At 40.4% G+C, this 72,089-nt stretch overlaps 2 protein-coding genes across 2 annotated transcripts; both read left to right on the forward strand.

The window, feature by feature from the left end:
- The first annotated feature begins 5,788 nt into the window (after window positions 1-5,788).
- Window positions 5,789-14,135, forward strand: LOC128099764 (C-type lectin domain family 2 member H-like). Its single transcript, XM_052721583.1, has 5 exons — window positions 5,789-5,804; window positions 7,071-7,202; window positions 9,730-9,914; window positions 10,461-10,567; window positions 11,520-14,135. Exons 1-5 carry the CDS (start codon window positions 5,789-5,791, stop codon window positions 11,680-11,682), a joined length of 603 nt encoding a protein of 200 aa, XP_052577543.1. The 3' UTR covers window positions 11,683-14,135.
- Window positions 14,136-52,398: 38,263 nt separating this feature from the next.
- On the forward strand, window positions 52,399-67,323 carry LOC128099765 (killer cell lectin-like receptor subfamily B member 1F). Its single transcript, XM_052721584.1, has 6 exons — window positions 52,399-52,483; window positions 59,069-59,167; window positions 63,523-63,597; window positions 64,160-64,314; window positions 64,655-64,770; window positions 67,200-67,323. Exons 1-6 carry the CDS (start codon window positions 52,399-52,401, stop codon window positions 67,321-67,323), a joined length of 654 nt encoding a protein of 217 aa, XP_052577544.1.
- The last annotated feature ends 4,766 nt before the right edge of the window (window positions 67,324-72,089 follow it).

Here is a 72,089-nt window from a genome sequence, read left to right on the forward strand (position 1 = left end):
TGCAGAAAAGCCTCCATGAGAACGTTAACTGCAGACTCCTCCTTGCCAGCTGGCGTGGGAGAAAACCGTATGTATTTAATGAACTAAGTTTAAGGGAGAGAGGAAGCTTTGCTAGGGGAGAGGAATCTCCCTGTGTTAGCCTGCCACAGGGGTCCCTAGAGAGCCTTAGAGGCTGGAGAGTGCAGGTTGGGTCATGTGGAGCTCCAGGGTGGGCAGGAAGCACCCTTGCAATTCTGTATTATTCTATCATGGCGTATGTTACTTAAATACGTTTGGGGAAGAGCAACCAACAACGAACTTGTTAGAAGACTCTTCTGCATCTGGAATTTTTGCTCCACTAGTTCCCACCAGAGTGAGGCTGGGATTTATTCTTGTCTCACCCACAGTAATTAAAAGAACTGTAGGGATGTGTTGTAGGTGTTAGGATTGAAATAGCCGCCCATCAGAAAACATTTCCTGTAATCTGACTCCCACTGCCCGTGTCCCCCCCTTCCCCTTAAGCCTCTTCCCCAGACCTCTGTGTCAGAAATTCTCCTCCTTCCTTAGGTCACCTGCATACTCCCGGGCCATTGGGGAACAATCTCAGTCCTTCTGTTCCTATTGTTATATCCCAGGTTTTTCAGTAGGGAGGGGATGGAAGATCGATCCCACCAAAAAATCCATCTGTAGTTTTACTTTATGGTAAATGATGGGAAAAGGACATTGGAGACTTCTATTTTAAAACTGTATCTCTCATTTTGAAAAACGTTTATATTTCATTCTTTAGATCCATTTCCTGTTAATTTTTTAAAGTTTTATTTTATTTTATGTGTGTGGGAGTTTTGCCTGCCTGTTAGAGCACCACATGCATGCCTGGTGCTCACAGAGGTCAGAAGAAGGTGTTGAATCCCCTGGAACTGGATTTAGACAATTGTGAGCCACCCTGTGGGTGCTGGAAATGAACTGAGTCCTCTCTCTCCAAGGGCAGCAAGTGTTCCTCACCTCTGAGCCATGGCTCCACCTCACTTTCATATTTTTTGTTTAGGAATAGAATAGTTCTTGAAAGACAGAGTTCACAATTATTGTTAGCTCAGGGGTCTAGTGGCAACCTCAGGAGATCAGGCCAAGTTCCTCTAGGTGGACAGGCCCCCTGCTGTGGTGATGGGAAACACAGTCTGGGAGGTGGGGGACAACTTGAAGAGGAAGGCAATCTAACCAGGCCTCCCTTGAATCCCTGGGCCCTATCCTGGGCCATCCAGTGCACACCTGTAGTGGCCCACCTCCATGTCTACCCAGGACCCTTAAACAGACTGAAGAACCCACCCTGCTTATGGGAGAGCCACAGGTGTTGGTCTCTATGTGCTGCCCCCGACTTTGAGTTGTGGCTAGGCCCTCCAGGTGCCAGCAAGTCACATACTCCTCTGGGTAAGTCAGAGCACTTACTGTGCTTGGAAAAGTTACCAAAGTAAAGATTTCCTTCCTTCTTCAGACTTTTCTGTGGGTTGAAAACGGCAGCCAAGTCCTCACAGCAGTGGGCAACGTCTTTAAACAAACTGACTTAGGTGAAAGGTGCCATCTGCTGCCTGTGGACCCTGCTCTTTGGAACCCATTGAACCCACTGTAGCCTCTCTAACACTTTCATCTTTTCCTCTGCCTCTGGTGGACCCAGCTCTCTCGAACCCACCTCAGCCTCTGTAACAGTTTCACCTCCTCTGACTAATACCAAAAGAGAAAGCCCATGAATAATCCTACTGTTTCTCTAGTAAGCCAAGTATTTCTGTGGGTTTAAGGGTTAGATAAATGCCGTGAAGGCCTTAAGAGAGCCCGTGACTAAGCAATACAGATGGTGAACTTCCAAGGTGGCGGCCTTCTTCATCACCTTCCAGGCCTGAGACAAAGCCCAGGGCTGCTAAAACCAAACCTGGCAAGCTCTTTCTCCTGCCAGTGGGGCCCCTGCAGATGAACCAGTCCCAACAGCTCAAGGCCAAAGAGTTGGTTTTAAGGAGGTGCTTTTACTCTGCAAGGAAAAGTCACGACTCACGACAAAATCCTTTATCAGAGCTGAGTTTTATTAGAGGGGAGAGGGGAGGGACAGAAGATAGCGTGACCAGGCCTGTGGAGACTAATGCAGAGACAGAGAGAGAGAGAGAGAGAGAGAGAGAGAGAGAGAGAGAGAAGAAAGAGAAGGAAGAAGAGGAGGAGGGGTCTGTGTCCTGCTTCTTATGGATTCCCCTGCACATGAACATATGGGCTTAGGGAGCTACACCACGCATGTGCATATTGCATGATAAGGCAGCACACAGAATAACATAGGACCTAAGGCACCTTGTTTTGCTACTGAACTGCGCATGTGAAGTCATATAGATGAGGTTTGGCTGGGAATTCCAACACAGAGTAGGATGTGTTTTTTGATTGGCACATTAAAATTTACACAAGTTCCTTGTTTCATTATGGTGAATATATTGAAACCCTCAGCTATTTTTAGAAACATTGTATGTTATGGTGAACTGTACTCATTCTAGTGTGCATTTAAACACCAGATCTGATACCACTTTATAGTAAATATTGTCTACTTCCTCTCTACCTCCCCCAAGAGATATTTGTATGCGATTGTGTATTATAACACTGTTCACATTAGCTAGAACATGGAACATATCTATCAGTGAATAAATGAGGAAAATTGTGATCCATACTCCTGTTGGGGAATCTCCACCTGAGGGCGGTGGTGGTGGTGGAGCATTCCATGCTGTGGTCCTACTCTTCCCTTTCCAGACCCCACCCCCTCAGAAAGCCAGCCAGGTAGCAGCCCCTCCCCTCAGAAAGCCCCCCTAGAGTCAATCCTCCTGGGGCTGTTCAAGATCATACCTACAGGCTACCTGATAGCCGCTAGGGAGATGCTTTGCTCTGCTCAGATTAAACCTGGATTTACTAATTCGGCTTGATTGGCTTATTAATTGGTGGCAAAGATATCCAATAACTGAGGATCCAAAATTCATCAACTCCCATATATAGTGGAATACTACACACCAATAAGAGAGGGTGTCCTCTTTAGTGACAACATGGGTGGACCTGGGTGACATGTTGAGAGAAATTAGTCAGGCACTGAAGTCTAACACTGCTTGTTAGTTTGAAAGAACTAGCTAAAATCAGACAGGAGTTTATATTATTTTCTTGGGTTTGGAAAGATTGGTTTTTAAAGTAGGATGCAAAACTAGTAACCATAAGGAAGTCTATGTATTCAAAACATGGAGGAGTTTAGAAATCTCCCAAGATCTACTTTCTATAGGGAGTGTGAGGAGCTATGAGGAGTAGAACCCAGGGAAACCAGATTGCTCACATGCTGAGAAGTGCTGGGGCTGGAAATGAGCACGTGAGAATTATCATGCTACTTTCTATATCTTTGTATAACTGGAAAGAATGCAGGTTGAGAGTTTTGTGTGGACCCAAAATTCAAAGGCCACAGTTTAGTGCTTAAAGCCTTCCAATCCTACATATCCTCTCCTCCGTTGTTGATGGGCGAAGCTTCCTGGTATTTTAGATGTATGAAACCGAGCAAAAGGCAATGGCTAAAGTCAGTGGAAACTTTGTAAAAAGTATAATTTGCATTCAGTAAAATTAATTCACTTGATGTACATTTTCATCACTTTTGAAAACATATGATCATGCATTCTTCGTCAAGATTTATAGGGGCTGGAGAGTTGGCTCAACCATTAAGAGCATTTATTGCTTTTACAGAGGACTGGATTTAATTTCCCAGCATCTAAATGGTGGCTCACACACTCACCCCTAACTCCAATTCCAGGGATCTAACACACTTTTCAGAACCCCCAACACTAGGCATGCATGTAGTACACATATACACATACACACAGACAAAACACTCATACCCACAAAATAAATCTAAAACAATATTTACAAAGGATATATAGACCCCTGCCCCCTACCCCACTTCAGCTTCCCCATTCCCTGTTGAAGACACTCTGTACCTCTGTCCCCAGCCCTTACACACTTACTTTTCCAGAATGTCACAAAATGGATCCCTGAAGCAGAGACTTCACATTTGACTTCTTTCATGTCATCGCAGTATTACATTCTGCTCTTCAGACAGTGCAGTGTCTATCAATAGTGAGTCAGACACACTGTTGGCTAGAATCTAAGAGACTGTCCATAGCACCACCTGCACAGGAGGAGTGCTCTGAATTCTGAAGTGTGTAAGCACCACATAATCAAATGTTACACAAAGAAGTTAAGAAAAGCTGGCTGGAAGCTTATAGAGAAGTGAGAGGAGGAAGCGAGTCATGGCAGTTTGGGTTTCTTTTCAGATAAGCAGAAAGGAAACAGTTTCCTGTGGCTCACTGCCTTTAAGCTTGCTTAAACTTGATAAGTTTAGTTTATGGACTTTTGAGGCAGAAGCCTTGGGACAATGCCTGGTGAAGTTATATGAGACAAAGGGAAGTGCAGGCTTGGGGTCTAACTTGTTTCTTCTGTTGAGAGGGTTTGTTTAACTTGTCATCATCTTCGGGACATTTGGATGATTGCAAATGTTGCATTTTTTTTTTTTTTTACAGTGATCCTTAAAGATGCTACAAATATACATATAGAGGTTTCTTTTTTTTTGTTGTTAAAGCTTAAATGCAGTCTTTCCTTTTAGTATGGGTATATGTGGGCAGGATGGGGGCACATCATCATATTGTACAGTTCCTGCACTAACAGCTTCATAGTGGCTGTACAATTTTACCTTTCTAAAAGAAAGGCGTTAGAGTCACATCAACATCTAATTCATCAACCTCCTGTTATATAAACAGTCAAATTTCTCTTGAATCTAAGATGATTTTTGGTCAAGACAAGTTCACAGACATTCCCCCCACTTTTTAGGGAATCAAATGACTTTACAATATTAAGCTTTGTGCTTGGGTCTATAGTCCATCTTGTGTATTGTTTTTAGCAGACAGGCCCCAGGATGTTTAGGTAGCACATACTGGAGTGGTGGCACCTTTTCCCTGTCTAACAACCGTACATCTCTGTTAAATATCTGTTGACCATATGTGTTTGATACAATTTCTAGAGTCTTTTTTTTCTGCTGTATTGTTCTAGTATATACTTGTGTTGCTAGCACCAACTGTGGTGCTATTTATTTATTCCTGTTTTCGTAAGTCATGCGGTTAGGCAAAATGATCTCTGAATTCGACCTTTCTTTTTCAGAATTATTTAGGACTCTTCTAGTTTCTTTTTATTTCTCATAGTAGCTTTCATATAATTTGGTGCTATGATTTTTTTTCTGAAGGCAGTCACCCTCCAGGAAGTGAAACTGTTGCACATATAAACTCGCTCAGGAATTGTAGACATATGAGCAATACTGAGTGTTCCAGTTTATTATGTAACCATTTCCTTATATTGATCTTTTATCCAGTAAAACATGGGAGTTAGGTAATAGGGTAAAAACCTGATTGATCAGAGAAGCAGTGGAGAAGAGACCAATGACCTCCTGTCTCTTGCCTTCCCCAACACAAAATGGCCTGGGAATCTTTCTTAGCCCCTTCCTACTACTTCCTGTGTCTCTCTCTCTATATATGTATCTTGGGTCCAATAAAACATCCATGGCTAATTCTGGTCAGCTAGTCACTAGCTCTGCCTATGGTTCAATGATACACTTTATTGATAGTCTTGGAGTGTCAGTGGGAACAAATACCCCACAACAATTATGTGTTTAGAACTTCCTTGATTTCTTTTTTTTATTTTAAAAAATTTATGCATATGAGTGTTTTGCCTGCATAAATATCTAGCATCACATGCATTCCTAGTTCCAACCATGGTCACGAAACGGTGTTAGATTTCTGAAACTGGAATTATAGATGGTTGTAAGCTATCATGTGGGTGCTGGAATCAAACCCAGGTCCTCTGCAAGAGCAACAAGTGTTCTTAACCACTGAGCTAACTCTCCAGCTCTGTCCTGATTTCTTCATAATTTTACATGTAGTTTTTGTTATGCTGATTATGAACCTTTTTTAGATGTATAATTTTATGGTTTTTGGCATTACTGTAAATGGTGCTGTATTAGACGTTAACTTCCTTTTGACAGTAAGATGCAGCTAACTTTGCCATGGTGACATTGTGTCCTGAAGCTTTGTAAACTCATTTTTTTACATCCAGTAGTCTTTTGTAGAGTTGTTAGAATTTTTATGCAAATAGGACCATGTCATCTGTGAAGAGAAACACTTTCATCTGTTTTCAAGAAGTACAAATTTTCTATCTTTCTTTAAGAAGCTTATTTTATGTGTATGGCTGTTTTCCCCACACATTTGTTCATCACATATGTGCCTGGTGCCTACAGAAGCCAGAATAGGGTGATGTGTCTCCTGGAACTCAAGTTCTGCACAGTTGAAAGCTACCTTGTAGGTGCTAGGAATGAACCTGTGTCCTCTGGAAGAGAAGCAAGTGATCTTAACTGCTGAGCATTCTCCAGCCACATGACCCCATTTCTTTGCCCTGGTGAGGCCCTCCTGTGAAAAGTCATCCTGAAGTAGTGAGCAGACATCCTACTCCTGCTCCTGATTGCTGGGAAAGAATTCTCAACTGCAGCCTTGGGAATCAAGCAGCTGCAGTTGGATTTATTGTTTTGTTTTTAATGGATAACTTTTGTAGGGTTGAGGAAGTTCCTCTGATTCCTAATTTTCACACACTTTTGGTGTGTTTATTGAGACATTTCTATTTTTCCTCTTCTCTCAGTTTGTTCATAGGTCTAATTACACTGATTTCCCCCTAATGTGTCTGTTCCTCCTTCTAACCAGAAAACACTTTATGGAGAGAAATCCAGCTGACTGTTGTTGTTGCTTCCCACTGCTCCTCACTCCTTTTGTTTCTTGATTTGATGATTCACCCTTAGTTCAGGAACTGGAAGACCCTGGTCAAGGTTCTGTTTCCATCCTCTCTAGTCTTCTTTCCACCATGGCATCCTTCATGGACCAGGACCTTCTCTGAAAGGGGTTTGCAGTTTCCTTTCAGGTACTTGTGGGCGATTGTACAGTGGGGTTTGTGGTCAGTTTCTTTCATTTTTCTCAAGAAGTTGGCATTCTTATATTCATATTTTACAGGTAAAAAGCTCCAAGGAAAATACCTCACTATCATCTCCCATGTGTCTCGTGTTAAGCTTCACTGCCGCTATGTAGTGAACATAATCATCACTGTGGCTGTAATTGCACTGTCCGTTGCTTTGTTATTGTCAAGTAAGTGACTCATCTCCAGATTCTGCAGCACTCTGTCCACATCCACATTGTCACTTAGACTTACTGACCACTGTGAGCCAGGCACTGTGGGAGGGGCTGGAGAGAAAACTCACTGGAAATTCCTGTTCTCTGGGAACTTGGGGTCTAGCAGGAAGATGCAGTGAAGGAACAGCACAGGCTGTGGTGTGCACAGGAAGCCAGGCTCAGCATCCCTGGGAAGATGGCGTTCAGCAAGCTCTGGAGAGATCCTGGAGACATATGTCCTCCTGGGAGACCAATTGAAGGCAGAGAGCAAGGAAAGGAAGACTCAAGGGAGTAGCCTCAAGGAGGCTGCTGCAGCTAAGGGAAGTGAGAGGAGTGAAGAGCAATGTGGTTGGGGAAGGTACAGAACCACCACATCAACCATGACTCATAGTTTTGCTTAACTTATTCAACCATGGTCTGAAAATATTAAATAAAATGTTCCAGAAATATTTGATTCCCAAGTTTTCATTGTTAGACTATTCTGAATAATGTGATAAAACTTGTATCGCTTTCCTGCCATAGCTACAGTAAATCATTCATGATATTGTTTTATAAAATCAACTTTAACCATGTCAATGAATAATATACAAGTCTAAACTAGGATAAATGTTTCCTAAGAACACTTATTCAGTGTAACCTAACCTGTTATGTAGCTGTGAAAAGGGTCAGATAAAAAGAAGATACAGTCACCTTCATTTTCTGTTGTGTTTGTCCCTTTCATTAAATCCTCATGGTCCTGCCTATGAGAACAGAGAACAGCTGCAACAAATTGTCCTACACTAAAATAAGTGTGTGTGTGTGTGTGTGTGTGTGTGTGTGTGTGTGTGTGGTTATTTCTAGTATTTAATATTTCTTATCAAATCACTCGTTTCTAGGCTCAATAGCCCTTCAAAGAGCCATGCATTCATTCTTATCTGTTAAAGGAAGAAAAAAAACAAAATTATGAAAGAAAAATGTCTTTATTTTTCTAAGCAGCCCTCTAAAAACTTGCTGCATTCAGGGTTTCTTACACACACAGGCACACACACATTCAGGGCTTATTACACACACACAACACACACACACACACACACAAAATCACTTTAATATAATAGACCCACAAATGAACATATCACATAGCTCCATCAATATAGATACTCCAACACTTGCCAATTCCCAAATCCTGTCTATCTCATTGAACTTCCACACAGTCAGAGTAGACATTCTGAAGTCTAGGAACTTTAGTCATGGTTTTAGACTTTCATTGTATTTACATTTTTATATACTTATCAGCCACAAACTAGAAAAGACACCAGCAAAGTTGAAAGTAGAAAAATAATGCTCTTTATAACCCTATTCATGGCTTATGTGCCCTTTGCTACATCCTGTCCTTCCTCTTCACCTTACACTACTCTTCCTTGTTCTCCGTGTTACACTATGCCCATACTCACAGCTGTTTACACTGTACATTATGGGCTAGGATGAGCATATGGGGGAGTGCATGGGGTCTATTTCTGAGTTTGTGTGACCTTATTTAATATTATGTTTTCTAGGTCCTCCACTTTGCTGCAACTTTCATTTTTCGTTGTGTCTGAATAACATTGTGTTTGTACATGTAATTCATTTTCATGATCTGTTAATCAGTTGATGGGCATCTAGGTCAGGTTCATTTTGTTAGGGGAGCTATTAATAAGCATGGATGTGCAAGTTTCTCTTTGTTATGATGTAGTGTTCTCTCGATATTTGCCCAGGAGTATGGCAAAGTCACAAAAGGTCTATTTGTAATTTTTAAAGGAGACTACACACTGGATGTATAAGTTTACACTTTCTCCAGCAGTGAATAAGTGTCCCAATTTTTGACCAGAGTTCTGACATTTGTTGTGAGATTTCTTGATGATTGCTGTTCTGACAGCCTCTAATGATAGCCAGTATATTTTCATATGGATTTAATGTGTGTGCACATGATAAGAGGAAATTTTTGATCAAAGTTTTGGTATCAAAACCCTATTTTGACCATGTCATGGTTTGCATGCTGGTATTTATCCATAGTTAAATTCAGAGAAGTGAGGAGTTTTCTTTATTTTCTCATTACAAAATAAGCATGTGAAGGAGGAATATAGGAAAGGAGCCTGCATGATTCCAGCAATCAGGGACAGTCCTAATGTCTTAAGGACCTATGTTTTTATGCAGAGTATTGGTGTCTTTAGTCCCTGTACTTAAGAGGCACAGCCAGGAGGAATACTACAAATTCCAGACAAGTACAGTCCACAGAGTGAGATCTGGACCAGGCAGGAGGACATAGATTCTGTCCCCAAACTGTAAATAGAAAGAAGAAAAGAAAAACATTTCCTTCGAGTCCCACATGAGGGCTCTTGATTGGAGACGACCATGCTAGGAGGCGTCTCTTAGTGATCAGCAATGAAAGCTACAAACACACACCTCCACTGAGATCGGGTGGTTAGCCGAAGAGACAGTTCATGGAAATGTTTGTTTATGATATGTCACTGCATTTTGTATATTTTAGTGAGAAAGGAAAAAACAGGTACTACAAACCCTGAAGCTGGTCGTGCCAATTGCCCAAGAGACTGGATTGGATTTGGAAGTAAATGTTTTTATTTTTCTGAAGTCACAAGTAACTGGACATCCAGCCAGACCTCCTGCATGACACGAAAGGCCCATCTAGCTCGATTTGACAGCCTGGAGGAGCTGGTAAGAAAGGATCAGGAATTGGTTTGTTGTTTGTTCTGTTGAATGTGTATTGCCTTGAAATAGAGAGCTTAAAGCTGAGGCATGAGGAAGGTTCCTACGCTAGGCATTGAGGGACATGGGGCACATGTTAGTGTGGTCCATTTGTGATGGTAACACATCTCGCTGTAGCCCTGAGACATTCCAAAGGTATTCTGTCCTGTAATGCTAATAGTCAACCTGCATGACCAGACATATATTTGACTGAGAGACATGGTGGTCATGTAAGTCTTTGTGCAAGCTGGCAGGTGTTGCATACTTAAGGTGACAACTATTAATAATTGCGAACACAGGCTTAACAAGGGACTTGCTCAGCCGCAGAAGGGTGGGTGGTTGTCAGTGTACTATGGATTATGGTAGTAAAATGCATCCACTAAGAATCGAGGGTTATTTAGTCAATTATCCTGAGTTCGAATCTGCTGCTATCCTGAGAGGAGGCTGTAGGACAGAGACTCCATGGTCATCTGAAGCTGAGAGACACATGTATTTGCTTTCTGTGTTTTATGACAGGATTTCCTAAAGAGACACAAGAATGATTCTGCCCGCTGGATTGGCCTGCACAGGAAGTCATCAAAGCATTCTTGGAGGTGGACAGACAACACTAAATATAACAACTTGTATGTTTTCAGACCTCTTTTCTTGTGTTGTGATGTGTGTGAGTTGTGGCTATGAGAAATGAAAGGCGGTGTCATGTGGAGCCAGTTGTACTGGGAACATAAACCTTTAGGCCTGAGGTGTGCCCTGAGGGTAGGTTGGTGGTACATGCCACAGTCAATCTCCAGTAAAGTCCACATCCCGACAAATTTAAACCCGTTGGATTTACTTAGTGTTGTTTTACTCCAAATCTTTAGGATGATGATGGCACCTGGGGTAGATGTTTTGTGCTATGGCCCTTGAAAATCTTTCCTTGTTGATGACTGCCCTGGTGGGATGTAGACAGAACTGCTGATGTCTACTAAGGGCTCTGAAACCCCAGGAAGCCACTGCAGAACAGCTGGGGTAGGACTTGTCAGACAGCTGTTTGCACAGCTGCACCTGTCACAGAAGCAGAGACTCCAGGGGCTTTGGGAACCTCCTCTCAATTCTCATCATCAAAGAGCACCCCAGACAGCTCCTGGATGTTAGCATAGCTGTTTTGAACAGACCCATTTAACTAGAATGGTGAAACACAGCCCCAGTCATGTCCATGATTAAAGACCTTTCAGCAATTTATTAATTGGTGCATTTTCTCCCACTTTTATACATGTGAAAATACTTCAAGATAGAATTGAAAACCACCCTTGTGGTGTTACCCATGGCTGAAGTTCACTTGAACATGGCAGCAAGCACCAGTCAATGCTTTGTACACACAGTGCAGGGTTCAACATGGATGAATGAAAAAGGTCTGGTCATCAAATTGAACCTGAGAATGCAAAAGTCACTAGGTGTAAATCTCGTGCTGGTGATTCCTCCTGGACTCTGCGTTTATGTGATCCATGTTATAAATAAGCAGTGGAGACGAGTGAGCTATCATCGCAGAAGTGAATGCAATGGCAGACTTTGCAGAAATTTGTTTGTTTTTTGTTTTAGGGTTCCCATCCGAGGAGAAGGAGAACGTGCCTACCTGAGTGACAGAGGGATCAGCAGTGGCAGAGACCACATGGAAGTGGATTTGTTGCAAGCCCAAGAGCTAAACTTTATAGTGCCCAGAAGTTTCATAGCTTATGTCAAAGCAATCATGAGAGACCTGTAACATGTTATCTACTGTCACTGACTCATTTCTTTATCTTCTAAAATTATCAAAATCAATTCATAATCTGTGGTGATATCCAAGACGAAAACCATCATAGACAACTATACTTATGGGTGTTTTGGAGTCTATGAGAGATTCTAAATTAATTTCAGTGCTTTGGTATGAGTTGGTACTCATATCTTAAACGTGAATAGCAATCCTGTCAGCATTAGTGACCTCCACTTTTATGACCAGATATGATTTTTTCCATTAGTTCTTCCTTTGAATGACTGAGACCTTAAAAAAATGAAGGGAGGACAGGGTTGAGCCAAGATGGCTGCAGCACACATGGCTGCTGTAGAGGGCTGGAGGGGGAGGCTTCCTTCTGCACCCTTCCCCCACAGCTCTGGGTATCCTGCCCCAGGCCACATCACTGCTCTGCAGCCACCAAGGAGGAGCCTCACACACTAATGCCTCAGCCTCTGCACCCCAAGCCAAAGCCCGAGTGGTGTCCTGCTGTTCGAAAATCAGGGAAGAGTGTCAGAGAGAATGGTTGTATCTCTGGTAAATGTGCCCTGGCATGTCTGGAGTATCTGTTGTCAGATCCTTTTAAAAAATGTTTGAAGATCAATTGAAGATGGTGGTTCTTAGGGTGGGTTCTTGGTTCCAACTTGAGACACCACTGCTGTGGAACTGCCCTTGGGACACAGGTACAATGGTCAGCAAGAAGGCTTTCACTGAGGACAGAGAGATGTGCAGAGGCCTTGAGATCTAGTGGGTCCTGCCTCAGATACCCTGCCCAGCCAAAAGATCACCCTGTCTCTGAGCAACCACAGGATAACCCAGACCAGTCTCAGTGATAGTCTACAATCACCCTGGCTCTGAGCAACATCAGGATGTCTGTGATGGAGAACAGTTCATTTTCTAGATTGGGCTTCCTCAGGAAACCTGGCACTGGCAGAGTTGTAAGCAGCAGCCTGGGTCTCTCACAGGCTCTGCCCCCTAATGCACTACCCAGCTCCACGACCACCCTGAATCTGAGCAATGGTGGGATGTCCAAGATGGAGAATGGTTCATTTTCTGGATTGGGCCTTCTCAAAAAATCTCTGTGATGTGTGCTGCCACCAGACTCCATGGTGCTTTACGTGGTCCGTGCTACAGCTGGGGCTCTTCTGGTGTCATGGTTCTGTGAGCAGTTGCAGGCTGTGTTGATATCCATGTACCATGTTGTTACTGGAGATCATATCGATGTCCCTGGTCTGTGTTCCTGCCTGGGGCCGTGTTGATGTTCATGGTCTGTGCTGCTCCCTGAGGCCATGCTCCTGTCCACAGTCTGAGATGCTGCTGGGGGCCATGTAGTTTAGCATGGTTCCTGTTACCAGTAGGGGCCCTGTCGGCCTCTGTGGTCTGTGCTACCACTGGTGGCCATGTTGATATTCATGGTTTGGCCCATGTTCTGTGCTGCCACAGTTGACATCAAGCCATGTTGGCATCCCTTTTTCATGATGCTACTGGGAGACATGCTGATGTTAGTGATTTTTGCTACTTCCAGAGGCCTTTGTTGATGCCCACAGTCTATGTTGCCATTGGAGCCCAAGTTGGTGCCCCTGGTCTGAGCTACCCCTCTAGGCGTTGTCTGATGTCTGTGGTCTGTGTTGCCAATAGAGGCCATGTTGGTATCCCTGATCTGTGATTCAGTCTTAGACCATGTTGATATTCTTGGTCCATACTTCCTCCAGAAGACAAGTGGATATCCTTGACCTTAACTGCTGTCTGAGGCCATGTAGATGTTCATTGTTCATGCTTCTGCTGAAGGCAGTGTTATGTCGGTGATCTATGCTGCATACTGAGGTTATGTTGATATCTGTGGTCCATCCTGCCACTGGGGCCCATGTAGGTGTCTGCGGTTCTTGTTACTGCCTGAGGCCATGTTGATTTTAGCTGCCTTTGAATCCATCTCCCAAGTCACTACCCAGAGTAACTCAGAGAAGATTCTCAAGAGTGAGGATAGAAAGATTTCTATAATAACTTCACACACAGTCTGGTCAGGTCATGTTCTTTATTCTTCTTCAGCTCTAATTTTCTTTACAGCTTTAATTCTTCCTAGTTCTAATTCCTTCTAAGTTCTAATTCTTTCTAGTTCTCCTCTGTTCTGCACAGCTATATACATATTTTTTCAGGAGGCTTTTTTTCAATAACAAAAGGAGTTACATAGCTACCTCTGAAGGTCATAGCACATTCCTTGAGTAAACATTGCAACCAAGGCAACTCAATGTTCCAAGGTTCCTTGTGTATCAACTATGACCTGAGGCCAGGGCACAGTGCCTGGTGAGACAGGCTGCTGAGAGATCTGCACAGGGAGTCAGGTCTTTATTGACTGGACTTGGCAAGTGAAGAATTGACATAGTATTTGAGTCTTTGTGTTGATAAGCAGCACTTGGGAGGCAGAGGCAGGCAGATATCTGTGAGTTCGAGGCCAGCTTGGTGTGAATTCTGTGACAGGCTCCAAATGTTAGTTGTTTTCTTATGTTAGAATAATGTGGATAAATTATAAGCTTTGAGTGAATTCTGTGACAGGCTCCAAAGCTACACAGAGAAACCCTGTCTTAATAAAGGAAGAAAAAAAAAAGAAAAACGAAAACCTTGGTTAGATATCTGCGACTCTGAACTTGTGCATCTCTGTAAAGTTTTTAATTTGTGATCCATTTACAGAAATATTCAGTTTAGTTTGAAACTGCTCTGAAGTTTCAAATCAGTGAAATGTATTTAGCTTATCATAGAATGGGTGGAAATTGTTGTTTTCTTATGTTAGTCTGAGTTTAAGGAACAAAGCAGGCTTTTAAGTGTCTTACAGTCCTTGTGGGATAGTAGATCTAGTTATAAAGCATATCCTAATATATTCTATTCATCAAAATTATCATCTTAAGTAGAAATCATCTTCTTGACCATTCACAGCTATATGTGTGTCCAGTAGATAGAATATATTCACAAGATAAATACACAAACATTGGGGAGAACACCCATAGTTGTTTTTAGGGAAGAGATATAGTGGCACATGAGAAAAATTACAAGACAGAAGCAACCAGTCATTTACAGTCAGGGAATCATTTGTCTGGTGGCTAGGCCTGCTGAACACTAGCTGTCACCTGCTATATACCTGCATGGCCTCCAACACCTCCCCCTTTTTCATTTAATAAAAAAGGAAGCATGTAAATCTCTCTTAGGGCAGTGAATAATGTGGATAAATTATAAGTCTAAAGATGATTGGAAGAATATGTAATATTGTAATGATATTGAAAGTAATAAGAATCAATAATTTATAGACATGTAATTAAAATTATATCAATAACCAATATTTATAATGAATCAATAGTTTATATTTATAATTAATAATCAATAATCTATATTGATGGTAAGCTGAGAACTAGTGTAAACACCTTGTAGGTGTAGTTGCATATGGTCTCAGAATACTTTTGATCTATAGCAAGGCAGAGGAGTAATATAAAAATCTGTCATTAGTTAGCATGATATGATGTGGTTAAGTGTGTCTAAATATTATGATTATGAGTTATCAAAACAGAATAGTTTAGAACATTAATTTTAATCTACTAATCTTTGAATAATTGTATTAATTTGATTAGTCTGTATTTTAATGAAGGATTGTTAGATAAAGAGTATACCTGAATTAGTGGTGTACATCTGTAGGACCAAAGCTGTAGTTGAAGTTGTCTTATATCTTAAACTTGTAACCAAAGCAATTATAAACCATTTTGGTTCTGAGAGGGCAGTATCAATTGGTCTCATGGTATACATAGCAAGATTTACATATCAGAACAATTGTCAGAAGTACATATAGAGATTGTTTGATAGTATATACATTTCAGGATCATGGGCACAATTTATACAATTAGTAATAGAACATTTTTTAAAGACAGTCAGGCTCCTGGACTGGAGAGTTCTGCTGTGGGATGTTGTTGTGTATGCTTTGAATGTGTTGCTCTGATTGGTTGATAAATACAATGCTGATTGGCCAGTTGCTAGGCAGGAAGTATAGGTGGGGCTAGCAGCCTAGGAGAATGCTGGTAAGAGGAGAGGAGTCAGGAGTTGCCAGCCTGACACAGAGGAAGCAAGATGACAAGGCAGAACTGAGAAAAGGTACAAAGCCACATGGCTAAACATAGATAAGAATTATGGGTTAATTTAGGCATAAGAGCTAGTCAGTAATAAGCCTGAGCTAATGGCTGAGCAGTTACAATTAATATAAGCTTCTGAGTGATTATTTTATAAGTGACTGCGGGACCACCAGACCAGAGGAACATGGGACCAGGCAGGATGGAGAAACTTTCAGCTACATTTGGTGTACCAATTTGGGGCTCTTGAATTTCCATAAGGCCTAAAAGAGTTTAAAAATTGCTTCTAAAAACAGAATAATGGAGCCAAAAACAGGGTTTTACTTCATGTCTCATGTGGGTCGAGATATAGAGACACCTAGGTACAGAGATACTGTGGCATGTGGACTTGAGCTACTAAGGTGGATTCACAGTGCATGGGTTGGAGTACAGCATTGCAGATTCCTGCCACTGTACAAAGTGGTGTCTGCAAACCATGCAGCATGGTGCATGGTGGATATAGCTTTTGCTAGTACAGATAAAAAAAAAATAAGGAAAGAAAGAAAAGGTTTTTGGGATACATGCTGCTGGATGGAAGCACAGATCCACTGCATGGTTCCCCTTGAGCTGGAGGTAAATGTAGTTCCGCCATGTTTGAAAGCTGAGGTGGGTGGAGCCAGCATCCAAAGCTGCCATTTCAGTCCTAGTCATGCTATGGGATTGTGAACTGGACTGCTAAACTGAACCAACCTAGATATTTTAGAAATGTCTTAACTTTAAAAAAGTTATTAACTTCAAAAAATATATTTGCCAAATGGAAATCAAAAATGCTTTGGAGTTTTGTTCCCACATGAGATGAGAGACTGTGGATTTTTTCAGGGTTAATATGGATCAGATTTGATCAGGGGAGACCTCCTGACACTTGACAGGTGACATCTATCAGCAAAGGTTACTGCTAGTCTTCCCAGTACTTGGCCATTATCTCAAATTTTCTCTTTGGGACTCTAAAGATACTTCACAGACAGCATGAAGAAGTATGGAGAATACTATGCCCATATTCTTAAGAGATGGGGTGGGTGGTCTTTGATTATTTGGTGGGTTATGGATGTTTGTTATCATTTAGGTGAGTATAGAATATTGACTCAAATTTAAAGTTATTTTTGTTACACTGTATATATGCTCCTACTCTTGCTTAAAAAATTTTTGTATACTGATAAAATTTTAATGTTATTTTTGTTGTATCATATTGTATATATGTTTCTATTTTTCTTTAAAGTATTGTACCTATGCAGTTTATTAAAAAATGTAGGGTGAATTTCTAATTTTTGAAAGCTGTTATTATAAACTATATAGGATAATCAGGAAACAGGTTAGTGGTTAGTCATTTATAACAATTAAATTTGTAAATATGTTAGGTATGCTTTCCAGATCATATAGAGATATATTTTAGATAGATAGATGGTCTTCAAACCTTTCAAAGACCTACAGAGTGTGGCATTTAAAATGTTTTGTTAACTTAGGGTTTTTCAGGACAATGAGACACATCTGTTGGTGGTAGTACCAATTTACTTCAGAGATGATGGGCATTGAAGAAACTCCTTATGGAGTTTGCTTTCATTGTGGTAAGGTTAGCCACAATAGTTAGGCAAAGAAACTGTTCTTTCCATTGATTGCTATCAATGTGCTGTGCAGACTGGACATGCAGGACACACAGGAAAAGTGACTGTTGAACTTTGCCAAAACAAGGAGGACAGTCCTTGGAAATTCCTGCTTCACAGAAGAGTCTGCCAGACATTCTGCAGGACACAGAGGAAAGTGTCTGATGAACGTTGCTAAATAAGGCAGGACAGTCCAAAATTCCTGCTTCAAAGAAAAGTCTGCTGGATACTCTAGGCCTGTAGGCTCAAGATGGATGCCCCAACATTGCAGAGGAACTTTGGGTGACTGTTCAGGCAGCCAAATGTCTCTGTTGTTAGATAATATATCCTTCTGGGCCTTTGATGTAATTGAAGACTAGGTAGTTATAGTTGCAATTTTTCTTAGTTATGATAAAAAATAAGTTAGATATAAAACTTTGGATTAACTAAAATAGGATAGATAATGCATTATTTTCTTTGAATATGCTAACTACAAATGGACTGACTATTGTAAATTAATTCTTACTTCGTAACTGTTTTTATTGTATGTAGTTATACTATGTGAAAATTAAAACCTTTATTTTTATTTAGACAAAAGAGAAAATGTAGTAGAATATTATTTTAAGTGTGTGTTACTTTTACTTATGTTGCATTTGTTTAACTCTGTAAACGTGTTACTGTGCCTCTCTAAAACACTTGATGGTCTAATAAAGAACTGAATGACCAATAGCGAGGCAGGAGAAATGATAGGTGGGGCTGGCAGGCAGAGAGTGTATATGGAAGGAGAAAACTGGGAGGAGAGAGCTGAGATCTAAGAGCCAGAGAAGTACTCTGGTGGCCAGCCACCCAACTACACAGCAAGCCACGGAGTAAGAGTAAGGTATACAGAAGTTAGAGAATGTGAAAAGCCCAGAGGCAAAAGATAGATGGGTTAATTTAAGGAAAGCTGGCTAGAAACTAAGCCAAGCTAAGGCCAGGCATTCATAACTAAGAATAAGCCTCGATGTATGATTTTTTTGGGAGCTGGGTGGCAGGCCCTCCAAAAGAGTAAAATACCTCCATCCACACATTGCTAATATTTAATATATATATATATATATATATATATATATATATATATATATATATATATATATATATAGGACTTGAAAAACAGGACAGCAAATAAATAACCCAATTAAAAATGTTGTATACATCTAACCAGAGAGTTTCAAAAGATGAACACAAATGGCTGAGAAACACTTAAAGGAACATTCAATATCCTTAGTTATCAGGGTAATGCAAATGAAAACTACATTGAGATTACTTTACAACAGTCAGAATGGCCAAGATCCATAAAAGAAATAACAGCTCATGCTGGTGAGGATGTGGCATAAGTGAGCACTCATCCGTTGTTAGTGGGAGATCAATGTGGCAGATCCTTGACAATCTGGGAATAGATTTACTCCAAAATTCAGATATACCATTCTTGGGCACATACTCAAAAGACTACATCCTATAAGAGACACACTTCTCAACCATGTTCATTGCTGCTCTATGAATCACAGTCAGAAATTGGAAATATCCTAGATGTCCATCAACAGACAATTGGGTCAGGAAAATGTGGTATATTTACACAACAGAATATTACTCAGCTATTAAAAAAAAAAAGAAAAACCATGAAATTCACTGGTAAATGGATGGAGCTAGAAAAAGAAAATTTTCCTGAATGAGGTGACCCAGACCCAAAAAAGACAAATATGGTATGTAGTCACTTACATTGGATATTAGCTGTAAAGTTCTCAATAAGCAGGTTATTTCCACATAACTACAAAGGCCCGGTGTAGAGTAAGGGACCATAGGAAAGGGAAGCTTTTTTCCTAGGAAAGGGAATTAGAATAAATGCTTTATAGATGGACTGTGGAGTGTGGACTGTATTGGGAAGATCAAACTGGGAGAGGGAATGGAAGAGAGGAGTAAGGAAAAGATTATGGGGTGGAACAGATAAAACCAAGGGCTATTTGAAGAGCTGTATGGAAGCCTGTTACAGTAGAAGCTTCTTAAAATATATTTATTTATGAAAGAAATCTAAATGGAATAAACAAATCACCGGAGATGCTAAGCCCCAACTAGACATCTGTCACCAAATGAACCTCCAGTGAGTTACATCTTGTAGTGGGTAGCCATTCCAGCTTTGATCTGGAAGTTCCAACCCCCATTGATTCTTTGGTAACTGTCACGCCTACAAGGCGGGGCCAAGAGAGGGGGGCCTGAAGACCCGAGATCCGGATGCGTGGGTTCTCTTGGTTCCTGGACCTTGGACACTGGAGGTAGACCGAACAGAGTTCTCCAGAGAATACTGCCGGACTGAGCCACGTCTTTCCCAGACCCTGTAAACTATCCATTCACTTGTAAGTTACCCCACAAAATAAACCTCCCTTTTAACTATGTGGTGTGGCCTTAATAATTTCACCAATAACATCTAATCAAGTTGTTGGCCAAAGGGGCCCCTGGAAAACACCCAAATAACTCAGGCTATAGCTAAGGTTATTGGTTGCTCTCTACAAACTGATGGTAAGGCCCAATTGTTGAAGACAACACCTACATAACTCACTGAACATGGAGAAGTGCAGTTGGTGCCTACCTACAGCCTTTACCTAAATGGACTAACATTCGTGGTACTGGATAGTACTATCTGTGGAGACCCACAAAAGTTTCCTAGTGAGATCTGAGCTTGCTTTACTCAGCAGGGCTGCATAGGGGAATGATTTGACCATGGGTGAGGTTACCAGGTGTTAAGAAGGGGCTGCACTTGACTGTGCAGTGTGTTTTGATTTAGCAAGGGGGAAGTCTTTTGCCCCATCCCTTGGCATTGTTATAAAAAGTCCTTTTGAAGAGGCAGAAGGGGCCATTGGTTATTGACCCAGGTCCTCCCTAAGCTATCCTGTGTTTGTGTCTGTCTTCTCATCGTCAATGTTCATCTTTCTATCTGATATTTTCTTATCCCTCTCTCCTCCTCATAGAAACCCTTTAAAAGGGAGCTGGCCTCTTACAACTATCCATGCTACCAGAGATGAACACCAACTCAGAAACAAACCCTTGGATCAATAATGGTGACCAGCCTGCAAAATAAACTGGTGTAATAATGCCACAAAAGATGTACGAGTAGCCAACCAATATCTGATTGAATTTAAGGCCAACTCCATGAGATGGAATCCAAGTTCAGGTGGCCAAGACTTTGAGATTAGTTAGGCCATGGACCTAGAGGAAAAACAGATACCATTGTTTTGCTAAAGGAACACAGCAATAAAATGTCCCCTAATGACACCCTGCTGTACTCATAGATCAGTGTCTTGTTCAAGCATTATCATAGAAGACTAACCCTGTGTGGTAAATAGAACAAATGCAGAGATTCAAAACTGAATAGTGCTTAGAGACAGAGGGACTGTGGAACACTCAACCCTAAGTGGAATGTCTCCATCAAATCCCTCCCCTTGGGGCTCAGTCAACACTGCAGAAGAGGGGGCAGAAAGAGTGTAAGAGCCAGTGGGAATGGAAGACACCAAGGAAACAAGACCTTCTGGAATCCACAGTACTGATGCCCACATGAGCTTAGAGACTGTAGCATCATGTAAAGGGCGTGTGTAAGTCTAAGCCAGGATGGGGAGCCAGTGCAGAGAGGGGAAGCGGACACAAGGTCCCATCCCCAATCTAGAAGCTATTTCTAATTTTATATCCACTCACAAAAGTAATATTGTTTTTCCCCATTGGAGTCTTACAGTGCACACAGACCACACTTAAGGCTAGCACCCATGCCCAGCAGTAGATGGCCCACACAAAAGAACCTCCAAGTATTTTAGGAGGTGTTTTTGTCTGATAGAAGTTGGCCTTTATAAAGTTTTTTTTAAACTCACAGGTCTTTTGGTTATTTGTTATGGTTTCTGATTTTGTGTTTTTATGAAATTTCTATGTATGCAAATGTGTGTTTCTGCATCTGTACTTGTTTCTTGTGTTTTTAGTTTTTTCTCTTTGTTTTATCCTATTCTGTCTTGTTTTTTTCTGTTTTACCTTATTAAATTCATTTTTTCATATTCCTTTTTGTTTTCTAATGAGAGAGAGATAGAAAGCTATGGATTTGGGTGGGTAGGAGATGGAAGGATCTGGAAAGAGTTGGGGCAGGAAGGAAACTGAAATTAGAATATACTGAATAAAAAATTCACTTTCAATAAAGACAAGTCAAATAAATAAATAAAAATGAAAATAAAATGGTTAAACCAATTACAATTCAAATAAACTTAAGTTTTTGAGATTATACTTACATTTCTCCCTTCCTAATACTCCCTTTAAACCCTCCTATATGAGCACTCCCTCCTTGCTATCTTTCTAATTAACGCTTATTTTGCATTAATTGTTATAGCATGCAAGCATACACATATTTCTAAAGAGAATGTCCTCAGTCTGTATAATGTTACTTGCATGTGTGTTTTCAGGGCGACCTTTGGCACTGGATAAACAACTGGTGTGCTCTTTCCCCTAGGCATTACTTAATTGCCTATAGTTCTTTGTGTGGGTGGAGCCTCAAATCATCATTCTGTTCTGTGCATTTAAAGTAGTTAGTCCTTACAAATTTAAGGTTAATGCTTATGTACTTAATGGTTTCTATTATATTTCTATTTCTTCCTATTCATAAAGCTGAAACATACTTACAACCTCCCAAAAGAAAACACATTTCTCATCAATTTCACCTTAAACAGTGAGGCAACATCTTCCCCAGAAGTCTATTTCTATTCTTCCCAGATAGAGTGGGTAGCTGTGAACTAAAGAAACAAGCACACCCCAGTTCAGGTTAGTGGACCAGAGAGTTCACCATCGTTGTTCCAGGGACAAGGTTGATTCTTGGGTCCATGCATTATAGAAAAGTCCTGGACACATATTTGAGTGATGATTCACAAAAACTGTGTTGAAAAGATACAAAAAATAACAAAACATCGTGAAAATTATTAACCACAATTTACTCTGCCTCACTGGCCTTGGTCACTTTGCTTTTGACAACCTGACATGGTAGAGAGACTGGACGAATGAGGAGCATAAAGGACAGCGTTTTATGAGGCAAAGGCCGCAGCTTTTGGAGCAAAAACTGGCTATATTCAATATGACCCTTGAAGCCTCATGGTTGGTTAAATTCATACATGTGTAGTTACAAGAGCAATGGTCCCAAAGATATACTTGTCCTAATCCCCATCCTGTGTACCGAGTACCTTACACAGTGAAACGTCCTTTTCAGATGTGAGTGAAGTAAAGACCTTGAGACAGAGAAATGCTTTTAAATCTCTCTGTTCTAACCTAATCATGGGGTTCCTCAATAGAGATGACAGGGCATCAGAGAAAAAGTTAAAGATTCTACACTATTGGTTCCGAAGATGGAGGACAGGGACCTTGCCATGGAAAGCAGGCAGTCTTTAGGAAGAGTCTGCCCTTAACCCTCCAAAAGGAACAAGGCCCTACTGTAAATGTTAGTCCAATAAGATCTCTTCTGAACTTCTGGCCTTCAGACCTGTAATAGAGATTCATGTTGTCATTGTTCTAAGCTTATTTAACATTTTAAGATTTATTTATTTCATTTTATTGTGTATGAGTGTTTGCCTTCATGTATGCATGTGTACCATGTGCACACATGGTGCCTGCAGAGGTCAAAAGAGGGTACCAGATGCCCTGGAGCTTGAGTTAGGGATAGTTGTGGGCCTCCATGAAGTGTTGGAAACCAAATCTGCGTCCTCTGCAAGTGCAGCCAGCGCTCTTAACTGCTGAGCCATCTCTTCTGTCTGCCCCTCATTGGGATTTTACTTTTAAGTTAGAGCACTAATATAAAACTGGGTTTGTTTTTTTGCTGTGTTTTTTCTTCTGGAGACAGGATCTCACTATGTAGCCTTGGCTGGCCTAGAACTCGATATGTAGACCAGGTTAGCTTCAAACTCATAGAGATCTTTCTGCTTCTGCCTCTCAGGTGCTGAGAGGAAAGGCGTGCACCACTGCACCCAGCCTATTAAACTATTATTATCGCACCTAGCCTATAAAACATAATGTTATATTCCATTTACTATAATATAAAACATTTATACATCTCTCTCTGTGTCTGCACACACACACAGATACACACAGATACACACAGACACACACCCCCTGAAATGTACCTAATAACTGCATCTAAACAATGGTGACCACAGGGAACACTCTGACCATGAGGCTGTCTGGGTGCAGCAGTTCACTCTGTTACCTTGCACAGAGAAGCATACATATTGTCTACCTATAGCCAGGAAACAGCAAAACTCAAATTTCATTTCTTTCAACTAGTGGTGAATTCCGGTGACTATGAAAAAGTGGTTTGAACAGCTGTCACCTCTGGGTGGCAGCAGTTTCACTTCGAGGTTACTGTTCAGTGAAGACTATTCCTTTCATTTGCATCTGCAAAATACAATAGTGGAATCGCAGGACATTCACCATCTACTGAGACTTGCCAGTGATATTGTCATCTGTTGACCTATTTTACATATGAAGAAGCCCTTTGATAGGGGCTTCAAATTTTTTCTAGGTACTGGATTATAAATAGGGTAATCTATACCTTGTTGGTGTGTGACTTACAAGCTAGTTTGTACATTAATAATATACCAACCAGGGTCACAATGTCAATCAAATTTCTCTATTGAGTTAGTATGGTAGTGATGCAATTTCTTCTGAAGGGAAACTAGGAAGAAAGGATGTTAAACAACTCAAAACAGCTCCAGGAAGTCTCTGACATTAGCAGATTCACTAGTCCCCTTCCTCCCCAAGAGTGTATATGCAGTAAGTGACTGCTGAGAGTCACTCTCCACAAGCCCAGCTGCCTGGGTGACGTAGAGACCAGCAGTATCACCTAGAAGAGGCACAGACCGACTGAGCCCCTGGAAAGGACACTGTGGTAATTTGAATGGGAGTGGTTCCTGTAGGCTTCTATATTTGAATGCATGGTCAGCAATTGGTTAAACTGTTTGGAGAAGGTTAAGAGATATGGCATTGTTGGAGGAAATGTGGCCTTATTTGAGGTGTCACTGGGGTTGGGGTTCATGACCACCCACCATGATGATCATTGACTCACCATCTGAAATTTTAAGCTAGCCTGCAATACACTTTCTTTTATAAGTTGCTTTGAATCACTGTGTTTCTTCACAGCTATAGAAAAGTGATTAAGACATACAATCTCTGCTGTGGGATGTTCTGTATGTTAAATGTGTTGCTCTGATTGGTTAATAAATAAAACACTGATTGGCCAGTAGCCAGTCAGGATGGGATAAGGAGAGAGGAGAATTCTGGGAACAGGAAGGCTGAGGCGGACAGATGCTACCAGCCGCCACCATGACAAGCGAGATGCAAGGTACCAGTAAGCCACGAGCCACGCGGCAACTTATAGATGAATAGAAATAGGTTAATTTAAGATATAAGAACAGTTAGCAAGAAGCCTGAGCCATTAGGCCAAACAGTTTAAATAATGTAAGCGTCTGTGTGTTTATTTTATAAGTGGGCTGTCGGATTGCTGGGGCTTGGCGGGACCCAGAGAGAAAAAACTCTAGCTACAAATCTCCAACCTGATATGCTGTCTGCAGGCTGTACAGTGTGTCTCAGTGTTCCAGGTTTTGTGAGCCCCCCATCTTGATCTGGGCTTTGGTGATGTAGCTGTCTTTGAGTCAATTCTGATTTGTTTTTTATTCTTATTAATTTTTTTCATTTATTTTACATACCGACCAGTTTCCCTTCCCTCCTCCCTTCTACAGGCCCCATCCACTCCTCCTTCCTTCAGAAAGGGACAGGACTCCCATGGGAGTCAACAAAGCATAGCACATCAAGTTGAGGCAGGAGCAAGCTCCTCCCCCTGCATCAAGGTTCCATGAGGCAATCCAACGTGGGCATTGGGTTCCCAAAAGCTAGCTCAAGTGCTAGGCACAGGGCCTGATCCCTCTGCTAGGGGTCCCACAAACAGACCAAGCTACACAACTGTCAGACACATGCTGAGGGCCTACATTGGTCCCATGCAGGCTCCCTAGCTGTTGGTCCAGAGTTGGTGAACTCCCATAAGCTCAGGTCAGCCATCTCTGTGGGTTCCCCTGTCATGGACTTGACTCTCCTGGCTCATACAATCCTTTCTCTCTATTTTTAACAGGACTCTCTGCCCAGTGCTTAGCTGTGGATCTCTGCATCTGCTTCCATCAGTTACTAGATGGAGGCTCTCTGATGACAATTAGGGTAGTCACCAATCTGATTACAGAAGAAGACCAGTTCAGGCACCCTCTCTCCTATTGTTAGGAGTCTTAGCTGGGGTCATTCTTGTGGATTCCTGGGAGTTTCCTTGGTACCAGGTTTCTCCTAACCCTAAAAGCTCCCCCCGCATCAACATATCTCTTTCATTATTCTCCCCATCAGTTCCACACCCAGCCCACCCAACCCAATCCCTTATGTTCCCATACTTCCATCCCCACTTCCCCTCCCCACCCCCACAGTTTACCCTGAAGATCTCTTCTATTTCCCCTTCCCAGGGAAATCCATGTGTCTCTCTTTGGGCCCTTCTTGTTACCCAGCTTCTTTGGGCTGTGGATTGTAGCTTGGTTATTCTTTACTTTACAGCTAATAAATATCCACTTATGAGTGAGTACATACTATGTCTTTCTGAGTCTGGGTTACCTCACTCAGGATGATTTTTTTCTAGTTCTATCCATTTGCCTACAAATTTCATGATGTCATTTTTTTAAGTGCTGAGTAATACTCCATTGTGTAAATGTACCACATTTTCTTTATTCATTCTTCAATTGAGGGGTATCTAGCTTGTTTTCACATTCTGGATATTATGAATAACACTGCTATGAACATATGAGCAAGGGTTCTTGTGAGTATGACTGTGCATCCTTGTGTTTATGCCCAAGATTGGTATAGCTGGGTCTTGAGGTAGGTTGATTCCCAATTTTCTGAGAAACTGCCATACTGATTTCCAAAGTGGCTGTCCAAGTTTGCACTCCCACAAGCAATGGAAGCATGTTCCCATTACTCCATATCCTCTCCAACATAGTATTATTATTATCATTAGTATTTTTGATTTTAGTCATTCTGACAGGTGTAAGATGGTATCTCAGAGTCATTTTGATTTGCATTTCTCTGATGGCTAAGGATGTTGAACAATTCTTTATGTGTTTCTTGGCCATTTGAGATTCTTCTGTTGAGAATACTTCATTTAAATCTATACCCCATTTTTAATTGGATTATTTGGTTTGTTGTCTAGTTTCTTGAGTTCTTTATATATTTTGGAGATCATCCCTATGTCAGATGAGGGGTTGGTGAAGATATTTTCCCATTCTGTAGGCTGCCATTTTGTCTTATTGGCAGTGTCCTTTGCCTTACAGAAGCTTTTCAGTTTCAGGAGGTCCTGTTTTTTTTATTAATTGTTGATTTCAGTGTCTGTGCTACTGGCTATGTTCAGGAAGTGATCTCCTGTGCCAATGTATTCAAGGCTACTTTCCCCTTTCTCGACTATCAGCTTCAGTGTAACTGGATTTTGTTGAGGTCTTTGAACCACTTGGACTTGAGTTGTGTACAGTGCGACAGATATGGATTTATTTTAATTTTCCTACATACCAACATCCAGTTATGCCAGCACCATTTGTTGAAGGTATTTCTTTTTTCCACTGTATAATTTTGGCTTCTTTGTTAAAAATCAGGTGTTCATAGATGTGTGGATTTACATCAGGGTCTTTGATTCAGTTTGATTCCGTTGACCTACCGGTCTGATTTCATGCCAATATCAAGCTGTTTTTATTACTAGAGCTCTATAGTAGAGCTTGAAGTCAGGGATGGTGATACCTCTGGAAGTTCCTTTACTATACATAATTGTTTTATCTATCCTGAGGTTTTTTTTTTTTTTTTTTTTTTTTTTTTTTTTTTTTTTTTTTTTTGGTTTTTTCGAGACAGGGTTTCTCTGTGTAGCTTTGTGCCTTTCCTGGAACTCGCTTTGGAGACCAGGCTGGCCTCGAACTCACAGAGATCCGCCTGGCTCTGCCTCCCGAGTGCTGGGATTAAAGGCGTGCGCCACCACCGCCCGGCTGGGTTTTTTTTTCATAAGAGGTTGAGTGTTGTTTTTTCAAAGTCTGTGAAGAATTGTGTTGGGATTTTGATGGGGATTGCTTTGAATCTGTAGATTGCTTTTGGTAAGGTTGTTATTTTTACTATGTTAATCCTACTGACTCATGAGCATGGGAGATATTTACATTTTCTGTTACCTTTTCCAATTTTTTTTCTTCAGATTTAAAGCTCTTGTCATACAGATCTTTCATTTGTTTGGTTAAAGTTACTCCCAAGATATTTTATATTATTTGTGGCTATTGTAAAGGGTGATGCTTTATTGGTGAGTGGGTTCCTAGTGTGTGCACGCTCGACCTGCAGTATGGCAGGAATGAGGCTTCTGCAAGTGGCACATTAAGCTGCGTGGTGGATTTAGCCTTTGCTAGTACAAAACAAAAAAAAAAAAGAGGTTTCTGGGCTACACGCTGCTTGGATAAAAGCATAGACCCACGATAGCTCCCAGAGCTGGTGGTAAACCACCGCCATGTTGGGAAGCTGAGGTGGGCGGAGCCAGCAGCCACAGCTGCTGCAGTTTAAGGCAATAGATTCATAATAAGACAGATTCAGATGTAATAGTTTGCAATGTGTGTAAAATATACCTAGGCTTGAAAGCGACAAAAAAGGTGACATATACAGTTATAGAAACAAATACATAGTTTTTAAAAATAAAGTCTTTAAAGAGACAGTAAAGGTAGTATAAAAAATAAGCCACGTAAAAATGGATATTACACAGAGAATCTGGATTGTGTTGTCTTTGGGGTTTTTAACTGCAGAAAAACATTTGATTGTAAAAGCTGTTGAGTTATGCCAAAATGTATATTTTAAAGATACCTTGACTTCAAAATTTGGATATAAGGATATGTTGCTTTGGAAAAGAGTCTCTTTTGTTTCCACAGAAAGCCAGAGGCTATGGATTTGTTCCAGATTAAGATACATCAGGTTTGACCAGCCAAGACCCCCTAAAAGGTCTCCGATGACACCATGGCCCAGATGATCCAACATCCAGAACGGTTTGAAGGCATCTGGCTCAGATGATACAGCCTCATGGACTATTCCATAATCCTAAAATTTTCTTTGTTTCCCCAGAAGATACAGCGCCCCCCTCCAGCAGGAAGTAGTAAGAGAAGCTACGCCCAAATTCCCAAATTATATGTAATTTTACTTTGTTAAGGTTAAAACCTTCCTTTTTGAAAAAAAAAAGGGGGAAGTGCTGTGGGATGTTCTGTATGGCAAATGTGTTGCTAATTAGTCGATAAATAAAACACTGATTGGCCATTGGCTAGGTAGGAAGTGTAGGCAGGACAAGGAGGAGAATAAAGCTGGGAAGTGGAAGGCTGAGTCAAAGAGACACTGTCAGCCGCCACGATGAGAAACAGCATGTGAAGATGACGGTAAGCCACGAGCCATGTGGCAAGGTATAGATTAATGGAAATGGATTAATTTAAGCTGTAAGAACAGTTAGCAAGAAGCCTGCCACGGCCATACAGCTTGTAAGCAATATAAGTCTCTGTGTTTACTTGGTTGGGTCTGAGAGGCTGTGGGACTGGCAGGTGAGAGAGATTTGCCCTGACCGTGGGCCAGGCAGTAAAACTCAAGCTACAATGCTTCTCTGAATTCTTTATCATTTTGTATATAGGATGGCTACTGATTTATTTTGAATTAATTTTTGCTTCCAGCTACATTGCTGAAGGTGTTTATTAGCTGAGGAGTTCCCTGGTAGAATTTTTGGGGTCACTTATGTATACTATCATATCATCTGCAAATAGCAAAGTTTGAATTCTTCCTTTCCAATTTGTATCCCCCTGATCTCCGTTTGTTGTCTTATTGCTCTAGCTAGAACTTCAAGTACTTATTGAATAGATATGGAGAGAGTGGACAGACTTGTCTTGTTCTTGATTTTAGTGGAATCACTTTGAGTTTCTCTCCATTTAATTTGATGTTGGCTGGCAGCTTGTTGTATATTGCTTTTTACTATGTTTAGGTATGCTCCTTGTATTCCTGATCTCTCCAAGACCTTTATCATGAAGGGGTGTTGGATTTTGTCAAAGGCTTTTTAAGCACCTAATGAGGTGATCATGTGTTTTTTCTTTAAGCTTGTTTATATGGTGGATTACGTTGATGCATTTTCATATGTTGAATCATCCCTACATCTCTGGGATGAAGCCTACTTGATCATGGTAGATGATATATATTTACTTAATGTGTTCTTAGATTTGATTTGCCAGTACTTTATTGAGTATTTTTGCATTAATGTTTATGAGGGAAATTGATCTGTAATTCTATTTTTTTTGTTACATCTTTGTATGGTTTGGGTATCAGGGTAACTGCAGCCTCATAAAAAGAGTTTGGCAGTGTTCCTTCTATTTCTATTGTGTGGAACAATTTGAGAAGTATTGGTATTAGCTTTTCTTTGAAATTCTGGTAGAATTCTACACTGAACTAATCTGGCCCTGGGCTTATTTTGATTGGGTGACTTTTAATGACTGCTTCTATTTCCTTAAGGGTAATAGGTCTATTTAAATTGTTTATCTGGTTTTGATTTAATTTTGGTATGTGATACCTATCAAGAAAATTGTCCATTTCTTTTACATTTCCAATTTTTGGAATACAAGTATTTGAAGTATTACCTGATGATTCTCTGGATTTCCTCGTCTGTTGTTCTGTCCCCCTTTTCGTTTCTGATTTTGTTAATTTGGATATTCTCCCTGTGTCTTTCAGTTAGTTTCGATAAGGGTTTGTCTATCTTGTTGATTTCCTCAAAGAACCAACTCTTTGTTTCATTGATTCTTTGTATTGTTCTCTTTGTTTCTCTTTTATTGGTTTCAGCCTAGAATTTGATTACTTCCTGCTGTCTGCTCCTCCTGGGTGAGTTTGCTTCTTTTAGTTCTAGATCTTTCGGGTGTGTTGTTAAGCTACTAATGTGAGATTTCTCCAAATTCTTTATGTAGGCACTTAGTACTATGAACTTTCCTCTTAGCACTGCTTCCATAGTGTCCTATAAGTTTGGGCATGATATGAATTCATTTTTATTGAATTCTAGGAAGTCTTTAATTTCTTTCTTATTTCTTCCTTGACCCAGTGGTAATTCAATTGAGAGCTGTTCAGTTTCCATGAGTCTGAAGGTTTTTCTGCAGCTTGTGTTATTGTTAAACTCTAACTTTAACCAATGGTGATCTGATAAGATATAGGTGGTTATTGCAATTTTTTTTTGTTGAGATTTTCTTTATGACTGAGTATGTGGTCAATTTTAGAGAAGGTTCTATGAGGTGCTGAGAAGAAGGTATATTATTTTATGCTTGGGTGAAATGTTCTGTTGATATCTATTAAGTCCATTTGAGTCATAAAATATGTTAGTTCCCATGTTTCTCTGTTAATTTTCTGTCTGGCAGACATGTCCATTGGTGAGAGTGGTGTATTGAAGTCTCCCACTATTAATGTGAATGCTGAAAGATCAGAGAAACAGAACAAGCCACAACTAACCTCACCTCACCAATTCCTCAGCTGATCTTGTTTCCTCAAACTGGAAGCCTCTGTGTCCTCATCTGAATGGATCTCAGCTGAACTGCTGCTAAAAGCCTAAAAGCTTAACAAACTTAGTTCTTGGTCCTCATACCTTATATACTTTTATGTGTAGCATGAATCTTAAAGAGTCTTATTAATAAAAACAAACCCAAGGCCAATTATTGGGGTGAATGCTGGAAGATCAGAGAAGCAGAACAAGCCACAGCCTCACCTTGCCAATTCCTCAGCTGATCCTGTTTCCTCAGACTGGAAGCCTCTGAGTCCCCATCCAGAATGAATCTCAGCTGAACTGCTACTCAAAAGCCTAAAAGCTTAACCAGCTCTAGTTCCTGGTTTTCATGCCTTATATACCTTTCTGCTTTCTGCCATTACTTCCTGGGATTAAAGGTGTGAGTCTTCACGCCTGGCTATTTCCAGTGTGGCTTTGAACTCACAGAGATCCGGATGGATATCTGCCTCCAGCATGCTAGGATTAAAGGTGTGAGTGCCACCATTTTCTGGCCTCTATGTCTATCTAGTGGCTGTTTTGTCCTCTGACCCCAGATAAGTTTATTAGGATGCACGATATATTGGGAGACACAATATATCACCACATTTCTGCTTCCTGCCATCACTTCCTGAGATTAAAGATGTGTGTTCATCATGCCTGGCAGTTTCCAGTGTGGCCTTGAACTCACAGAGATCTGGATGGATCTCTGCCTCCCAAGTGATAGGATTAAAGGAGTGTGTGCCACCATTTTCTGGCCTCTATGTCTGTCTAGTGGCTGTTCTGTTCTCTGACCCAAGATAAGATTAGGGTGCACAATATATTGGGAGACACCCTATCACCACAGTCATTTTCTTGTGCTTCTGTTCCATTGGAATGTTCAGGTCTTGCTGTTGTAGGATCACTGGGTTCTGGTGTTGCCATATTGCCCTTTCTGTTGTTGAATGTATTCTTACTGTGGCATTTACTCATCTCTTCTTCCAACTGGTGTGGGATGTGCCTGTGCCTGTGCCTAGGTAGTCTGTGGGGGATTGTGGAGGAGGGCTGGCCTCAGGGAGGATGACCATGTTGTGGGGTTGGGCGGTGAAGTGGAATTTGGGGGAACAGAATCCCCTGGGTGGTGGCAGAGGTGGTACAGCCTGGGGGCAGGTGTCTCACTTGCTTGCCAGGTGCTGGTGACTGTCCCAGAGCAGTGGAGTTCCACCAGAGTTGGGGGCAGGACCCAACTGCCTTGCTGGTGCTGAGAAGGGAGGGGAGGGGCATGAGATGTGACCTGGGGTTTAGGGTCTGGTTTTTGGGGCAGTTCGGCTGGGAGGCCAGTCATTCACCTGTTCTTCCAACTGGTGTGGATTGTGCCTGTGCCCCTGTAGTCTGTTGTTGTTGCGGGGGAGGGCTAGCCACAAGGAGGATGACCAGTTGTGTGGGTTTGGGCAGCAGAGTGTGTCTTGGGGGAACACAATGCAGTGGATTGTGGTGGTGGTGGTGGTGCAGCCTGGAGACAGGTCTCTTACCTGCTTGCCGGCTGCTGGGTACTGCCCAATTCTGCTTTGTAAGTAATCTCCCACATATATTCCAATAAGTAACCCCAATAAAACTCATTAGTTTACCATGTTGGAGTTGGGAGATATCTGTGCTTTGGTCTGTCATGGCCTCCCTTTCTGGGTGAGTAGATTTGTGTGTTGCATCTCCCCAGGAAAGTCTGTCATTCAACAACCACACACAGTTTAATGATATAAATTCATTTGCTTCTTCAAAGTTTTGAAGGAATGTATGTTCTTTGTAAAGAACTTAATTGAATACAACCCAACAGAGAAATCTCACAGTCACAGTCCTGAGAGCCCACCTTCCTTATACATATGATTTGAAGACTCCTGTGTTTGACACAATGTGCTGGTCTCTGAGAATACAGAAGTAAATTACACATAGGACCTTCCTGTTAGTTTACTGGAAGTAAAATGGACCACAAAGCAAAAAGTGCTAAATGAAATAGGAGCATAACACTGAGAAAAGTGTTTTCCTGAGTGAAATATGCTTGTATTTATCTAAGAACAACAATAAAAAGCCAGACTAAACCAGTTGTGATGGCACATGCCTATAAACCAGCACTTGGGAACCAGAGTCAGGCAGATCTCTGAGTTCAAGACCAAACTGGTATACAAACCAAGTTTAAGGATAGCCAAGGCTGCACAACAAAACCTTGTCTTGAAACCCCCTGCAAAAAAAGAAAGGAAGGGAAGGAAGGAAGGAAGGAAGGAAGGAAGGAAGGAAGGAAGGAAGGAAGGAAGAGTAATAAAAAAATATAACACAGACTCAAAACAGTCATGGTTACTACCAAAAAAAAAAGAACCCTAAACTTTAAATTTTAGTTTATGTACAGGCCAGCATTACATTCAAACACATGCACTAAGGTGTTTTTTTTTTTTTTTTTTTTTTTGAGACAGGGTTTCTCTGTGTAGTTTTGGTGCCTGTCCTGGATCTTGCACTGTAGACCAGGCTGGCCTCGAACTCATCGAGATCTGCCTGGCTCTGCCTCCCGAGTTCTGGGATTAAAGGCATGTGCCACCACTGTCCAGTCATATGCACTAGTTTTGAAGACAGCATCTTTTATATTCTCAAGGTTCCATTTGAATACCACACCTTTGTCGTTTGTCTATGTTGAACACTGTAATGTTTGTACAAATTATTTGTATAGTCTTTGATGTTATATTCAAATGGACTGCTGCCATGTGTGGTTTTACTGAGGGTGATTTTCAATTCTATGTTTAAATATTTTACATATGTATAAAAGTTGGGAAAAACCTACTTCTTGGGAAATTTCTGAGAGATCTTTAAGGATGGACATGACTCGGCCTGTGTTTTATTGTTCTGTTCATAATAACTATTCTCACTTCCAAGAGCTGTCTCGGTGCTCTTTGATGATGAGACTTTAGAGGAGGTTCCCAAAGCCCCTGGAGTCTCTGCTTCTGTGGCAGGTGCAGCTGTGCAAACAGCTGTCTGACGAGTCCTACCCCAGCTGTTCTGCAGTGGCTTCCTGATGTTTCAGAGCCCATCTGCAATTCTGTCTACATCTCACAAGAACAGTTATCAGTAAGGAAAGATCGTCAAGTGGCAAAAGCAGACAACACCTACTCCAGATGCCATCATCATGCTAAAGATTTGGAGTGAAATCACACTAAGTAAATGCTTTGAAAACGATGGCCAATAAATAGGAGACCCTCCAAAGGATTTAAATGTGTAGGGATGTGGAGTTTGCTGGGGGCTTGGCTATGCATGTAAGCGCACACCCTACCTCTGAGCCACATCTCCACTCAGAGGGTTTATAGTTCTTCCTTTCCCTTGCAGCTGTCATCACATGACACTGCCTTTCATCTCTTACAGCCAGAACTGACACACCTCACAACACATGAACACAGCAGAAGGGAAAGCAATCTGAAAATTTCCAAGTTGTTTTATTCGGTGTTGGCTGTCCACCTCCAAAGGTGCTCTGGTGACTCTCTGTGGAGGCCAATCCAGTGGTCAGAAGCCCCCTAATAACTCTTCAGGAAATTCTGTCATAAAACATGAAAAGCAAATACATGTGCCTCTCTGTTTCAGGTGACCATGAAGTCTCTCTGACATGCAGACTCCTCTCAGGATGGTAGCAGGTGTAATTGAGGGTCATTGACTTTGGAGCCACAATAACCCTCAGTTCTCAGTGGATGCACTTTACATCCATAAAGCAAAGTACATTGTTGAGCCCCCACCCCACTGTGCCTGGGAAAGTCCTTGATAAGCCTGTCCTTGCTGTTATTAACAATTATCTCATTCAGTTGCCAGCCAGATTGGAGGAAAACTTACATGACCACCAGGTAACTCAGGTGACTGTCTGGCCTTGCAGGTTTTACTATGAGCAAGCATTACATGAGAAAATGTTTCTTGAATGTCTCAGGGATCCAGTATAAAAGCAATAACATTGGCAAATGGAAAACACTAATGTGCTCCCCATGTCCCTTGTATAGGACCAAGGGTGGAATCCTTTCTCATGCTTCAGCTTTATGATCTCTATTTCAAGTCAATACATATTCAACAGAACAAACAAGAAACTAATTCCTGATCCTTTCTTACCAGCTCCTCCAGGATGTCAAATTGAGCTAGATGGGCCTCTGGTGCCATGTAGGTGGTCTGACTGAATGTTAAGTTTCTCATGTCTTCAGAAAAATCCAATCCAATGCCAAAGGTCCAATTCCAAAAATCCAATCCATTTCCAAATCCAATCCAGCCACTTGAACAGGTAGTATAGCAAGGTTCAGGGCTCCCTATGCTTGGTTTTTCCTTTCTCACTAAAATGGAGACAGTGTAGCAAAATATAATAAAGAAACATTGCTATGGGTCCTTATTCTTACTAGCAATTCAAATCTCAGTTGTGAGGTGTGTGCATGTACTCTAGCTCTACTAATTTGTCACTAGGAGCCCCCTCGTAGGGTGATGGTCTCCAATCCAGGGCCTTCCAGTGGGCTCTGAGGAAATGTTTTATTTTTCTTCTTTGTATTTTGTGTTTTGAGACAGAATCTCACTGTGTCCCCTGCCTGACCTGGATCTCACTGTGTAGACCGCACTTGTCTGGAGCTTGTAGTAATCCTTCTGGTTGTGCCTCCTGAGTACTGGGACTAAAGATACCATATCCTGTGAGGAAATAGTTTCTAGGCTATCAGCCTCTTAGGACTACTGTTCCTGGTTCCTCTAATCCTACAGTTTCCTTTCCCATAGTCCTCCTTTGCATCCTACTTTTCTCTTGACAAAAGAAAGTAAACTCACCTGTCTGGATTTTACTATAGGGAAACACCAGCCTGTGAAACGTGGCATGGTCAAAATAGCTCTTCTCACTAGCACCATCACCACCAAAATCAAAACAACAAAAGCCCACCCATTCCCCTTGCCATTTACTCGGAGGATCTGACCACAGAGCAGTGGTGCTCTGCTGGGAAATATCAACAGCCACGCAACTGTTCTCTTTCTGCTCACACTCTTGACCACCACTTTCCTGTTTGTAAAACTGTTTTGTTTTTTTTTTTTTAAACTAGGTTTTGAGATGCATACTTTGAAATCACAGCTCATGCCTCTCATCACTTATGCTTTGGAATCTTCTACTCTGGCCAACTGTGTTGGTATTTGACGCACACTTTAAATGCACTGTGGATGAATCTCCATTACATTACCTCCGCAGAGATCCAGCTACACGCTTTTCTTGAAAATCAAGTGTGTAAGAGCAGAAAAGGCAAGGGTGCCATAGGTTGGTTGATTAAACCAGCCTACCTCCATCTTGGCCTTAAAAGCCATCTTACAATAAAGACAAACTAGTTTCATTCCTATTTATGATTAAATCTCTTTCTCAAGGATTGGGCTATGTCTCACCTATAGCCTTAACTACAAATGGTTCTGTACTGCCTACCCCAGGAAACAGCAATCATGCCTTTGTTTAAAAAAGTTATTATGACCACCTTGTTGTGCTCCTGATAGGCTTCTGTAACCTGGCTTATTTGCTTGACAAATTCTCTATTTGGAAACTCCCTACTCTTGAACTATAAAAAAACAGAAGCTTATCTTCTGTAGCTTGTCTTTCTTGTCAGACTCTCTTTGGACGGTCAGCCTCCAAATAATGATGCCGAGACTTGTTACTATTTATGGAAGGTTGACTTTTAGCTTAGGCTTGTTTCCAACTAATTCTTAGAACTTAAATTAACCTGCTTCTATTAATCTGTGTGTGTGTGTGTGTGTGTGTGTGTGTGTGTGTGTGTGTGTGTGTGTGTGTTTAAATCTTTCCTCTATTCTGTATGTCCAATTTTCTCTGTGTCTCACTGGCATCTCCCTGAACTTAGATTCATCCCCAGTTCATCTCTCTCCCTGGAAGTCCTGCTTATTCTCTCCTGCCTAGCTACTGGCCATCTGGCCATTCAGCTCTTTATTAAACTAATCAGAAGGTACCTTGGCCAAGACAGTGTACAAAAGATTATCTCACAACAATCATCTCCATGCCCAAAGCTGATTTATTGAATCCCCTCCTAAGGAGAGACAGCCTGTGCTAAAAAAAAAAAAAAAAAAAGCTTGCTTTAATTAATTTCACCATGATTTGGTCAGTGTTCTTTTCCTTTGCATCTGTGGTATTAACGTTGTACAGAGGAAATAAGGGCACAACAGTAATTTTGTGCATCTTAATTATGATGGTGACTACATGATTATACATATTCTCAAAATTCATGGACATGTACAGCAAATGAATAAATTTTACTGAATATAAATTACAGTTTAAAAAGTACCAGCTGACTTTAATCACCACATTTTGTTCATTTTCACAAAACTCCAAGATAACAGGGAGTCTCAGCTTAAACTAAGGAAAAAACTGAGGCATAGAACTGGATGCTGAAGCTGATGAGGACAGGAGAAAGAAATGGGTAAGACAGTTTAGAAGCAGAGGTTCCAAGGGTGAGCAGTTCCAATTCTCCTTGAAACAGGAAATGTCTTGGATTCTTTCCAGTACAGAGTTCAGAAGTAATTCCTATTTTTTTTCTTCTAAGTGAGCTCCCTGCCTGGGTGCTGTATATGAGGGTGTAACTGACCTAAGCATGTCTGCTGAACAGCTTTAAAAATGGATCCCTAGACCTTCCTAGCAGAAATACATTGTATCGATTCCTCAGGTTTAGCCCATAACTTAAATGACTTTTGGGTCTCCTGAGCATGAAAGGTTACAATAGCCTTTAAGGCCATTGAGGATATCAGTTGAGTCTATTTCCTCCTGATGAAAGAATGGAATCCATTTGTCCTGAAAAGACATGACACACCATTGTGTCCTATCATAAGAGTTAGTCCTGCTGGGCCTGTTAATCACCTGGCCAAGAGACTGCCCCTTAGGAAAGCTGATTCATCTATAGCTATGCTAAAGAGGTAGCAGAGAAATTCTTCCCTTAATGAGATAATGTGCTTTTCCTTCCCTGAAACTCCACTCTGTGGTCACCTGTGGACCAGCAGCCAAGCAGTCTGTGAAGTTTGCTGGCTTTTCTGAGCTCTAAGTCAGAAAATCTTAGCTTCTCCGTGTTCTGATTCTCTACTGCTTTTGGATACTGGACAAAGCTGGGCTTTTTTTGCTCTTTCTCTGAACCTCCCCGAATTTTCCATGCTGCTACTTGATAAATGTGGAGTTCTCCAAAATTTCTGGGACAGCATATAGCATGTCTTTTGGAGTTTGGCTCCATAGAAACTTCTCAACCCCTTTTTCTTTCCAGTTGTACGTTAAACAAAGATGTCATTTGAGTTCAGTGCATCAAGGTTTCCACAATGGCTTTCTTTTTCAATAAGGTAATATGCAACTTTTCCTTTAACTACCCCCCAAAACCCATTTGGGTGTTTCACTTCTGAAATTTAATTAATTATTTACTTGCATATTTGGCTTACATTGTTCCCTTTCTCCTCCTTGTCATTGTCGTCTTTCTTCCTTCTCCTCTTCATCCTCCTCCTCCTCCTCCTCTTCCTTCTTTCCCTAAATGTTTCTTATGGAAACTCTCAAGCATATGCAAAAATAGGAAAAAAAAAAAAAACCAATAGGACAAATTCTCAGCTTGGCCTAATCTGTTTCCCAGAACTGTGGGATGTGTGTGTGTATCTGTGCACAAACAAAAATGGTTTCAGTTATGGGAATATTTGGCTCATCTGAAAAAAATCTACGTCCTTCTTGACCATGCTTTTTTGGTAAGTATGAACACTGTTTGCCAGGAAACCCAGTGTTCTTTCACTAGAACAAACAAGCAAACAAACAAAAATTAAAACAATGGAAGAAGACAGAAGAAATAAAAGTTTCCAGATACAGAAGACAGTTTCCTTTTTAAGACTGAAACAGAAATCTCACAGGATTCTTCATTTCCACAATTTACCACAAACCAAAACTGCCAGAGGATATGGTCGTGGGGGGTTCAGCCTCTTACTGCACCTCACCTCCCCACCTTTATGTTGAATCACAGTTTATACAAGATCTGCAAACTCCAGGCTCCAGCCCCACAGGGAACGTCCTTAGCTGTGCACACTGAAAGCTGTGCTGTTAGAGTTTCCTTCACTCTGGGACACAAGAAGCATGTTCTACAATAACTCCCTGTAACTCACCAGAGTGCACATTACCAGATAAAGAGTGGGATAGCAAGCTACAGAAACACACATACACACACCCAAAACAAACAAACAAAAACCAAACAAATGAAAAACAAACAACAACAAAACCAAACAAACAAATACCCCCCCCTCCAACCAAGCAAACAAAAGCTATGACTTAGGCTCTTGTAATTAATTAATTGTTCATTTCTCTTGCCCTGAAATACTCAAGTATTATGTATTCTGATAGAGTAACTAATATAGCAGAGGCCTCCAAGCATCTTCACATCTATAGAGATCCACCACAACAGGCTAACAGGCAGGGGGTTCAACTCTTCTGAGGGTCCCTGGTGAATCTCTTCTCTTCTAGCTTGAATCAAGTTGCATTAAAATACATACCTGTTTCTATCCCTTGCAGGCTGTGTGGGGGCAGTGAGGTCTGTCTTTAGCATGCCCATGGAAACCTCTTCAATCTGTGAACTAAGAGGGAGACAACTGAATTCAAGAGGAGGTTTGAAACCTGAGACTGTACAGGAAGAGAGAAAAAAACCTTGTCTTCTGTATGTTGATCCTAATAAGCACTTTGAAAGCTCATACCAAAAGGGTGATTCATTAACCACTCCTTACCCGTCATGAACATGTCACTTTTCAGCACACAGTCATCTGTTCCTGAAAGAAACAGAATTACAAACTAGGAGATTGTGACATGAAATTAAACAGACTTTAAGCACAATAAATAAAACAGATAAATGCTCTAGAATTTGAAAATATTCCATACTTATTATGGATACTTCAAGAGAAATATTGCTTTGATGGAAGTTGCTGTTTTTAATTGGAGAAAGTATTTATTTTGAAATAGGTTCTCACTGTGTAGCTCTGGCTAGCCTCAGCCTCACTATGTAGACCAGGCTGGACTCAAGCTCATAGAGATATGCTTGTCTCTGACTCATAGGTGCTAGCATTAAAAATGCAAACCATTACACTTAGACCATATATTTTAATTTTGGAACATTGTTACTCATAGAATCTTTAGATTTGGCTAGTCTGATAATATTTAATAATTATGATATTGGGAGAAGAATGAGGGAGCCCTGGAATGCAAATAAAGGGAACACACATCTACAGAGTCATGACCTATAGAGGGATCAGCAACTCCGCTCCACAAAGAGTATAGAACCAGACCTGTATGAGAGGTCTCATTATGTTGTGATTTATTGGAAGGATACAACCTTCATATCAATGGTGTAATAGAGTGCAACAAAGAACTAAGTACAACAGATAAGAGAGGAATGAACATGCAGTGCATGCTGGGAATTGTAATTTATGCAGTGTACTAGGGAAAGCATATTGTGTTATAGTACCCTGATGGAATGAGCAGTGATAATAGAGGGCAATGTCTTGCTACACCCAACAATGTAATGATAATGCAGGTGTTTGTTCCGAAAGAGAGAGAGAGAGAGAGAGAGAGAGAGAGAGAGAGAGAGAGAGAGAGCGCACATAAGAATAAACCCCTATAGAGATTACTAAATACCCGTTCTTCCGGCTAAAAAAGACTAGTATATAAATTTTCAGAAGTGATATGTTACAGCTGATGGAATAAGTGTTTGTAACTATGTGGTAAGACTTTGACATAGCTATTAATGTTAAGCATTATCAAATCATGTTGTAGTAATTTTACTTGTTTACATGTGCACAGAGGGACATGTACAAAATGGTCATCTTAGTATTAATTCTAACAGTCAGCCCAGAAACATAGATGCTTATTAATAGCAGAATAGAAAAAAACATAGTATGCATACCACACATCACTGAACAAGACCCATTCGTGCTAGGCAACTGTTAGGAGCTGTGCAGCCTAGTCTCAGATCAGCATATGACTACCTGACCAATGGGCTTCCTAGGGGCAAGGCACCTGTGGAAATGGACTCTCACTTGGCAAGGACCAGTGAGGATAGCATATGAATTTGCAAAATACGTGCAACTTGCAGGCTCTTTTTTCTCTCATTGTATTGGTGATTCTTTGGGAGGTGTCTAGTTTTACTTTGTCAGCCATGCAGGCTACAGTTGTAATTTTCTGTGGAAGTTCTGTTCTTTCTCAAATATTTTCCCCTAAGATTCAGCAGGGGGCTAATGCTTCTTAAATCTCTTATCTGGAATTACTAACTACAACTCTTAATCTTGGGAACTTTTCTGACTCAATAGAGACAACTACATATGAGAAAACAGCACTTGGAACATTAACCATGTCTCACAGTTCTGGAAAGGAGACTAAGGAACGTGTGCATACACAGAAGAGGGGAAAAGCCTCAAGAATACACTTAATGCCAACTATTGAGAGTAAGTTCCCTAGACACTAAGCGTAGATGGAAGTTTCTGTGTTCGGCTAACAACTCCTAAATACCTTGCAGCTGCTTCCCAAATAATTGACTCAGTGGTTTAATAGTACTTATAAGTGCTCGGCCACTAGCTCAGGCTTATTACTAACCAGCTCTTTCTCTTAAATTAACCCATAATTCTTATCTATGTTTAACCATGTGGTTGGTACCTTTCTCAGTCTGGCATTCTGATCTTGCTTCCTCTGCATCTGATTGGCGACTCCTGACTCTGCCTTTCCTTTTCCCAGAATTCTTCTAGTCTGCTCACTCCAACTATACTTCCTGCTTGGCTACTGACCAATCAGCATTTTATTAAACCAATTCAAATGACTGTGTTGATATTTTATTTGTGCTGAAATGTGTTGATATTTCATTTGTGCTTTAATAAATAAAGCTTGCCTGGAGATCAGAGGAAAAACCAAGCCATTATAAGTAAACACAAAAGTCAGGCAATGTTAGCACATGCGTTTAATCCTATCACTTGGCAGGCAGGGATATGTCTGGATCTCCATAAGTTCAAGGCCACACTGGGAACAGAGCCAGGTGTGGTGGCACATGCCTTAAATTCCAACACTAGTTAGCCATGGAGGTCTGGAGGTCTGTACAGATAGACAGGAAGTGACAGAGCTGGGCAGGAAGAGGAAGTGATGTAGCTGGACAGAGAGAACAAATCAGAGGGCAGAACAGCAAGGCATATAGGCGTGGGTAGACAAGAAGTATCTCTCATTTGGAAACTGTGGAGCTGGTGAGGTGAGGTTGGCTGGTAGCTCTTCCTATTCCTCTAATCTCTCTTAGGCTTTAACCCCAATTTCTGGCTCCATGTTTTTTTATTTAATAAGACCATTTAGAAATTCATCTACAAGTGACAAATCCTTATAGTGTACAAGAGCATTATCCCACAGAAACTAAGCATATAGAATCAATGATAGAGTCTAGTATGATCCAATGGGGAAAAGGCAATGTAAAATATGGGATGGATAGATCTATCTTTATCGTACACAGGAGCTTATATTGGTAAAAGAAGTATGGTATAGTGGGATGGGAAAAGAGTTCCTTATCAAAGTCTGCCTTTTACAGAGAGATTAAGACACGGGACTCTCTTGTAGAAAAGGGAACTGTATAAAAGCATATCTTGCAGACATGAAAGAATTGTTTGGGTTTGAATATTGTTGTCCTTAAAGCAAGTCTATTACTTTTACCCAAGTCTATTATTTTTTAACTTTGTAACTACAAGTAGCAGTCAGCTGACTTAAGTGCTGTGAGAACAGAATGTGTCTGACTTGATATTTAGTTAAGCCTGAAAAAAAAAATGCTAAACACTATGTCTAGAATAAGGCTATGTCGGGAGTGGGAAAGTGTATGTATCAGGAAGCATAAAAGGGAACAATGGGGGTTTTCATAACAATTACAATATATTCCTTAAAATATGATATTTTTCTTAAAAGTCAAAAATAGGAGCCAATAATAAACCTGTAATGAACCCTGGTAAGAAAAACTCTATTAAGTATTAAATAAAGATAGCTCGCACTGTTTGGGGCCACCTGAAGGCAATTCACTTGGTGGTCAGAATTTTTCCTTGTGCTGCGGCCCCTTCCGCGAGGCAGGACCCTGGCAGGGTGGCGCCTGAACAGGGACCTGATGGTGGTATGTATTGGAATTGAAGGGAATAGGATCCTGTTAAAGGGTGCTGCACACTCACCTGGAAATGCCCTGGTTTTAGGGACGGACAGGTAAGCAAAAAACTTTCAAGAAGTGAGTGCCCTGTTCCAATAGAAACGGGACAGCATGGTTCAAAAACAACTGTGTACTTTATACATATATTATTAAGGATATGGTTAAAGCGAAAGGTTTAAAAGTTTCTACTAGTCAAGTCATGGAGTTTTTGCAGTTTATTCAGAAAGTTTGTCTTTGGTTTCCAATGGAGGAAGGACACTTGTTATCTCATTCAGGATCCAAGGAAGAGGCAGCAAAGTATCATATTCTGATTGGCACCCCCTGCAATGCCTGACTGAAAATCACTCCACACGACCCCCTGAAAAACATAAAAAGGGGCCGTGGAATTTCCTGCTGTGCATCTGGTCTACTAGCAGGGTGATTCATAGGGTGGGGGAGAAAAGAAAAAGTTAACTCACAAAATGCTATGGGTGTGGGAAAATCTCTTGGAATGGCCACTTGCCTAGAATTAACAAAGGAAACCTTGCTGACAGTGTCTTCTGTGCTAGGCCAGACCCCTGACACTAGACTGGAAATTCCAATAGATGATCTGCTATCCCTACTTTAACCCCAACATTCGGGACAATTTTCCTTATTCATCTCTCCAGCTGTTTCCTCCCCTTCCCGCTCTAACCACTTGTCTCTCCTCCTACTTCCTGCACTGTGTACTTTTACTATGAAAGCCATACTGGTATGCCAGGAAGCTTCCACTCACCCTACTGGGCTCCCATCACACGGAAAGGGACACCTTTTCTCTGTGATTTTGGGACATTTCTCTCTGACAGGTCTTTGAGTCCATTTGGGGACATCCAGGGTTGAAATTTTTGTTACTGCGACACTTAGATCCTCTGCTTCCTCATAACTGTTCTCAGCTCTTTCCTGGAACTCCTTCACTTTCCCCGAAGGACTGTTTACACTCTCCAATTCTCATTTAAACAACAGCAACAAAAACCTTTCCCTTGTCGTCCTTTCTCCTTGCTTAGACAGCCTTGGCAGTTTGGAGTAAACCTTCTCTCTTTTCACCCAGGGGTTTTTGGTTCTTTGCTGATCCCATTTTCATTCACGGTACACTGTAAAAGGGTTAGTAAAGTCACCAGTCTCTCTATGGACTGTATCTATGATTAAAAGTTTTATTTTGGTGTTAGGAGAGCTTCAATTTAAAATCATTTATTTTTAAAGGCTAATCCTAACAGAGATGGAACACAAAGTCTTGGTCTTTTGAAAGTTATTAACTTATTACAAACTGTAAAGATAATTAAAAATATACAAGTTAGTGGTTAGTCACCTTATAAATGATCAAATTCTTTAAAATTTTCAAAATTATGCTTATAGTCATGTTAAATACTAATGTAATTAATTTTAAAAATAAGCCCTACTTAACCCTCTGTGTAAGTTTTTAAAGTTAAGCCTAAAACAAGTAATTAGAAAAAAAACCCCACAGTTTCTATTCAGATACATGATTCAGAGGTCTACAAAATATGACATTTAAAATGTTTAAGCTTCCACCATAGACACAACTGCCCCATGCCTCGCCTGTTGCCAGAGCTTTGCTCAAACTGTGTACACTTTGGGATTGATCATCCTACTTTGCCTGGTCAAAGTGAAGTCAATTCTTTAAGGTGCTCCTCTACAGAAAAAAAAAAAAAAAAAAAAAAAAAATCCCAGACCTGGTTCTGGCAACCAAAGGCCTATGCTGCTCTGTGTGACAGCTGAAGTTTAAATACTGTCCTGTATGACCTACAATTACTGCCCTTCATGAAGCAATGGAGACCACAGGAGTCTGGGGTAACCTGTTTAGGTAATAGGCCTTTGTCATTTTAATTGATACATAGACCATTTAGATGATATTTCCAGTTATACTTTGTCTTTTTTCAGGTATCTGAGGATATTGATTGACTTTTAAGAGCAACAAGCACCCAGTTCCTTTCACAAGGCTTCAGCTGTCTTCTCAGTTCTCTTTTTATGTAAAGGTCAAGCCACAGGCCTCACTTCCCTAAAGGTACTGCTAGGTCTAAAAACAGTTTGTTTTGCTATCAGATCCCAAGAAGAGATAAATTCACCAAACAGGTTTCAAAGTAACTTTGTATTATTCCTTTATTTCAAGTAACTTGCTTTACAATAAATGCTCAGTAATCAACCACCTACATCTCATGGTAAGCAACTGGATAAAAAAATGGTGTAAAACTTATACAAGGTCTAAAGATATAAAAACATAAGCTGTAAGGTTCTAAAAAAGTGTTTTAAGGTAAAAAATGTAACTTAAGGTATGTTAATTCAAGCTGTAGAGGTCTGAGGACATGAAGGCTTGGGTAGTGACGGTCTGAAAAGGTATTTTGAGGTATGTGGCTATAATTTGTGAGGGTATAAAAAGATGGCCTAAGAACTATAAAAATGTTTCAGATTTCTTTCCCTCACTATGCTATTGTTATATTAAAACTTCAAAGGTTCAAAATTCCAACATTAATCAATAAAGCTCTGATAATCTAATAATCTAACTCTGGTAAACACTGACTATTATTATCATAGTCACAAGCTCAAGATTTTAAATTTTCCTTTGGTTGTTTTCTAAATATAGAGTTAAAAATGGTTCTGATTGTACTAGTACATTTGTCTAATCTATTTACACCCAGTCTTCTAGAAAAAAATGTTAATGCTTTTAACTAAAATGTTTAGGTTCACAAACTTTTACTATGACTCAGAGGCATACATCTACTGCCTTTTCTACAATGTGAATTTCAGTACAGACCTCAAACAATGATAATGCTAACATGCTTACATATCTGGAACTTTTGCCTCTAAAAACATGTAAATAAATTAAAAGTTCTTATAAGCTTCAGGAGATCGACTTGGATCCACTTCTCCCAGGTCAAAATGGACTCCAGAGAAGTATTGCCAATCAACAATTGTTTCCCCACCTGCCTATCTGTGGGAAATGGAACCTTTTACGTTTCCCCTGATTTGGGGCAATCCTCTCTCAGCTGCCAGGACCATGGACTTAAAAGTTTTGAATGTACACTTAAGAAAAAATTCCCCCCACTAAGATTCTTTAACTTTATTTCTTGCCCTTAATATACATTGATTCCAGCAGATTTCTAATCAATTAAAGACTAAAGACTGCTCCAACTACTGCCTGCATGTCCCTAGCCCTAGGTAACCCTCAAACAGTCCTGTCTCCCATATGCAGAGGGTCTAGTCCGGTCCCATGCAGGTTCCACATCTGTCAGTCTAAAGTTTGTGAGTTCCTTTGAGCTTGGTTCAGTTGTCTCTGTAGATCTCCCCGTCATGATATTGACCCCCCCACCCCCCAACTCATGAAGGCTCTCTTGGTCCAGTCAGAGCTGGCAGACCTTTTATATCTTTCTGTAAACTAAAATAATTCATGTAAGCTTCAGAGACTCTAGGGAGTCTCTGAAGACTTAGATACACCTTTTACAGGTCAAAAGGACTCCTTATAAGTACAGCCTAAGATTCCCTACCTGTATATTCATGAGTATGGGATCTCTTTCTCTCTCATGGTCTTGAGCTCCTCCCCTTGCCCAACTACTAGGATTAATGGGCTTGAAAGTTACAAATGTAAGATGTAGCTAGAATTTTTCTGCCTGGGCACCATTTGTAGCTAGAGTTTTCCTGCCTGGCCCACAGTCAGGACAAATATCTGACACCCGCCAGTCCCACAGCCACTCAGACCCAACCAAGTAAACACAGAGACTTATATTGCTTACAAACTGTATGGCCATGGCAGGCTTCTTGCTAACTGTTCTTATAGCTTAAATTAATCCATTTCTATAAATCTATACCTTGACACATGGCTGGTGGCTTACCGGCATCTTCACATGCTGTTTGTCATCATGGCGGCTGGCAGTGTCTCTGACTCAGCCTTCCACTTCCCAGCTTTATTCTCCTCTTTGTCCCACCTATACTTCCTGCCTGGCCACTGGCCAATCAGTGATTTATTTATTGACCAATCAGAGCAACACATTTGCCATACAGAACATCCCACAGCAGTAAGATTTTCCTTTAACTTCCTAAATTTAACCTCTGTCCCTAGTCTATATCTTTCTCAGAAGATTTCCACTTGGCTGACAGACAACATCCAAACATTAGCTGCTTACTATAACCTGCTCCAAATGACTTGCTGAAAGCTGATGTGGACCAGTCCAGCCAATGTGATTGCTCCTTGTCTCTACAGCTGGGTCAGTGAACCAGATTTTTTTGATGAATACTTCATTGCCCAAATTCCCTCCTTGACTTTGACAAGCATTCTAGCCTTGGACCCTGACAGCAATGTCTTAGTTTTAGTAGGAAGTTACCAAGGAGAGTTAAGAGATCCATGAAACAAAAATGTCTCTGATCTGCAAGCCCCTTATCCAAGGACAGAGAGTCCCTGAAATGCTGGAGGTTATTGTGTATGGAGATAACAAGCCACATGTTTACACTCCCTTAAACAAGTTTGTTGGACCCATCTGCTCTGGATGTGCTTGATCATATGTGGGTGGGGGGTTCATAGGCAGGAAATACATTAGGATGTACTCTTGCCCCTGATTGGATGTAGGCTGGAGGTATGTCAGGATATATGCTTGCCCCTGATTGGACCTGATGGAAATACTTAAGTTGTTGCAAATTTGATTTGGGGCCATTTTTTTTTTCTGAGGAATCAGAGATGGACCTGGTCAGAGCCCATCCACCTGGCTAGTATTTAACTAAAGGTTGCTTCAAATTTGGCTTTAAATTGTGGTAGTGCTCTTATTCTCAATCTGAGGGATTAACAGCTGTCCATGAACTTCTGATCCTCCTGCCTCTGCCTCATTCAGCAAATCCTATGGGTGCATACCACTGCAACCATTTTCGCCTAGGGTAGTAGGGAAATATGTATCCTGCTAGTCTAGCAAAAACACTTCTATGACTAATGCTAAGAGCCCAGTCTATGATGATTGGTCCAAATAGTGAGACTCAAAGCCTGTGATTGGTGAGACAAGGCTGTGATTGATCTAAACAAAGTGCTGTGACTGGTCAGAAACCCATGACAGTCCAAAGGCCTTTTCTCAAGCTACTCAAAAAGGTTGCTCTGTATCACCAAGTCTGCTGGATGCCCCTCCAGTGTCGCCTCCCTGGGTGTTGCAACATCAGTCCTCAAAAAAGCTTTCCCTGCAGTGGCCTTCTATTGCCTTCTCTGAGCAGTTCAGGCTGAGCTGGTGACACTAAGAAAGTAGCATTAGGGACAGCAGAGAGCAGAGGTGATGGCTGAGGCCACAGAACACCAAGGCAGGGAAGCTGAGTGTAGGTAGACCATGCTGTGAACAGAGCAAGGCAGCTGCTGCTAGACAGTTGAAGAAGAAGAAGAAGAAGAAGAAGAAGAAGAAGAAGAAGAAGAAGAAGAAGAAGAAGAAGAAGAAGAAGATCAGTTTGAGAGCAACCAGAGCAGGAGGAAGAAGGGGAGAAGGGCAAAGGAAAGAGGACAAAGTGTGTGGAATTGAGTATGAAGAAGGATAAAGGGCTGTAAGGAGCAAGTGAAGAGAAATCACAGGTCCTTGTTGATGGAAAAGTCCCAAAGAGCTACCAACACTTCATGAACAAAGGTTTCAGACCTGGGGTTGAGAGCTGCCAAGAGCTAAGGGTCCAGAGCCCTGGGTCTGAACTCTTGATGGCTGAGGGTCATGATCATTGAGGTCTGCACAAAGACTGAACACTTGAGGTCACCAGTTGCTGATGATTCCCAGACAGCTGCTGTGGCTCACATCTACATACAAAAATGGAAGAACTTCTTGTCTATCCAGGTGGAGGAAAGAAGCCTCAGCCAGGTGGTCATTGACATTTCCACACACAATGCACACATCATGTAATTACAATAATAAATTGCTTGGGGACTTTGCATAGATATGACTCTGATATTCCTTTACCACAAACTGCATCAGAATGTAGAGGAAAAGAAATCTGAAAGATGATTAAGAATTTACATTAGAATAAACATTTTAGGATAAATAAAATATACTCATATGGAAAGTTCTTCACACTCCAATAACTTAGAGACAGCTTCAATAAAAGCACACCCATAGCAGCTCAAAATAAGATAATAAAGCACAATGGTGGAGGAATAAATGAGCCTTCAGTGGTTAGTAGAGACATGAAAGACAATAAAGACTAAAGAAAGGAGGACTCCATTGGAAGTGGGGACCATGAAGTTGATCCTGGCAGCCAAGTTAAAGCAGTGAGAAGTGTGATTGTTGAAAGAGTTAAGAGATCTTGGGAGTGTAAAGGTGATATTCCTGAAGAACAGACAGCAGGAAAAGAAGATGAACTTCAATACAGCAAACTTTCTGGAAATGACAAGTAAGTCTGAGCAATCCATGGCACCCCCACAGCCTGATGAAGTTCTTAATTTTCTGTATAAGGAGTGAGTGAATTGAGACCAGTGGAAACATCAAACACTGCTCCGATTCTGTTATAGTCACCCCAATGTCTAGAAATAAAAGTCTCATGTGTGTCCTCTCTGGGGAGTCAGTGAGCAAGCCATGTTCTTATTCCTGTTGAGGTCTCTGACACATGTATTAGTGAAGTCATCACTTCCTGTAAAGAACTTACTAAATACTGTGCAATGAAAATTACACAGCACTTTGAACCTTCTACAAACCCTGACTGCCTGATTAGAACTTCAGTGATTATAGAGAAGCAGGGATATTGCAGGTCCAGAGACCAGTTACAATTTGTCTTTAAAATGATATCCACTCACTGCCTGCCTCTGTGTCTGACTTGACATACTTGTAGCTAATAGGTGAAACATGTTTGGAAAGTGTTAACAGACTCCTAGCTTCCACCAACCACAATGTGAAGAATTCCATCAGGTAGTTTGTGAGAAATACATCAGAGGTTTCCCCATGTTGCTGTAACCTGTCCATCTGATGTTTCCACCATATTTAAAATGTGTCTTGATTTATGACATTTTTTGTTCTATTAGTATAAAAACTTTGTATCTCTTTGCCTTTTGGTTAATTTGGCTAGGGGTTTGTCTATCTTGTTGATTTTTTCAAAGAACCAACACTTTGTTTCACTGATTCTTTGTATTGTTCTCTTTGTTTCTATTTTATTGATTTCAGCTCTCAATTTGATTATTTCCTGGAATATATTCCCCCTGGTGACTTTGCATCTTCTTGTTCTAGAGCTTTCAGATGTGTAGTGGGTAGCCATTCCAACTTTGATCTGGAAGTTCCAACCCCCATTGAGGCTTTGGTAACTGTCACGCCTGCAAGGAATAATTTCACCAATACAGGTGTGCTGTTAAGCCACTAGTGTGAGATTTCTCCAACTTCTTTATGTTAATTCTGAATTCTGATTTTATACACACACACACACACACACACACACACACACACACACACACACATGTACATCCCAATAATATAGTAAAATATCATTCTGGCAATCAGGTGATCAAAGGACATCATTAGCACAGCTAATTCTCCAGGAGTGCATTCTCAGGAAGGTTTTAATTTTTATCTGTGAAAACTATAACTATAGAGTAGTTGGTGGGGCTTCTGATATTCTGTAACTGACAAGTGGTCAATTTGCTTCACACTCATGTGGACAAATGACACTCATTTCCGGTTGTTTTTTCCCACTTAGTTCACACTTTGTGGCATAGAGGCATTTGTAAGCATCTTTAGTAGAAATCTTCTCACCTCAAATCTTCCATTCTTATCAGAGCTATGGTAGATTCCTGGTAACCACAGATAGCTCCACAGCTAAAGTCCAGCGTCCTCACAGCATCATCTGAATCTTCTGCTTAGAGCATCAGACTTCTCCTCACTCTACTGATATTTCTAATTCATCCCCACAGCTTTCATTGGCTGCAAGATTGCATATTCAAGTGTGTGCTATGAATGGACTTAATCCTTGGAGTGTTTATTCACATATTCCCTGTGTAAGATTACACTATCTTGACAAAGGAAGTTCATGTGACAGAAACATGCATCATTAACAAATTTTGAGGTGATTATTATAAATAATAAAACCTGAGACTCTTATACAATATATATTGAAATTTCTACTTTCTAGAGTTGATCATTTTTCTAGAATTTTTTTCTAGAATAATTTGAGATAGACAACTCTGGAAAGTCCTGTACACTTGTTGAAATCTTAGGTTTGGTTGAAGAATGAGGCAGAACCCTATGCTTGGCATTGAGTAAAATGGTTGTCATCAAAGAGTAATAACTGAGGAGGTTTCCCAAGTCTTAAGTGCAATGTGAGACCCTCACACATGCTTCCCCTCACTTTGTAATCATCAGTCTTGGAGAATGAGTGTGCTCCCCATGCTGTGAGTACACACCTGACTCCTGGAACTCTCAGCCAGTGGACTGATGCCACTGTCATGTAATTGTGAGCGCCTGGTACAATTCCACTCTGATCACACAAAGTGACTTTAAGGAAATGCTTATTTTCCTTCTTTTTCACTTGTGGTATGAGAATGTCTGGCTTGGAATTTGTAGTAGTTGGTCTAAGGCTTTAGGCCTGAAAATCCGTGGAGGAGTTAGCGTATCCCATAGACCTGTGTCCTCCACACTCTGTAGCTCTGACAGATGAAATCCTTAACTACATCTGCATGGACCTTCAGGACGATCTGAAAGACGTGTGTGGATTCCTCCTCACCGCTTTTCCTATTGTGTCAGTCACGTGGCTTTTTTTTTTTGATTATTAACTTTTAGTTCCACACTCATATTTTTATTTCCACATTTCACAGCTTCCCTCACAGCATGAATCTTTCAGGAGGATTTTATAGCTTCAATTCATGTCAAATAGCACCAGGGACTTTCACAGATTTTTATTTTTACAACATGGTACAGTGTAATTCCTGGGAGTGTGGTGGGGAGGATTCTTCAAGTTTTAAATCAGTATTGATTGCTTGTGCCCTGAGAAAGTAACTGAAAATAGACAATTAAAGGAAGAAGGACAAAAAGTTCAGAGTAAATGACATGTTATATCTTCTGTTTGAAAGATAATAACGTGTGAACTGTGTGATCATAGTGGTCACCAAGTTCAGTAACTGTGGAGAAACCCTTAGCTACCAGTGTGGGAGGGTGTGGATGCAGAGAACAGAGTGTTCACAGTAGACTTCCTTTTGTTCATTTGGCCTCACAGAACTTGTCACTGTTCACAGTTCACATCTCGAATCTACAATGGACACATCAAGAGTCTATGGCAGTGTAAAGACAGTTAAGACCCCAGGGAATAAGTACGCATCCCCCCTATCTCTTCCCTCAGGTAAGTGGCTTTATTTCTCCTTCCAGTACTTGGATATCTTCTAGAGTTAAGATTCCCATGGTATTTCAGTTTTAAATGACTGCTTTGGGATGGTGAGATGACTCCTCAGATAAAAGCACTTGCTGCACAAACCTGACAACCAGATTTCAATTCCCAATACCTTTGGTGGAAAGAGAATCTCTTCCTGAAAGTTGTTCTCTGATTTCTACACCTAGTGTGGCATTACATACCCCTGCAGTCACAGACACACACACACACACACACACACACACACACACACACACACACACACAGACCTGCAACTATACTCAGTGAGGCATACACTTGTAGTCACACTCACATACCAATACATACACACACACTCATTTACACATATACCTGCAGTCACACACACACACACACACACACACACACACACACACACACACACACCCCTGCAGTCACATACACACTCGCACTCATACACTCACAAGCAATACTCTCTCTCTCTCTCTTTCTCTCCCTCTCTCTCACACACACATACACACTAATTAACTAAAAAACTATTGCTCTAGAGCAATGGTTCCATGAGTGTTGTCTAGTGTAGGACAGCTTGCCTTCAGATAACTGCAACTTTAGAGAGAAAAAGCTTACACATTGACATTTTATTCAAGTAGCCTTCATGAAACATGAATGAAGCTTTTTCTATTCAGCCTCAGTTACAAGACCCTGAATAAATAATATTTTCCATATATGAACAGAATTTGTTTTTAGAGATACTGAAGACTTGCTGTAATAACTTGCCCATTCCAGATCTAGGTTCAGAACAAACATTTTTGACTCAGCTCTACTGCAGTTGCAGCCCTGGCAGTCAGCATTGGGTAAACCAGCCCTCTCCTCTGCCAGGGAATTCAGTAGTTGGAGGGAAAGAAATGTGGAAGATTGAGGTAATACTCAAAGGGTAACATGACATGAGGGAGTATGGAAAGGGACCAGAAACTGAGATAGAAAACCTATCAAATTGTCATGAGATAATATTTCATTCTGTGACCCAACTGAACTTACTAATACCAGTAATATTGCAACATTTTCAATTTGACACTATTCCTGTATTTTGAAAACTGTGATTATCAACGTTTTAGGACTTTTGGTTAGAAACTATTAAATTATAACAGTTAAAACCAGGAAAACACCTTAGCATCATCAAATCAGCTTCATTATCTTCTTCACATCAGGGTCAGGGAAAGTGAGGCTGTGACCCTGCTGGGATTCCAGTGAGCCACATGATAGGAAGAAGCATGCTTTTTTTTCCTTGTGGTCATGCCTAGCAAGAGGATGTGAAAGGGCTTGTTGAAATGGATGTAAGAAAATGAAGGTTGAGAAAGACAATGAGATTTCCTCAATACTACTATCCATGATCCCAAATTGAAAGACTGAAAACTTTGTCTACCCTCATTGTGATTATTATCCTACAAGCCATCAGCTTGAACAGAAACCAGAAGGACACAAGCAGTAGAAAAGCCAGAGCAATGCCTGTGAAGAGAAAACACTAACCCAGTAGTGAAAGAAATGAAACCACCTGGATCCATTAGCTAAACAGCTCAAACTGTGGGTGATTCACAGTGTAGTGAGTAGATCTCTCAGTGAGCAAGAAAACAAACACAGAAAGAGGACGTGGGCAGTGACCTGCTTTGTGGTCAAATGACCAAAAGTTTGCTTTGAGAGTAGGACAGATAAAATGTGTGCAGAGCTCATGCGTTCACTCAAGAAAGAAAGGAAGAAAGAAGGAAAACTACTGTTCATTAAATAGTGCTTTGTACCATACACTTTGCTTTGGAATTTATAAGAATTTTTCTAAAATTTATGAAATAGATATTGTGCAAACATTTCAAAGATGAAATTTATGGTTTATGAAGGCTAAACATATTGTCCCAGTTGTTGTAGAATATTTGTATATGGTATAAAGATATATTTCTGCTTAAGGTGTCTTCTGATTGGTTTAATAGAGAGATTAATGACCAATAGCTAGGCAGGAAGAGGTTAAGTGGAACTTCTGGGGACAGAGAGGACTCGGGGAAGAAGGGCAGAGTTGCCAGCCAGACAAAGAGGAAACAGGAGGTACAAGATGAAAGAGAGGTAAAAGCCATGAGGCAAAACATAGATTAATATAAATGGGTTAATTTTAAGTTATTAGAGCTGGTTAGGACCAAGCCTAAGCTACAGGCTGAACTTTCATAATAATAATAACTCTCCATGTCATTTTTTGTGAGATGGTGGCCCAAAGAAAAATCTGTCTACACCCAATATTATATTGTATTGCATTACTTTATGTTATATTATGATAATTTGAAATATGACTGTTCTGAATACTAGACCTTTGTAAAAGTCATCAAAATAATGACTGCATGAAGCTTTCTCTATTTTACAAAAAATTGGTCTTTCAAGGATACAAAATGTAAGAAAAGACAGAAATATTAAATAATACAGAAAGCAAGAAACATGACTTGTTAGGCTTATTTAATGGACTAGTCACTCTGTGTCATACCAGTGTTCAGGAGAAATTCTAGGCTGTTATAAATACACTGGTCTCCTCATATTTGGAGTATCTCTTGGAACTTAGGGTCTTCTATGGTATCTACCTCATTGTCCAGTAACTAACACAGCATGTCCTCCATGGCAAGAATGACAGTTTAGGATCTCATTCCTCAGGTTAAATGCACTGATGCACTGTGTGTTTCCTTCCATAACAGTCTTGTATCACCTCTGACCACACAGTATTGCTCACTATCCACAGAAGATTGCTTATAAGACCCCTGCATATAAGATCCAATTTTGTGGTGATATATTGTGTCCCCCAATGAATTGTGCATCCTCATAAACTTATCTGGGGTCAGAGGACAGAACAGCCACTAGATAGACATAGAGGCCAGAAAATGGTGGCATACACGCCTTTAATCCTATCACTTGGGAGGAAGAGATCCATTCAGATCTCTGTGAGTTCAAAGCCACACTGGAAACAGCCAGGAATGGTGACTCATGCCTTTAATTCCAGGAAGTGATGGCAGAAAGCAGAAAGGTATATAAGGTGTGAAAACCAGAAACTAGAGCTGGTTAAGCTTTTAGGCTTTTAGCAGCAGTTCAGCTGAGATCCATTTGGATGAGGACACAGGCTTCCAGTTTGAGGAAACGAGATCAGCTGAGGAATTGGCAAGGTAAGGTTAGCTGTGGCTGGTTCTGTTTCTCTGATCTTTCAGCATTCACACCAATACCTGGCTCCAGGTTTTTTTTTTTTTTTTTGATTAATAAGACCTTTTAAGATTCATGTTACAAATCTCTTCTATAAAATGTGTTATTTGCATAGGATGTATGTGCATAACCTTGTGTGCTTTAGATAACCTCCAGACTAACCACAGCTTCTAAGATAATCTCAATGCCATGCAAATAGCTGTTATAAATTTTTAATCTGAAGAATAATGATATGGAAAGTCTGTATGTGTTTAATAGATGCAACTTTTTATATATGTGAAAATTTTTGTTCAGCAGTGAATTGTGCCTGGAGATATGGGTGGTTCTTAAGGCTAATGAGAACTGTCTTCTATCTCCTAAGAACATTTCAACTCTTTCTGCCTCTATTCTTTTTTTTTCTGTTTTTCCTCAAGAACATTTTAAAATTAGCTGACTTACTTAATGATTGTTAGCATCCTTAAACTGGTCCACAGTCCTGAGACCAGTGCTGTTTGTCTGCAATCAGAATCATACAATTCAGCCACTAAAGATAATGCAAAAACAGAAAAACTAGAAATGGACACAGGATATTCTGGACTACATAACAAGAATAAAACATAATATATATTTTCAGTACATCTGGTTTATAATTTTAACATGATGTCTTTCTGTCACTTATTGGTTCCACATGAATCTACTGATATTTTAATTATTATCTGAAGCCCCACAGCCCTGCAGTCAGCACTCCACTTGCTTCCCAGGCCTTGGCCTAGTGGGGTTCCAGTGCTGTGGTCCTGGCTCTGCTGTGGCCACAATATATAGGTTTAAATTAAGTCTCTTACTTCTCAATAAGACTCAGGAGTCAAAGGATGGGGTGAAAACCTGCTAGCTCAGAGAGGTTGAGTAGCAACTAGTTGATCATGCTTTTTTGGTCAGAGATACTGCAGGAGACACATCTCTCTCCTCATCCCAGAACCAAAAGGAAGGGCCAAACTCAAGTCTCTGCCATTTCCTTCCTGTGCTTCTTCTCTATCCAAATTCCTGGCTTCTCTATGGCCAGTTCTGGTCAGTCAGTCATTGGCTCCACCCCCTGATTTGAGGTTTAACTTTATTGGCAAGTCTCAAGTGTCAGAGTGTGATCAAAATATCCTACAACATTGACATGTAACTCAACACATGCTATCACTCATACCAGGAAATATTTAGAAACACCAGGAAACTAGCAAAAACAGGAATAAATCTGTATCTGTAGAAGTTAAGCCATCTTAGTCATGCATGGTGGGGCACAGCTGTAATTCTAGTACTTGAGAAGTAGAGACAGGGGCATCAGGAGTTCAAGGTCATCTTAACCACAGGGCTGTGCTGTGGGATGTTCTGTATGGCAAATGTGTTGCTGATTAGTCAATAAATAAAACACTGATTGGCCATTGGCTAGGCAGGAAGTGTAGGCGGGACAAGGAGGAGAATAAAGCTGGGAAGTGGGAGGCTGAGTCAGAGAGACACTGCCAGCCACCATGATGAGAAACAGCGTGTGAAGATGCCGGTAAGCCACGAGCCATGTGGCAAGGTATAGATTAATGGAAATGGATTAATTTAAGCTGTAAGAACAGTTAGCAAGAAGCCTGCCATGGCCATACAGTTTGTAACCAATATAAGTCTCTGTGTTTACTTGGTCGGGTCTGAGAGGCTGTGGGACTGGCAGGTGAGAGAGATTTGTCCTGACTATGGGCCAGGCAGGAAAACTCCATCTACAGGGCTGTTTGAGAATAGTCTAAGCTACAGGACACCCAGTCTTAGAAATAGAACAAAGCAAAACAGAAGGCAACTAGGAAAACTTTGCTCAGGATGGCATGATGTTTGGTTCTAATAATTAAATCTAGAAATCATTCATAAAATGGCAATACATGGAACTCTTTGAAACTGAATAAGAGCAAACAGGGGATCATGATTATTTTAGAGATGTAAAAGCCAACTAATGTTTCTCCATATTATCTTTGTAAACAAAACTATAATTGTTTTCCATATGAAATATACATTTTTAATTGCCTAGAAGAAAGTTAAATTAACAAAGATATACTTGACCACATTTAAAAAATTAGTGCATTTCACTGTCTAATAAACATAAGACATCCACTATTGACATAGTTACCAAGGAAAGCAGAGATATCAAATATGGTGTCTAAGCAGTACAGTATGGTAGACATAATGTATGTCACATTATGTAGGAGGCATGGAGGTCCTTGTACTCACAGATAAGCAGTAGGGGAACCAGGAATGTTAAACACACAGAGCTGTTCCTTCAAAGGAAGGGATGCATAATCTGAAGTAGTGCACATTGTTAATACCTTGGTGACTTTTGTGCTGTGTGGATGAGACCACAGTGAATCATCTCCCAGACACTTATCATGAGCTTGTCAATCTATAGAACCTATCTTTATGGAATGTGTCACATGTAGTTGATCTATAGACCCCATCTTTATGGAAGGTGCCATATGTTCCTTACAAAGAGTTTCTATGTAGTACATCCTAAGATTTATTATGCACTTGTGATTGAGTTAGTTACCACCAGAGAAGTTTTCACAAATTGTGCTGTGCTTAAATATGCCCAAAATAAACTAGTTGGGGTCAGACTCCAGAAATTTGAACCAACACTGGTTACTTAGTCATGTTGAACTGTACTGCCTTCTTGTCCCTAGTGGATAGTCACACTGCTGGCTGTGGTGGTCACAGAGACTCCCCCAATGTTATATCACAGCACCCCTTACCTATAGACATAGCATATGTCTTGTTTAGCACAGTACCCCTTATCTGCCATTTCAGTGTCTATATCTTCTGTTGCTTGTATTCAATAGTGGTCTTAAAGTACTAATTGTGGGAGTAAGTAACTCAATGTTGTAAGCTAGACACTGCCCTGAGCAGCAATGATGAGATCTCACAGTGTCTAGGTCAAGAAGTGACTCACTAGTCACCAGTGCTTGTGTCCCAGTCACCCTCACTCAGTGATGGCCCCAAATTGCAAAAGTAGAAATGCCAAGAGCCCAGTCATTCCAAAGAGAAGCCATAATGCATTCCTTTACAAGGTGCTGGTACAAAGTACTCCATTTAGCTGAAAATTTGTTTATACTGTCACAGGTGAAATTGTGAAAGTTATAGCCACCAGATATAGTATGGGCTTAGTTAAGATGGAAAACTGTGCATATGTGTGTGTAAAACAGTGCACACATAGTGTAGCACTATCTCCAGTTGCAGTCAGTCCACTAGGAGTGCTGGAAAGAGTCCTTGCAGTTAGGGGAGGTCCTGTGTAGTGACAAAACCACCTTTGACTTTTATCCAAATTGTACTCAAGTGGATTTAACAAGTGTATTTTTTTGTACTTCCTAGATGCCTGTCAGTGCCCACACTGGCATCGGTTAGCTCTGAAACTCAGCTGTGCTGGATTGATCTTTCTTTTCTTGAGCCTGATTGGACTCAGTGTCTTAGGTAAGTAAGGCAAGAGCCTTTGCTTCAAAAATTTCCTGCACAAACTAAGTCCTCTTCATAGCATTTGGCCACCTTGAGACTAGGGAAAGGTCAATAACATCAAATGTTACAGGATAACATCCCTTGTCCACTGTGGAAACTTCACAATTCTTTCATGTTTCTTAATTTTCCTGAGAAAAATTATGGGGTGTGTCATATGTGCATCTAAAACTGTAGAAAATAAGTTACAAGTGTGACAAAAATATGAAAGAAATGAAGAAAACTAAAAGGTCCCCATATTTAACTTATTACATGCCTTCTAAACCTTCCCTTGGGGTGAATGTGATTGAAGATGAGCAAGCTCAGGTGTGATTGTGAGCAATCTGAGAGTTTCAGCAATGCCCACAGATTGACTTGTCAATCAGATCATACGCAACCTCAGAGCTGTTTGAATCTGTGTTCTGTGTTTTCTTGTTCATATATCCTGTCTCCATACTTGTTCCTTAATTCAGTTTGCTAATATTTTATTCTCAGTCCATATGTTCAGATTTTTTGAAGTAACTTGATTTCCTGAAGTGAGAAATACTGTTTTATCTGTAGCGCAGTGTCTATACCTGAACCTACCAATGCCTCAGCTGCTGACTACACCTTCCTAGCTGTGGCCTTGCTTTTGAGGCTATGGCCCAGGGGAAGCTTCACATCCCACTGCCCAGCTCTGCCATTGCCTCAGCCACCTCCATGTAGGGAGGCAAATGTTGTTTTGGATTAAGCCTCATCTTTTTATAATACCAATAAAGACTCAAGAGCAGGACACTGGTGTGAAATCTGCTAGCTCAGAGAGGCAGAGAAAGCAGCTGGCTCACTTTCCTTCTCTGCTATTTGTTGTGGAATATTCCTTTACACTATGTGAAGATGTGTCACTGTGGTTGGTTTAATAAAACTTCCGGGGACAGAGGTTCCAGGGAAGAAAAAGGCAAAATCACCAGCCAGATGCAGAGGAATCAGAATCAGCAGTGCAGAGTAGAGGTAACTGAGCCACAAAGAAGAATGTAGATTAAAAAATATGGATTAATTTAAGTTATAAGAACCATTTAAGCCAGGTGGTGGTGGCATACACCTTTAATCTCAGTGTCATTATTTGTGAGCTGGTGGCTCAAAGAAAAAGCTTGCTACACATGACACCCAACATCTGGCCACATATATCCACATAAGGCCTGAGAAAGCTTAAAAAAGTTCAGAACACAGAGTCAAATGTGGCTTCCTGGTGACCACAGTCTCTTGGGTAGGCTTGGCAACATACAGAGACAAGCTACTAGCAGTTTCCTATGGGCTGGAGCTAGCTGCCAGCACCATATACCAGCACCATGTGCTAAACTGAGCTGCACAGTGGCTAACATAATTGTTAAGATTTGTCTCACACAGTCAGAAAATGCTGCAGGCACTTACTACAGCCAGATTCAGACACAGAAAACCTCTAAAAATGTGTAGTATGTTTAAAAATGTGCTTAGATGCTGAAGAAAGAAAAGAAAATGGATATAAACAATCATAAAAATAGTTTAAAAATAATAAAGTCTTTAAAAAGAGAGTAAAGTAATATAAAAAAATAAGCCATGTAAGGATGAAAAATGTTATAACACAGGGATTTTGGATCTTACATGGTGCTTTGTTGACTTGGAAAAATTTGAAAGCTAATAAACAGAAACTTATGGCTGCTGAGAAACATTTTACTGTAGAAGAGACTACCAAATTAAACTTTAGGAATTCCTTAACTTTAAAATGGAAGCCAGAAAATGTATTGCTTTGGAGAAAAAGGTTAGGCTTTTGTTTACACAGAAAGTGAAAGGCTGTGGATTCATTCAAAGTTAAAGAGAATCAGATTTGATTGAGTGAAACCCTCTGAAAATCCTAACTACAGACATAAAGAAATAGACCTAAAAAACTACAAATAGGTGACCTGCTCAAACATAAAACAAAAAATCATCTTTGGCTGGGTTGTGTACAACACACAGTCCATACTTGTGTTTATGCAGATATGTATGTTACCTTTGAAAGTTTGTGTGTTTTCAGAGCAAGGGGACCAGACACAATGTGAAAGGCCCAGGTGATCCAGCCTTTCAGAGTGCCTCTGTTGTGGTTTCCTCAGAGTTCTACATCCAGAACAGCTTCAATGCTGCTGGCTGAGATGGTCCAGCCTCACAGAGTATTCTAGCCAGTACTACAAACACATATTGTGCTTTTCCATTGCACAGAGACTGGGCAACAAATATTATGGCTAGTTTTTCCAGGACTTGACCATCATCTCAGTTTTCTCAGGGTCCTCCAAAGATTTCATTGCCCCCAGAAAACAGGAAGCAATCTAGAGAACACACCACCTACATTCCCAAGAGGTGGGGTGAGTTGGTTTTGATCAGTGGGTTATGAATGTTTGTCATCATTTAGGGGAGTTAGTTATAAGTTGTTACTGGTCATGATCAGGAAAAGAGTTGAACAAGGGAGATTAGATTCAGGGATCTCTTTTTGAAGGGAAAAAGGGGGGTATATTATAGAAATGATGGGAAAAAGGGTAGATTGTTTAGTCTATTTTTGAACCACCACTAGTCTCAAATATGTTACATTGGTATGGATTTTTGTATGTTGACACAAATTTAAGGTTATTTTAGTTATACTGTATATATTTTCTACTCTTGTTTAAGGTATTATACCTATACAGCTCATTTAAAAATGTCAAGTTTTAATCCTTGAAAGGTATTTAGGTTAATAAAAAAGAGGTTAATAGTTAGTCATATATAACAATCAAACTTATAGTCATGTTAGGTATGTTTTCAAGGTTATTCAGTGATATGTTTTAGATAGATAGGTAATCTTTAAACACTTCAAAGACCTATGGAATATGGCATTTAAAATGTTTTAATTACATAAGGCTTTTCATGACAGTGAAACACATCTGCTCCTGGTAACACCAATTTACTTCCATAAAGGATGATGGGCATAGAAGAACCTTCATACAGAGTTTGCTTTCTTTGAGGCAAAAACTAGCCATTTGGGTAAGAAACTGCCCTTGCCTTGACTGTTGACAGCATGCTGTACAAAATGGACAAGCAGGACACAAAAGAAAGCAACTGCCAAACGTTGCCAAGATAGGGTAGGACAGTCTTTCAAAAATTCTTGCTTTATATAAAAGTCTGTCAGATATTCTAGGCCTGTAGGCCAAAGATGAATGCCCTAATGTTAAATGGGAACATTGGGTGACTGTCCAGGCAGCCAGGTGCTTCTATCATTTCTATAGTTTTTGAAGTTGCTTGGTTTGCACTTCATGTTTACTCAGGTAATATATCCTTCTTGGGTCTCTGATGGAGTTGAAGATGAGATAGTTATAGTTACAGATTTCTTTGTTACTAAATTCAAAAAAAAGAAACTCACAAAAGAGGTATAAAATGTATAAGGTTGAGAGACATGAAAGCTTAAACTGTTTATTTAAGAAAGTGTTTTGAGGTCTAAAAAGACAGTTTTCAGATAGTAATACAAGTTATGATAGAAAATTGTTTTTATATAAAACTTTAAATTCATCAAGATAAGATAGATAAAAGAGTATTTTCTCTGAATATGCCAAATACAAATGGACTGGACATTGTGAATTTAATTACTACTTGATAATTTTTCTTATTTTTTATAGTTTTATTATAGTAGAGTAAAAAAAATCTTTCCTTTTTATTTAAACAAGAAAGGGGAAATATTGTGGAATATTCCTTTACACTTTGTGAAGATGTGTCATTGTGGTTGGTTTAATAAAGAGCTGAATGGTCAATAGCTGGGCTGAAAGAGGTTAAGAAAGACTTCTCGGGACTGAGAGGTCTTTGGGTTGAAGAAAGGCAGAGTCACTAGCCAGACACAGAGGAAGCAGGATGGACAATACAGAGTAAAGGTAACTGAGCCATGTAAATGAACATAGATTTAAAAATATGGGTTAATTTAAGTTATAAGAACTAGTTAGGAACAAACCTAAGCTAAGGCTGAGTTGTCATAATTAATAGCAAGCCTCTACATCATTATTTGTGTGGTGGTACCCAAAGAAAAAGCCTGCTACAGCTGTTGTCCCAGAAATAGTTTCTCCTACTTGATCTGAAACAAAAGCTCCTCCAACTCAATGTCCCTCTCTTGTACTTCCTGTGCCTCTCTCTCTCTCCAACACTCTGACTTTCCTTCACTCTCTATGGTTACTTCCAGTCAACTGGTTGCTACATCCTATGGCTGATTTTATTTCAGTAATTCAACCTTGGGGTTCACAGTGTGATCACTTATCCTGCAATGGAGAAATAGAATACACATTCCACCATCTGTTTCAGCATTTAATTCTCTCTGTTTTCTTATTTGTTAGTGCGATTCTTAGTGCAAAAAACACCAATAGAAAGATACAGTGTGGCTGCTCAAGAGAACAGGACCAAATCAACAGGTATTGTGTGGCTTGAATTTCCTGAGAATAAGAGGTGATTTTTGATACAGACTGTGAGTTACCTCAGTCAACTTTCAAAACAGCCCTCCATGAACCATTATATCACCATGGTTTTGTCTGAGAAAACAACCATACAATGTTAAGAACTCATGGAAAGTCACATAGTTTATAATTGTGGGTGCTGGGAATTTCATTGAAACTGTGTGACCTTGATGTCTATGATCCTAGGTACCTGACCATGCTGCCCCAGGCTGCTGGTGCACATGATCCCTAATAGGCAGACATCAAGTTAAAAAGTAGAATATTTGGTTATTTTAATGAACATGTTGAACAGTTTACTTGGTCTTACGTTAATCAATAGAAACAAAACATAAAATTAATCCTTTGTCATTTATTGGTGAAATTAAAAAAACTCCAGCTACAGTCATTAATTATAATTTCTTGACATATGGTAGCATTAACCTTGTTCTAGCATGTGCTAATAAAGCAACTACTGTGTGGACTTAATTGTGGTGCAGCAAGAACAGGGCAGAAATAGAACGTGTCTTCTTTTTTACTCTAGGGAGATCAACCATACTAACATGCCTGAGACATTGGCATCCATACCAGGATAAATGCTTATTTATGTCTCAAACTTCTGGGCCTTGGGCTGAAGGTCTAGCTGACTGCTCTGTGAAAGAAGCCACTTTGCTGCTCATTGAAGATGAAGAAGAATTGGTAAATTGCTCAGTAGAACATAACACTTTCATTAAGCTATGTTGACATCTCTGGACTTTAACCAATTGTCTATGTTGAGGAAGTTAAGACTTGGATTTTAAACACCTCATAATCTGAGAGACTAATTGGACTTATGATTTAGTAACTGAATAGAGTGGGATGAATCAATTAAAAGTACAAATATAGAAAGACAAGTTTCACAAAGAAGAGAGAATTATGCTGGTGGGGAGCTAGGAAGGACTTCAAATAGGAGTAACAGTGTTTTAGAAGGTTAGTAGAAGAAAGTAAGTCATGAGTAAATAGAATGTAGATTAAGCCTCCCACTATGCTTTGATTATAGAGATTCATTCATGATTTCTCAAAGAGAAAAGGACAGCAATTTTTTATTGGACTAAATTATTTACCAGCAGAGAAGATCTGGAAGTGGATAAACGGCTCTATTTTAAATCCTGATTTGTAAGTATTAAATGAGCTAATTTGAATATTCAATTCACATCCATTTCACTGAAAATTTAATTTGGTAATTTTAATTTTAAGTTTATAAATTCTTGAGAGGGTCAGAATAGGCTGAAAAGACAGTTCCAAGATTGGTTGAATTTTTTCATGTACAAGTAGATATCAACTCTTTATAATAGAGTATGTGTGTATATTTATTTATTTTCAATGGAGTTTTAAAGGACAAGAAATAGATTAACTTCTTAGGGTTGGAGATAAAATATTTTAAAAATTCTATCTGGAATACATAGTTTTTATTCACTTTTATACTTCTGACACTTGCATAGAATTTAAAATTTTTTTCTTTTATTTTATGTATGTGTGCCTGAGTGTATGTATATGTACAATGTATTGCAGGAGTTCACAGAGGACACTATATTTCCTGAAACTGTAGTTTCTGATGGTTGTGAGCTGCCCTGTTGAGTGCTGGACTTTGAACATGTGTCCTTTTCAAGAGCAGTCAGTACTCTTAACCACTAAGCCATCTCTCCATCCCCTACACAGAAATTCTTAAGCAGCATGTTAGAGTTGTGGCAACAAAGCTGCACCATTATGTGTCATGAAATGAATTTCTCTAGGCAGAATCAGTATAGACATTGGTGTTTAAAAATATTTTCATGCATAGTAAGGTTTCATTTGTGTGTGTGTGTGTGTGTGTGTGTGTGTGTGTGTGTGTGTGTGTGTGTGTGTGTGTCTGTGTGTGTTTCTTAATTGTGCTACGATGTAAAATGCTTACTTAATTTTGATTCATAGTAAAAATATGATGATAAGTGAAGAAATCCATGTAAGGCAGAGGACTTAGCTCAGTTGCTGTGTGATTTTACTCTTTGGGTGAAAGGACGCTCTGATTAGACAGCAGTGACCAGGTAAATTTGGAGGCTATTGTGCTTTTGCTTTAACTGGACTGAGAAAAATGGCTCTGGGTAAAAGCTCTAGCTCTGTGAACCTCACAGCTTGAGTTCAGTACACAGAATCCATATAAAAAGCTGGGTTCAGAAGTACACATCTGTATCACAGCTGGGAGGTGGAGACAGGAGAATCACCAAGGAGCACCTGGGCCAGTGAGCCTGGAGTGCACAGCACAGTGGTAGAAACAAGGTAGAAAGGGATGCTCTCGCCAAAAGTTCTCTGACCTCTATGCTTGCTCTAACCCTTCCTCTCTCTTTCTCTTCCCCAACTCTCTCTCTCTCACACACATACACAAAGTAAATATTTATTTTAACTCCCTGAGCCCTGGTTTTCAGGTAAGGAAAACAGGGGAAAATAAAAATTTTGCAAGCAGGATTATTTTGGGCATTAAATGAGATAATGTTTGAGCCCTCACCAGAAGCCTGGCTGGGGAAGCCCTGAGAACCCATCAAAGATTTTTTGAAAAGAAGTCATTAATTTGAACAGATTGGCTTGAAGAAAAGGATCTTGAAGATTGAAGAAAGAAGCTAAAAGCTGAAAAAATAAAATGTAGTTGAGGGATGTTCATAGTTTGATTAGCATGCTGGGCACTAGGGTGACATCAAATTTTCTCCTTAGGGATAGGGGGATCCATGAAGAAATGAACGGAGGCAAAGATCAGCTGTGAGGTAGCCCTGCCTACTGCCTAATATGTGGCATCCTCTGTTAGAGACAGGCTAGGCTTGAACTCACCCCTTCTCTGTAATTACCCCAGAAGATGCCTGTGTTAGTGCTTGACTTCTGGTCTTATTCCCATCTGTAGTGATCACAGGAACTCTAGGTATGGGACTGGTGTTGTGATAAAGCAAACCCACCAGCTCTGGGATAAGACAGTTAGAAACTCCGCTGGTTTCCACTAGTTGAGGTTCTTTTCTTCTCTACATCTAATTCTGTAGACCCACTGTGTTCACTCTGTATGTTTAATGCATTTACTGAGCACCTACTCTGTGTAAGTGTTGTCATACATTCATGTATATCTCCATGGCTTCCCTAAACATCAGCTGGTAATACACTATATATTTAAGGAAACTGTAGCTCAGTGAAATGAAGATGCTTTCTACATGATCACATGACATGCTAGTAGTAGAATTAGGAGTTTTCACCTCCAATTCCCAAGCCTTCTCCTTTTTACACATTATTGTGAAGATTCTTGCTGAAAGAATTCTTTTCCAGAAAGGTGAAACTGAAAATTCTAGAGGTTTCTATCTGCTGTGTCTTTAATGCTTACATGCATTTATATTTTTGGTTGTGAGCCTAGCCTTTAACGGCTGAGCCATCTCTCCAGCCCTTACATGCATTTATAATGTTTGTTACTGTGTGTTTACTATGCTTAAATACTATGTAATCTACAGAATCCTTAAAAGTCCAAAGAAAAATAATGGCTAATCTGATAATTGTAAGAAAATTCTAAGTTCTAGGAGCAGCTGTTCTTTGCTCTTTAGATTACGAATCATGGGCACTGATGAAGAAAACAGCTGTGCGGTCATCTCACAGACAGAAGTGTTTTCTGACTTCTGTTCTGCAGACAACCGTTGGATCTGCCAAAAGAAGCTGAAGCATGATTGAAATTCTGGGTCCTGACTCCTGATCTCAAATCTCATCTCTATTACTTTACCATCCACACCCGATCTCTGCATTGAACTATCAGTGCTGTCGGCCCTCCCAATGCAGTTAGAGGCACAGAGCATGGACTCCAAAAACACCAGGACTCTTACAGCTGCTCACTTCCAATTTCTTTATTCTGTAAATGTGAATGTACACAGACACGGATGGGCCATTCTAAGAGAGGTATTCTATATAGATGGAGGCCCAGGCCAGCAGGGGGCACTGGAAGCCTTGGGTGGCCTTTGTTGATGTCTGTGCATGAGGTCATTTGAAGATGGTTGCAGAAAATTGTTTGCAAAGTCCTCATCTCTACCCACCATCCCAAGCTATTTCACATCTGGCACCAGAGGCCCATAGTTTAGGAGCTTGGCAAGGGAAGAGTTTGTTTTGATTGAGACCTTCAAATTAATCAATTAATAATTGACTAATGTTCTGATAATGAGAATGACTCTAGGTAAACTGAGCTCTGTCCATGTGATGCCTCTTACCCTGTGGTGATGTACCAGAAGAACCTGGGCAGATGCTGGTGCTTGGCCCTGGGCTAGTCAGTCTCCAGAGCTGTGAGACAGGAGGGTCTCTTCTCCTTCAATTTCCTGTGATGGCAACAAAAATGGACTAATACAGGGACTTGTCTCTTCCCACCTTTCCAAAGACCTTCCCATTTTAATTTTCTCATCATTTCTTTCTTTCACACCTCTCTATAGCTTATGGCTCATGCATAAACTGTAGGAAGTATGCAGCTAAATATTTGGTTATTTTAGCATAAAATAAATGACATCTTTTCAATTCTTCATTTAGAGAAATTAAAATAATAAGTATTCTGATAAATATCTTGGATGTCTACTTTTCTTTCTTTCTCTCTATTTTGTTTTTGGTCTTTTGAGACAGGGTTTCTCTGTGTAACAGCTCTGGCTATCCTGGAACTCACTTTGTAGACCAGACTTGCCTCAAACTCACAGAGATCCACCTGCGTCTGATTTCCAAGTGCTATGATTAAAAGCATGTGCCACCATCATCTGGCTAGATGTATACTATTCTAAAAAATTATTGCCATATTTTCCAATGTAATAAAAAGAATAAAATTGAATTTACTTTATAAGGCAGCATAATAAAATTCCTGTTAAAATAGACCTCTAATTACTCAATGTCAACATTAATTACTGAAATTGAAGCATATACTGTGATCCAAATAAAATGTCATTTACAAATAATTATTTATGTATGTATGTATGTATGTATTTATTTATTTATTTATTTATTTATTTATTTATTTATTTATTTTTTACTTTGCAATGCAATTCAGTTCTACATATCAGCCACGGATTCCCTTGTTCTCCCCCCTCCCGCTCCCCTCACCCTCCCCCCAGCCCACCCCCCATTCCCACCTTACAAATAATTTTTACATTAAAAATCATTATTTTCTGTGCATGATGTTCTGCTTACATGTATGTATACTGTGTGCATGCAGTGCCCTTGGAAGCCAGCAGGAGGCATTAGATCCTATGAGACTGGAGTTATAGATGGTTACAAGCTGCTATGTGGGTGCTGGAACCAAATCTTGGTCCTCTGCAAGAGCAATTGATGCTACTAATGGCAGAGTCACCACAAAATCTCAATATTATTACTTGTCAAAAATAAGTACTATATTGTTGATCATAACTTTTAAATGTACCAAACATTAAAGAATAATTCATTTTGTGAAAATTCTTAGGAGATAAAAATCTAGGAAAACCTTACAGAAAAAAGCAGCTGTAGCTAGAGTTTTCCTGCCTGGCCCACAGTCAGGACAAATGTCTCTCACCCGCCAGTCCCACAGCCTCTCAGACCCAACCAAGTAAACACAGAGACTTATATTGCTTACAAACTGTATGGCCATGGCAGGCTTCTTGCTAACTGTTCTTATATCTTAAATTAATCCATTTCTATAAATCTATACCTTGACACATGGCTCGTGGCTTACCGGCATCTTCACATGCTGCTAGTCATGGCGGTGGCTGGCAGTGTCTCTGACTCAGCCTTCCACTTCCCAGAATTATTCTCCTCCTTGTCCCGCTTATACTTCCTCCTGCCTGACTACTGGCCAATCAGTGTTTTATTTACCAACCAATCAGAGCAACACATTTGCCATACAGAACATCTCACAGCAAGCAGCACTATAAATCAGTCATTAATAACAGTGAAATTTTCAACTGTTAAGAGCATGCAGCTAAGCAGATACGAGTAGGTAGGAGGCAGGGTCATACACACCCACCCTTTTCTAGTTAGGTACCCTCTGACTGGGGAGACAATCAAGGGGACAACAGCTGTGACCTGGTGACTGTGTCTCCTGAGGTTACAATGCTCCTTTGTGGTTAGACACCCTTGAATCTGCAATTGGGCTCCTCCTGCCACATAAGAAACTAAGTCACCAGGGGACTTTCCCACTGACCATACATGTCACCAATGAGTATGCTAATGATCAGGGAAGGGGAAACCCTGGGGACATCTTGGCCCTGGAACAATTTCTTTAATGCAGGATAGAGGACATTCTCAGTAGGGGAACTTAACAATAGCATCATAGAATTGGAATCATAAGAAACTTCTGTAATTTCCACCATTTAGAGCTCAGTGGGCTACTGCAATCTTCAGGACAGCCTGCTCCAATATTGCTCTGGAGTGTACATTTACTTTCAGTTACTTTGCTTTTTTAAAAAATTTCTTCTCAAATTGTGTCTTGGGCAAATTTTTTTTGTGAGAAGACAAGAATAGCAGAGAAGCTGTCACCTGGTAACAATGACATGACAACATCAGAACACAAGTCAGAGGAGAATATTCCCATAATTGAAAATGTGCATGCAACCTCTTAGGATGGTGTTGGTACCAACCTTCTGGTGCTGTCAAAGATGAGCTGAGACCATCTTGATGGGTCAATTCATCGCACATGGGTGTTAGATCTGAAATCAAGTAACCCTAAAGGAATGTTAGTAGGAATGCTTTTCCATGACACCTACCCCAAGAAAGTAAATTAACTGTCTCTGTCACTGTGGTGTTATATTATTTGTGCTCCAATAAATAAAGCTTACTTGGAGATCAGAGGAAAAAGCCAGCCACTATATTAAACATAAAAGTCAGTCAATAGAACCTGCCTTTAATCCTAGCATTCAGGATGCAGAGATTCATCTGGGTCTCTGTGAGTTCAAGGACACACTGGGAACAGAGCCAGACATGGTAGTACACACTTTTATTCCCAGCACTAAATTAAAGCTAAGAACTTTAATCCTGATCCACAGGCAGCAGGGGGAGAGAGAGAGAGAGAGAGAGAGAGAGAGAGAGAGAGAGAGAGAGAGAGAGAAGGGAGGGAGGGAGGGAGGGAGTGGGAGAAGGAGAGAGACAGAGACAGAGACAGAGATTCAGACAGAGAGAAGGATAGAAAGATTGGGCTTGGTGTGGGCTTTTGAAACCTCAAAGCCCATCCCTAGTGACACACCTACTCCAGCAAGGCCATATGTGCTAATCCTTCCCAAACAGTTCCACTAACTGGGAACCAAGCATTCAAATATATGAGCCTTTGTAGCCTTTCTTATTCAAACCACCACAGATGGGCATGTAGATAACATTATTACAATGTTTAACCATATATAATCTATGGAATATTTATGGTGAGTGCTGGGCCTTTTTATGCAATAGCTAGAAGCTACAGCTATATGCTAATTAAGGAGATTTCCCCCCACCCTGTTTATTTCTGAATGCTAAAAATTTAAGGAAGGATAACTCCCCTTAACACTGATAGTAACTCCAATGAGAAACTCATTGATTCACCAAATTCAACATTGGTATAATCAGTTATTTGGTCTGATAAGGGCTCCCTTTCTAGTGTGAGTAGAACTCTGTGGGTCTGTGTGTGTGTGTGTGTGTGTGTGTGTGTGTGTGTGTGTGTGTGTGTGTCTGTGTGTGTGTCTCTCTGTGTGCATATGTCTTGTATGTCTGTCTGTTGGGATAGTTAATGTTATATTTAAAGTTTAGACTTACTATGCTTGAGAGACCAAAAGGCATGTACAGTCTGTATCCTACTACAACAAACTGTGTATGTAACTGTTAGTAAATTGCACCAAAAATGTTAGTAAACTGGTTTCAAAATGTGCAACTCTGTGGGTTTGGTGCCCCGGGTTTTGGCAAAAAAAAAAAAAAAAAAAAAAATGTAGGTAAATTGGTTGCAGAACGTGAGTTTTGCAACTCTGTGGGTTTGATGTCCTGACTACCTGGGGAGTCAGGCAACACTTAGAGCTGTGTAGCACAGCTGTGATGGCTGAAACTGCAAGGAGACAGTTGAGCCCTGGAGGGTGAGACATCCAGGACACCTCGAGCTGCTCAGAACAACAGCTCTGCCCTGAAGGTGTCCTGGACACCTGGAGCTGTGTAGCACAGCTCTGATGGCTGAACTGGAGACAGTTCAACCCTGGATGGCAAGGTATTCTGGACACCTTGAGCAGCTCAGAATAACAGCTCTTCCCTGAAAGTGTCCCGGACACCTAGAGCTGTTTAGCACAGCTCTGATAGCTGGACTGGCAAAGAAACAGCCCAAACCTGGAAGGGAAATTTTTCTGACTTCTCAGGAGAGTCAAGCCTGGAACCGCTTCAGCAGGGAAGGGTATCCTGACTTTTTGGGAAAGTCAAGGTATACCTGGTGTGATGGGGGATGGTCTCCCCACAGGATATAGCAATCCTGCTCCTCTCTGAGGAACTGCTAC

This window comes from Peromyscus californicus, unplaced genomic scaffold, assembly GCF_007827085.1.
Source record: "Peromyscus californicus insignis strain IS unplaced genomic scaffold, ASM782708v3 Scaffold_6__1_contigs__length_162567912, whole genome shotgun sequence".
Lineage (NCBI taxonomy): Eukaryota > Metazoa > Chordata > Mammalia > Rodentia > Cricetidae > Peromyscus > Peromyscus californicus.

Excerpts from the sequence above, each read along its gene's own strand:
- LOC128099765 (XM_052721584.1), top strand. The coding sequence starts at position 52,399 with ATGGACACATCAAGAGTCTATGGCAGTGTAAAGACAGTTAAGACCCCA. Across the intron at positions 52,484-59,068 it reads CCCCCTATCTCTTCCCTCAG|ATGCCTGTCAGTGCCCACAC; the intron begins GTAAGTGGCTTT and ends TGTACTTCCTAG. Across the intron at positions 59,168-63,522 it reads GATTGGACTCAGTGTCTTAG|TGCGATTCTTAGTGCAAAAA; the intron begins GTAAGTAAGGCA and ends CTTATTTGTTAG.
- LOC128099764 (XM_052721583.1), top strand. Across the intron at positions 7,203-9,729 it reads CGTTGCTTTGTTATTGTCAA|TGAGAAAGGAAAAAACAGGT; the intron begins GTAAGTGACTCA and ends TGTATATTTTAG. Across the intron at positions 9,915-10,460 it reads TTGACAGCCTGGAGGAGCTG|GATTTCCTAAAGAGACACAA; the intron begins GTAAGAAAGGAT and ends GTTTTATGACAG.